The 72,089-nt window shown below is 39.7% G+C and overlaps 1 protein-coding gene and 1 pseudogene across 6 annotated transcripts in view; both read right to left on the bottom strand.

Annotated features, from left to right (window-relative positions):
• The window catches only part of EPHB1 (EPH receptor B1), a 769,317-nt gene extending 737,458 nt beyond the window's left edge, over positions 1–31,859 (bottom strand). For 2 of the 6 annotated variants that reach the window (XM_007493909.3, XM_056793648.1), the window contains exon 1: positions 31,256–31,759. In XM_007493909.3, coding sequence (XP_007493971.1) covers positions 31,256–31,313 — 58 coding nt within the window. In that variant the 5' untranslated portion in view covers positions 31,314–31,759. Of the gene's footprint in view, positions 1–31,255 lie in introns of all 6 variants that reach the window. The other 4 variants (XM_007493906.3, XM_007493907.3, XM_007493908.3 and 1 more) reach the window with 4 other exon arrangements.
• A 26,799-nt stretch (positions 31,860–58,658) lies between these two features.
• Positions 58,659–59,667, bottom strand: LOC100023312 (eukaryotic translation initiation factor 3 subunit L-like; annotated as a pseudogene).
• Between the last annotated feature and the right edge of the window lie 12,422 nt (positions 59,668–72,089).

Genomic DNA, 72,089 nt, shown 5'->3' with positions numbered 1-72,089 from the left:
ACTTGGGGTCCCCACCTTCAAGCTTTTATCTCTTTTTCCTTGTACAGATTGTATTCCATGCTTAGAATACAACTGTCTTGACCTCAAGAAGCCCTAGCCTCTTTCAAAGGTGCAACCTTCTCTAGAAAACTCTTCCTGATCCCCAGCTTTATTATTACTATGGGGCAAAGGAATAATGTATGGCTATGAGAGTTGGACTATAAGGAAAGCTGTGAGCTGTAGAATCAATGCTTTTTAAATTGTGATGCTGCGAAAGATTTTTGAGAGTCCCTGGGACAGCAAGAAGATCAAATCAGTCAATGCTCTAAAAAAAATAATGGAGACTATTCATCGGAAGAACAAATACTGAAGATGAAGCTTAACTACTCTGGCTACATAATGAGAAGAGAGAATTCATTGGAAAAGACTGAAGGCAAAAAGGGAAAAGGGGACAGCAGAGAATTAAATGGATAGTGTCATGGAGGCAATGAACCTGAGCTCAGACAGATGAGGGTCGTGGTCTATGGACTCACCAAGAGTCAGACATGACTAAAAGAAGGAACAACAAAAAGGAGGTTCTACACCAGGGCACTGCTATCTGGTGGGAGAGGCGGAGGGCAGTCTCTTCCCAGGGTCTTACCTTAGAGATCTCTGTTGATCTGAACAATGTTGCCACCACCCATAGCATCTCATTTCTGTTGTACTCCCCCCTTAACTCTCAACTCCCACTAACCTTGAGCCTCACAGAGATAAGGAACACAATCTCTTCTAGAGCATATGTGAAGCTCCTCCTGACATAGCTGAAATCACAGTCAGATTCCTCTCTGTCTCTATTACCTTATACCACACTGGCTGCCTGTTTCCCACCCCACTCAATTGTATTTGTTCCAAGTTCATTCATTTCTGTTCATAGACCCATTAAAGCTCTTATTTGTCAGTGTTCATTCCCTCCAAAGTTACTTTTATTTTAGTTATCTGTAAAATTGCATATCTCTATTAATGTGTAAAATTTCACAGATATGTATGAAAGACAAGATATATATGTAGATATAGATAGCAAGAGATAAGCTCCTGGAGGGCAGACTTTTTAATTTCTTTCCCTTTACAGATTTCCAGTGCCTAGTATAGTGTCTGTCCCAGCTGATGCTTAACAAATGCTTGAACTGAATTGAATTGACTTGTCGAACAGGAATGGATCCTATTATTTCTGGGGTGTCCTCTCAGTCTTATTATTATATTAACATCAACAGCAACTCTCTTTACAGTATCAGTACAGAACAGATCATTCTTTGACCTAAGAACAAACAGTAATCCCTGCTTTCTGCTGTCTCTTCCAATAAGAACACATCCATGGCTTTGCCCTCCTGTGTGTTTGTCTTGTCTTTCTTTTCATATTTTGAACTCTCAATGCCAAAACCATGCAGAAGATATTCTTGATATTCACCCAGACCTAGGAATTCTCTGCTTTCTCAAGCATGCTCCCTTTACTGAGCAAGTCATCATGGCGATCACCATTCTCTTCATCTTTTCAAGATATTTAATAATAATGGGAAGTGCAAGCCTCAAAGGGCATGTTTAGTAATGGAAGTGGCCCATTCATATGGTGCCTCAGTCCTGTCACCAATAGCCTTCTATGCCAACAAGCCTTTGTGCCAAAGGTTTCCTAGTTCACCTGCTCGTGATGGAACACTACAAGAGGCAAAAGAAGTCCCCTGCTTTCAGGTACCTTTTCCATCATTCCCTGCACATACAGAAACAAGCTCATTCTTTTCCTTTCTTTGATTCTCCAAGTGCTACGCAAGGATTTGGAGCTGGAAATAGAAACAATGGAAACAGCCAAAGTTCAAGAAATACCAGTGACCCATTGGCTATTTTTAGTGGGGAAGTTGTCCCTGAGCCCTGGTTAGTTGCAATGTGACATTTCCCTGAGGCTCTGGGTAAATGAGAAAGAGCCTGTAATCATACATCTCCTTAGCTTTGCTTCAAAAAATGACCATGGTGGGTAATTATCCAGAGGCAGCATCACATAAAGAAAAGAAAATAATAATGTCTAAAATTAATTAGGCCTTTGGAAATTTCCAAAGCATTTTACATATATATATATATATATGTATATATATATATATATATATATATACACACACACACTCACACACACACACACACACACATATATATATATATATATATATATATATATAATTTAATTGTTACAAAAAAACAAACCCTTTAAGGTGGTGTAAAAAAAATCATTATTTAAATTGCAAAGTTTAAATTCCTTTTGAGAAGAATTTTAGGTAAAGAAGATGAGATGCTACCTCTCTGAATCCAGAACTGAACTGTTGGAGAAGCCACCATGAAGAAGCCTCCAGACCACAAGTTGCACAAAATTGAACATTGGGTGTGGTTGATTGAACATTTATTTGTATGTATACTTTTATGCCAAAGGGGACTGCCCCCTAACGGCTTTTTGTCAATGTGTTCAGCAATTATTGGTTTTATTCTTTTTTCTCTTATCCTCACACTATTGTAATCTTTTAAGTTTATTATGTTTTTATGATCCTTTTGGGGAAAAATTAATTTTTCCAAAAATGATCACACGAGGGGATGTAAAAAATAGACTCGAATACAGGACTACAATCCCCACGAGCCTTTGCTCCACTTCCCCAGAATGCCTTGTAATCTCACCTGGGCCGAGATCAAGAAGGTATTTAAGCTGATTCAAAGGCTTTTGAGGCTCTCTCTCTTGGCTCCTTTTGGACTTCCGTTTTGGAGCAGGCGGTCTCTTGCGTGATGTGAGGTTATTTTGTCTAGGCCTCTGGCCTAGGCACATGTTTCTTACTTGTATATTTTTTAATCTTTAACCTTTAATAAACCTCTAAAAAATATAATACTCCTTGCAGAGAGAAACTAATTTCTACCTGCCTCAGTCTCCCCATATTCCCTAAAATTTAATCTTTACAGTGGGTAGATACTGTTATTGTCCCATTTTCAGATGAAGAAAATAAGGCAGAAAGAGGTGGAATGACTTCCCAAAACTATGCAGCTAATAAGTGTTTAAAGCAGGAATCAAACTCAAATCTTCTTTTCTTCAAATGTGGGGTGCTATCCCCTATGCCAACTAGCTGCCATAAAAGTTCTAGTGGCATCCTTAGCCATTTTGTATGCCTGTGCCCATTTGTAAGTATCCTCTATAGAGTTTATTTGCCATATATATGACAAATATAAATGTATGTAGAAGATATAGATAATACCGTATATGAAGGAAAAAGGAGTTAAATAACATCTTAAAGCCCCTTCCAGCTTTCAAATTTATGATTCCTTAACTGATGGAATATCAAATAGGACAGTTTTGAGTAACTATTGATTATTTAGGGAAGTTAAGTTGTGTGTACATCTGGGGTAAGATTGGGTTCAATATCTATAAGGTGAAATCACTTTATATGTCTCTTTTAAAACCTTGTGTTCTGTTTAAATGTGCTTTTAAAAGTTAAGTTCAGGTATAAATTGGTTTGGTAAAGCAGATGTTGCAGAAGCAATCTGTATCAAAGAGCAGTTTAGTACCTAATCCTGTGAGTGTGATAGTTGCTAGGGGACCATTCAGGATGTAAATTAATCAGTAAATACCTAGCAGTTAGATATCAGAAAGAAAGGGGGACGCTTGGAACAAGTTAGTCAGATGGAGTAAAGGGAAAATTACTCTCTTCTGAGTGAAAAAGAAAGAAGGAAAGTCAGAAAGAAAGAAAACAGGGAAATTGAGGCTTTTTCATGAGGACTGGGTGTAAAAAAAAAAATCTCTCTTCTTGCTTAGCCATGAGGGAAGATGAAGAGGCGAAGAGTAAGGAAATTGACAAAGCCAATGGAGTCTTTATTCTGTTAAATGGTAAACAGATTTAGAAGTCTTTCACTGGAGAGAAAAGTAAAGACTGGTGGAAAGCTTGCCATAAAGGTTCTTACAAGCTGTGCCATGGTATGGTTCAGCTACCAAGAATGCCTCAGAATGAGTTATAAATATATATCTTATTCAAACCTGAGAAGGCAATCAAGGTTCAAAAAATGACTGCTAATAGATGATATTAGTGAGCAAGGTGTGTATATATATATATATATTTTTTTTTTATATATATATATATAAGATTATACCCAGAACTTTGCATTTCTTTAAATCTTGCTCTAAAAAATATTTGATGTAAATATTATGCTAACTCTTTAGTAAAGGCACTCTGTTAATGTTTTCATAGATATGTAGTATGTTTGGGTTTTTCCAGGATGGAAAGAATACTCTTCCAGATTCCCTGACTGATATTTGTCATTGGGTCTGGAAAATAAAAGGTCTGAAACCTTTCTGCTGGGCACTGAAAGAGTCTTTCCCTCTTAGCTTTGTTCCTCAACTGTTTCATGTTCCATCAGAACCCTGAGGTATATATCCATGAAAAATATCAAAAACTTTTTTTTTTTACTTAAAAGCATGCTTGAATAGGGAAACATGCAAACCTTTTTTCTCTCTCAGTTAACCAAGCTTAATAAACCAGACTTTGGGATTTCAAAGTCATAGCCACAATACTAATGCCCATATAGTAGCAGTTGATCCTAATTTCAGAACTAAGAGGAATTCAATTCCACAAACATTTCTTAGGTATCTACTTGTTTTTTTATTGAAAAAAAAAATTTAATTAATTAATTTAGAATATTTTTCCATGGTTACATGTTTCATGTTCTTTACCTCCCCTCCTTCCCCTTCCCCATAGCCAATGCACAATTCCACTGGGTTTTACATGTATCATTGATCAAGACCTATTTCCTTATTATTGATAATTAAATCTTAGGTATCTACTTGTATATAGAATACTCTGACAAGGTACTTGATAAAATTAAAATATAGTTCAAGTATAGTTCAGACTCCATCTCATGGAGCTTGTACTATACTGGAGGCATATGGAACATTCATAAACACTTTTCACATCAAATAATATATGTATAAGGAAGATACAAGAAAAACATTCAAGGAGGTTCAAAGAAGGAAGGGCCCTGCCAACTGGGTTGCCACTTTCATTACTCACTGAAGGTTTCCCAAAAGAGGTGATATGTGGGCTGGACTTTAAAATGTAGGTAGAAATTCAACAGAGGTGTAGGGTGGAGGACCAGAAAAGGAGTAGGGAATTCCAGATATAGAGAATAATGTCTACAGAGGCACAAAGGTGGGAATTGTCATAATCACTGAAGAGAACAAGGAACTGACAATTTGGCTTCAGAGTAGATGATATGGAGGGGAGAAGTAAAAGGTAAGACAAGAAAGTTAGGGTGGTACCAGACCGTGAAGGATCATTGATGCCAGTCAAATCCCTCAGGAACTTTAACATTCAAGCTGGAAGCCACTCTAATATTCTGCCAGGATGATTTTTAACTTTCTCCATATAGAAGGACCCCATGTGCTTCATTTCAGTCAGATATCAGCATGACCTTCCCTTACTTTGGGTGCATCTGGGTGGCTCAGTGGATGGAGAACCAAGTCTGGTTCAAATTTGGCCTCAGGCACTTCCTAGCTGTGTGACCCTGGGCAAGATGCTTAATCCCATTGCCTAGCCATTAGTGCTTTGCCTTGGCCCCAATAGACAGTATTGATTCTAAGACATAAGGTAGGGTTTTTTAAAGTGTTAAATCCTAGAGTTTTAAATGGAAACAAGTCAATAAGTAGTCTCAGCCCTCAAGGTGATTAACTTCTAGCAGAGGAGAAAGCATATACAAGTATATTCAGAACAACTAGGTGAAATGAATAAAAAGTGGTTTGGGGAGTCAAGGAACCAGTTAACTATTGGGTTCAGTAAAGCCTTCACGTAGCAGATGGTGCTTGAGATAGAGTCTTGAAGGCAAGCAAGGCTACCAAGCAATGAAAGTGAGGAGGGGCTCAAATGCAATTTTCTCTAGTTGACATTTAATGTCCTTCACAGCCTGGCCCCAACCCACCTTTCCAGCCTTATTACACATATCCCACATCTTCACACACTCTTCAGCCAGCCAACCTGGATGCCTTAGTATTTATCACACAAAACAATCCCTCTTCCCTTGATTAAGCAGTCCACCATGCTTGAAATGTACTCTTTTCTTACTTCTACCTCTTAAAACTCTGGGTTTCCTTCAAAATTTTCCTCAAATACCATAGCTTGCAAGAGGCCTTTCCTGATCCCAGAAACTCCCCACAAAAAATTACCTTGCATTCAACTTGTGCATATATATATGTATATATATTTCTTTATATATTATCTTTTCCTATAAGAGGAAGGCAGGGACTTATCTTTGAGGGCAGGGACAATTTCATTATTACCTTTATATTCTCAGGACCTAATACACAATTTAGTGCTTTAAAAAGCTTCTTGATTGATTAATTGAAAAAAAAATAGTCCAAATCACACACACACACACACACACACACACACACACACACACACACACTTTCATTTTAAAGATGAAGAAACTGAGGCTCAGAGGTTCAGGAACTTGCCCAAAGTCACACAGGTAATAAGTGGCAAAGCCAAGACTGGAACTCAGGTTGCCTAACTCCAAATCCAGTGTTCTTTCCACTCAACCAGGCTTTCTAGAAGCATCAGTTTTTAACCACAATCTCTGATTACTCCATCATTGACTTTATTCAAGCATATAAAACTTAGTGTTTGTCTTCATGTCCCTATTCCTGGAGTAACCTTTCTCAACTCTTCCATCTTGTTTCTCTAGATTCCTTTAAGACTCAAGTCAAATCCTAGCTCTTGTCTTCCTCTTGTGGCCTTGGTCTAGTGCCTTCCTTTTGGAATCATAGCCCATTTATATTGTTTATTCCTGGAATGTACAGCTATTTTCATTTTATCTCCCCCAGTAGAATGTGGGCTCCTTGGGGATAGGAATCATGTTTTTACCTTTCTTTGTACTCCTTAGCACAGTGCATGGGCACATAGTGAGCACTTAATAAATGCTAATTGAAGGACAGCTAGGTAGCACAGTGGATAGAGCACCAGGCCTGGAAATAAGAGGTCCTGGGTTCAAATCTAGCCTCAGATACTTCTTAGCTGTGTGACCCTGGGCAAGTAAGTCACTTAGCCCCAAATGCCTAACTCTTACCATTCTTCTGTCTTGGGACCAATACTTAGTATCAATTCTAAGGAAGAAGGTAAAGTTAAAAAAAAATACTTGTTTATTTGGTTCATTGGGACATCTGGTCCCTTGATTCCATTACCATCCTTGACCCCAATGTTCTGCTACTTTAATGACTATCATGACCCTAGTATCCCTTACCATCCTGACCTTCCATTATTTCCAGACTACTAATCCACAACCCTGGAGAACTTCCTCCATCTTTCCTGCCCCCAGACTACTGAACATCATTAAAGAAACATCAGTAAGATGTTACAATTCTTTTATTCTTTCCTTGTTTATTCCCTTCCTTAATCACCACAAGTGATTATTCTGAACCCCTTTCTTCTCTCATAAGACTTCTAGTCAATCTCTTGTTTTACACTGACAGTAGATAACTTAGCCTCCTATTGTGGCGCAGTTATTTCAGTCATATCTGACTCTTCATGACCCAGTTTGGGATTTTCTTGGCAAAGATACTGGAGTAGTCTATCATTTCCTTTTCCAGCTCATTTTACAGATGAGGAAACCGAGGCCAACAGGGTGAAGTGACTTGCCCAGAGTCACACAGCTAATAATAATCTGGCTGAGGCCAGATCTAAATTTGTGAAAATGAGTCTTTCCTGATTCCAAGAGTCATAATAGCTACCCACTAGCTACTCGCTAAAAAGTCAAGTCCCCCTGATGAGAACTCACTAAATTCACCTCTTCCACTCCTCAAAAATTCGCCGCACCATCATACACTTTTTGTACCTTCCCTTCAGACTCAGAAGTAGAGGGAACACCATTCTTTACTAAGACAAATTCCTTCAAGGATGCCCTCGATCCCATCCCCACCTCCAACAATCATTTCCTCTTTTTCATGTGTCTTCAAACTCTCCCACCTGCCTCCTACAAACAACTATATTCAATTTTTCAAGTCCAAACAAAAAAAATTTAAGTGTGAGATAGCTATTATAATATTCAAGATGGGTAGTAATATGGGTCTTTCCTGGGCTGGTGGTGGTGAGTATAGAGAAAGAAAAAGACAGGGGTGAGAGATAATTACTTGAGGAGTAAAATAGACAAGACACAGTGCCTTGGTTTGCTTTGAAAGACCTGAAAGAGGAACGCGTCAAATATAAAATAAACAAATAAGGAAATACTTGAATAAATAAATGATCAGTGGGAGGCTGATCTTGTATATAGTGACAGCAAACATCCCACCCTGAAGGGCCCAGTCAGCTTTGCACTTTTCCATGGCCTCAGAGTTTATTCTTAATCAGAACCAGCTGTGTTGCAAATGTATACCATTGGTCATGAGAGGAACCCGGAAAATGGGGTGTGTGTGTGTGTGTGTGTGTGCACGTCAATGCAAACTCAGTAGCAAGAAACAACTCAAAATGTGTGCCATCTTAAATACATGCATTTCATCCATATATAATCATCTATACATAATTGCTGGCCATATTTAGTTCTGCCTCAGCTGAAGGATAGATGGTGGCAGAAATCAAGGGCTTTAAAAAAGGCAGAGTAAAGAGATGTTCATTTTCCCAGCATCCTACGTCCAGGATTTAAAGTGCTATTTATCACCAAACAATGGGAAGAACACTTTACTGAGTTACGAGAGCTAGACTGCAATCCCAGATCCAAAGTCCTTACTGGCCATAAGTCAAGCAATCTATCACCATCCCCCACAACCCTCTGCAAATTAGACTAGGTTGTTTCCTTTTTTTTTTTTCTTAAAAGGTATTGAAACCATTTTCATGCCTTGATTGACTTAGCAGACTAATAGTTCAGGCTGTTGATACCACTTCCTTGTCACCTAGGCTGAAAAATAAAACAGTTTGAAGAGCTCCAGGTCATTTTTGATGTTTGGCCATTGTACCACAATGGGCAATTTTGAGGAAGGGAGTTTTGCCTGACTGAATCAGCTCAGAGACTCCTTGGTCTCTTGGTCCGCCATTGTGGAATATCCTTTTCTGACTATAGCTAAGTAGATCTTCTTTTGTAAACTATTAAATGACCTACATGTGTTTCATTCTGTTCTAATATCAAACTCACTACCAACTGAGAGGCTTAAGTCAGACTTAATCAAAACAGGACAACATGAATAATCAGTCAATATTTCTGAAAATTAGTTTCCTCATCTGTGTGAAGGCAATGACACCTCCCTGCCTACCTGACTTGCCATAATAATATAAACATTATATTTTAATATATTTATATATTATATATTAATATATTTAATATAATAATCACAATATAAAAACCATTAACTAATGATCTAATTCATAGTGCTGTTTTGAGGATGGAATGAAATAACATAGATAAAATGATCTGACAAAATGTAAAGTAGGCTTTAAAATGGGAAGACATTAACAGAAGAGCCACTAGCTGTTTCCATTTCCTGCCCCCTCCCCACCTACATGTACTTTCTACATTTCATCATAGACCAGCCACTACCTAATGGCACTAAATCAGAATTTTCCCAACTAGCTTAGAAGAGATTGTTCCACCCTGCCACTCTGGATGCTGGGTACAATCAAATCTCAGTTACCCTTAGTAACAGTGTAGATAAAATCCTGCTGGGATTACAACCACAAGCAACAAAGCACAGATAATTTCAAAACCTCATTTTTAGCCAATCATTTCAGCCTCCTTCCCCATCAAACGTTGTAGCTGGGAAGAAGACAAAAAGTCCTTTGGCAAGTTTTGAGTCTCTGTCACTCCTGTTCTTTGCCCAATTTTGGAATGTGGGAAAAAAAAGGGAGAGAGAAATGGGGAAAGGCAAGAGAGAAAGCAGCTGGGAATCTGGACAATTCACATGCCAGTTATTCAGTGTCTGGTATATTCAATCCTATTGTTGCAATCTAGTTAAATCACCCCCCAAAACCCTATAATGATGCTTCTGTTCCAATCATTCTACTGAAACTGTTTCCTCAAGGGTCCCCAATAACCTTTTCTTCATCACCACACATTAGAGTTCCCCACCATACTAAACATTCTTGGCCCCTGCTTCTTCTCTAAATATTTTCCTCTCTTGAATCTTACAACTAAATACCACTTTGGTTCTGCTCCTACCTCTCTCATCATGCTTTTTTTAACTTTCATTGACTCCTCTTTATCCTCTTTCCACCACCACCCCCAATATGGATATTCATCAAGGTTCAATCCTTACCCCTCTGTTCTTCATCCTTTCTTTCAGAAAGAGGTTCCTTCTAGCTCAAAATCCTATTATCCATGATCTCATCACTCCCATGCTTCAATTACTAGTAGGACATAATTGACTCTGACCTCTCTGCTGAGCTTCCAATGGTGCATCTTCACTCATCTGCTGGACATTTCCACTTGGATGTCCTGCACTCATTTCAAAATCAACATGGTAAAATCTAAACTAATCAGCATCTTCTTCACCCAAACCAGCTCCCCTCCTGATTTCACTATTTCTATTAACACCATCCCTATTCTTTCAATCAGTTGGGGTCAATACCCCAGAGTCATCTTTCACTCCTTCCTCTCTCTAGTCCTCTGAATCTAATCAGTCACCAAAGTCTGCCTGCATTTTCAATTCTCTTCCACTTTCCCACTACTAATGCTTATACCATAATCCAGGACCTCACAATCTCATATGTGGATGAATACAATGGTCACCAAACTTTCCCCATCCTTTTTCCAATTTCTTTTCATCTCCAGTGCATTCTCCTGATCATTATTAGAGTAAAGATAGCTTTTATCATTTCACTGCACTGCTCGGAAATCTTTGTCAGCATCCCATTGCCTGGAGAATTACTTCTAAATTTCCTATCCTAGTGTGAGAGGTGCTCCATAGTCCTTCCTCAATAATTACAGAGGGCACAGATTTCTGGCCTGAATCATTAGATCAGAGATGGGTGGCAAGTGTGAACAAGACCTAGAGGGATCTATTGAACAATCAAAGGTATTTTGTTAAATTCAAAGGAGTAGAATACTTCTTAGCTATTGAAAGAGATGAGATGACACTGCAAATGAGGCATGTTGGGATGGGTTAAAGTCATTCAGTCAGGCCCTGGATCTTGGATCTTGGATAAAATGACCAGCTAGGTCAGAACTTGGGCATTCCCATGTATAGCCAGCATAAAGAAGAAAACAGTTCTAACAAAGTCCCTGAAAGTGAATCTCTTGAGGGATGGAGAAAAGAACTTGAGTCTCCTTTCCTCCTTCCTTTTGATGGGAGGAAGACCTTATGAATTTCAAAACTAGGCTCAAACAATAGACTTTTTAAAGCACTTGCACCATACAAAACATTGTGAGAGGAATTGGGGAAAATATGAAGTTTAGGAGCTAACCACAGAGAAGTGATGAAACAAAATTCAAATAGGTGCAAAATCCATCACATTATCAGTTCGCTGTTGAGTTACAAAATAAAGTGTTATCTCTATTTTAGGGAAGGGTTTAGATGACCCATCTGTCATTCTCCCAATGTAGCCACCATGCCCCTTGCTTGGGCACCACCTACCCCAGCCTCTTCAGCTTCCCTTTCATGTGTCATCTTCTCCTATTTGAATGTAAGCTCCTTGACAACAGAAATTGTCTTTTTGTATTTGTTTCCCCAGAACTTAACATGGTGCCTGGCATGTGGTAAGCACTCCATAAATGTTTATTGGCTAATTAATTCACTGGCTTTCTCTGCACCTACTTTCTTATCTAAATCCCTCTTTTTCAGCCAAATTGGTCCCCCTTACTTTATTTACATCCTGTACACCCTCAATATGTATTCCCAATTTCTATTCTTTTATTTCAGTCTAGCATTTAACCTGGGGTCCACAGATCCTCAAGGGATAACAGAATAGATTTGGGGGCTCCATGAATTTGGATTAAAAAAATACATCTTTAGTTTCACTAACCTTTAATTGTAATTTAGCATTTCCCTCAATTATAAAATGTTTTAATTATCCTGAAAAGGTATCCATAGATTTTACCTCTTTCTATTAAAGGAATCTATCACATGCACACACATTAAGAACCTAATGGGGTGGGGGTGGGGGCAAAGATAGGAGGCTAAGTGAAAAGAGAGCCAAGCCTGGAGATGGGAGGTCCAGACATTCCCTAGCTGTGTGACCCTGGGAAAGTCACCTAACTCCAACTGCCTAGCCCTTACTGCTCTTCTGCCTTGTAACTGATACTTAGTATTGATTCTAAGACAGAAGGTAAAGAGTTTGTTAAAAACAAACAAACAAAGAGTCTATTCAGATTCTCCCATCTTTACAAGGTCAGCTCAAGTTCCTTCCCCTCCATGGAATGGTTTCCTCAAAGATAAGAGAACAGGAGGGAAAGTCAGGACTCTGGAGACTTCCACTCAGAATATTCAGGAATGCTCTGAGTAGGAATTAATATGGAAGGGGGGGGGGGGGGCAATAGGATTATGATCTGTTGTCTCTTCTTTACTCTTCTGTCATTCCCTTCCCTAATTAGATGCCAATATAATGTGAACAGTGATTGTTTCTATTTGCTGTGCATCTGAAAAAGGGGAATCTGAGATCCCTTGAGGCCTTTTTCAGAAAGAGATTGCCTTCAGGTGCAGAGGTGCGCCTTGGTGATCCAACAGTTCCAAATGCCACCCCTCCTCCCGCAACTTTTAACTCATAATATTATGCTTCTTTTCTGCACCACTCATTTGACATTTGTGGAAACCTGGGGTCAAATGATTCACTAAACTGTTTTCAGATATTTTTATAATTTATTTTTTTATACACTTACCTCTCCCCTGCCTAGCTCAATTATAAACTCTTTGAAATAAATAGTTTGTATTTTATTTTAGCCCTCCAAAGGTCTCTCATGGTGCATTGTATGCAGGAGGTGATCAATAATTACTTGTTTATTGATTAGTTGACATTTATCTAGTGGTTTAAGGGTATAAGTATAGAAAATAGGAAGCTGACTTTGGAGACAAGAAATTTCATTTTTGTTCAGTCATATCTGAGTCTTCATGATCCCATTTGGGTTTTGGGGCTTTTTTGGTAAAGATATTGGGGTGGTTTGCCATTTCCTTCTCCATTTCACTTTTCGGATGCTAAAACTGAAGCAAACCGGGTAAAGTGACTTGTCTAGGGTAACACAGCTGGTATCTGGGGTTAGATTTTAATTCAAGAAGTGAGTCACTCTATGCAGCATGGCACCAATTAGCTGCCCCCCAAGACAGGAAAACTGGGTCTAAATCCTGGCTTAGACACATTCTGGCTGTATGAACTTGGGCAAGTAAGTCACTTCACTTCTCAATACTAGAGGCAGTTCTTGAAGATTATAAATTACAGAGAAGTTGCCAACCTGTTTTCTTGGAGTGAATTTCCTTACCTAGGAGTTCCCTATATAAAAAAATGTTTTTTAATTAATTAAAAAAAAAAGACAGGTTCAGACTCTAGTCCTTTTAACTTTGCAGGGCACTTTACATAACATTATCTTCAGTAAGCTCCAAGATAACCCTTCAAGAAAGACATACAGTCACACCTCCATTTTATAGGTAGGAAAACTGAGATTTTGAAAGCTTAAACTGCTTCCCCATGACAATACAACTAATAAATCTCCAAGATGGGATTGAAATCTAGATCTCTCTAGGCTTCAGATCAAGTATTATATATATTTTATATGATGTTATGATTTATGTGATTATATTATATATGATGATATATATTTTATGTGATGTATTATATATATGATATATTATATAGAATGTATTATACATTTATGGTATATTATAAATGATGTATTATGCATAGATGGCATATAATGTATCAGCATATATGGTGTATTATATATAATGCATCACATATGTGGTATATTATACAATATATCATACACACATATATTATATATAGCATATTATATGTAATATGTAATATTATATGTATTATATGGTATATTATATATCAAATATATCATACATATACAGTTTATTCTATATAATGTATCATGTATGTGGTGTGTTATATATAATGTGTCATATGCATGTGTGTACTATATATAAGTATGCCATATCTATATGGTATATTATACATAATGTATCATACATATACAGTGCATTATATATACTATATCACATATGGTACATTATATAAATGTATCATACACATATTGTATATTATATACGATGAATTATACATATAGTATAGTACATGATACATTATACATAATGTATTGTACAAAATGATGCAATATATTATGTATTATCCATATATGATGCATTATGTATGATGTAATGTATAGTATACATATGTGTTATATTATATAGAATGTATTATACATCCATGATGTGTTATATAAAGTATATCATTCATGTATGTGTTATGCATACATACAGTACATGTGTGTTGCATCATGCAAATGTGTTGCATTACCTATAAGGTGTTGTGCATGTATGATGTGTAATATAATTTATCGAATGTGGTATATTATATAGAATGGAGCATGCATGTGCAATATATTCACATATATGTTTACATGCACATACTTTTATAATACAGACACACATGCCTCTATCACATGCATGCACACATACATATAATATAAACCTTTGTATATGATGGAAAATAGACACCCATGCACACATGTCACCTGCATGTTCATGCAATCTACTTTCCACACGTGCACAAATATGCATACACACAATTAAACCACAGAGCAGCGGGAGTGGGACGAGCGCCTAAGGAAAGCCTGGTGTTGGAGGTGACAAAGCCCAGACAGAAAAGAGATTACTCCACCCTCCCACCCCACCCCCACAGCTACTGGGTGGCAGAATGGGACTCAAACCCAGGGCTCCTAGTCCAGACAGGACTCTCTCTGGGGAGGCTGCGGGGCAGAGGAGAAAGTGCTGAATCTGGAGAACCCGAGTTCAGGTTTGTTTCTGCTACTGAGCTCCCTAACTTTGGGCAGGTCACATCTCCCGGACTCTATTCCTTCCCCTCCATTAAAAAGAAGGCGTTTGCCTCCAGGGCCTCCCAAAGCCTTTCGAGCTCTGGCTATGAACCTCTATCCCTACGCTACGTTGTTCCTCCCCAGCCTCCCTGGGCAGCTCCAAGCAAAGACAGGAAAGTTAGCACGGCCGGTTTTTTCTTCAGCGTCCATCCAGGGCTCTATCTCGGGAGGAGCTCACAGCCACAGGCAGGGAGCGGGAAGGGCACAGAAGGAGTAGCAGCGGCCGCAGCAGGAGTGGGTTTGAAACAAGCTTCAGAGAAGTCCAGCCAGGCCAGAAACAAACAAACCCCAAACAGCACCCTGGGCAGCTGCGGGGAGGCTGCCAGGTTCAAAGGGGCTGCCTTGATGTGTGAGTGAAATACTAAGAGGGAAACAAGAGCACAATTAGCCGAGGCCCGTTTTCTCTTCGGCGGCTCCTTGATGAAGGCACTCGCAGAGATTTCACATTCCTCTCATTTCTTCCCATGTCCAAAGTCACCTCCCACGGGAGGTCTCTTCCAGAGAAGTCAGGAAGCTGTTGGGCTTCTCCCTCTCCCTCTGCACCCCCTCAGATGTCCTTCCAAGCTCACAGATGACTTTAAATCAAAGCCTCCTCCTCTGAGATCAGCAGCTGACAATTGTGGGACCAGCCAGAGCAGGAGAAGACAATGGAGTCTGAGAGGAGCCTCTCTGAGGGGGACACTGGCAATCTGACTCCTTTCAAGGGACAGGGCCACAAATGTCAGCCTCTGGGGCCCTCCCAGGGCATTACTACGTATGGACCACCCCACAAAAGACCCGGGGCCAAACCACACCGCTTGCCGCGGAAGGAGCCAGAGAGAAGCGATAGCAGCCAACAGAACAGGTTGGAGGAATGGAAAGACCACTGAGCCCAGGTTCATGCACCCTTCAGCGGCTCCCGTTCAGCAGCTGATCTCAGAGGAGGATCTCAGCTGTGATTTAAAATCACCTGTGAGCCTAGAAAGACATCTGATGGGGTATGATGTGGGAGAGAAAAACCCAACCGCTTCCTGCTTCTGCTACTCATTGTGGGACCCGGAGCAGGTCAAGGAAGCCCTCAGAGCTTCGGTTTCCTCATCTGTAAAATGAGGATAATTACACCTCCACCACCAATCTCACAAGGTTGCTGTGGGGGAAATTCTATGGGAAAAACTCCTCAAACACAAAATCAATGGGTTGTTGAGAGTATTTTGGGGTTTAGTGGAGTGGTTAGGTGGGATCAAGTTGGATTTGAGTTTTTTGGTTTGCTTTGGTTGTGGCTTTTAGTTTGTTGGTTTGTTTTGGGGCCAGACCTATGATTTCATGGGTTTAGGATTAAATTCCTTGAGAAGATGCTACTTCCAGCCATTCAGATGGTGACCCAAAATAGGCTTAGAGACTCCAGAAGAAGCACTCAGAGAGGAGAAGTGAGTTACCCAGAATCACACAGCCAGTATGTGTCCAAGCCTGGACCTAAATCTTAAGTGCTCCTGACACTGGGGTCATTACCTCTCATTACAGACTGTGACCCTGGGCAGATCACCCTCTTGGTGCCCTGCCCCAAATAACCCTCTAAGGTAATAAATTACAGATGACCTGCATTGGGAGGGGAAGTTCCTCATTAGGAGCTCACTGTGCCACCAATAAAATATGTCTTGTGAACGTCAGGAGCAAATAACAACCACAGTACCAATGATTAGTGTTTTATGTTACTGATCTATAAATCATGTGTAATAAGAATGGATATTTATAGTTATTTAAAGTTTGCAAAGTGTTCTACATTTCTTTACAAAATCCATGGGACACAGAAAATTCCCTCTCCATTTTAGTTAAGGAAAGGGTCTTAGACCAGTTAAGTGACTTTCTTAGTCATACAGCTAGGAAATTGTATGTCACTACCCACTTGGCAACTCTGCCTTTCCTTTTATGGAAGTTTAAGATACTGTACAAAGGACACAAAGAATGTGTACAGAAAAAGGAGAAAGATACAGAAGGTATAGATAGTGGGATGGGGTTGTCTAGAAGGGCAGCATGAATACAGAGTTGCATTTAGCCATAACCTGTGGATCATCAAGGTGATACTGGATAAAGTGCCACATCTGGAATCAGGAAGGCCTGAGTTCAAGTTTGACTTCAGGCACCAACGCTGTGACCCTGGGCAAGTCATTTCACCCTGTTTGCCTCATTCTCTTCAAGTGTAAAATGATCTGGAGAAGGAAATAGAAAATCATTCTAGTCTCTTTGCCAAGAATGACCAAAATGACTGACAACAACAATTGACCTATGTGTGGTCCATATTAATAAATGTTTGCTGAATGAATGAAAACTGTATACATGAGCCAAGTCCTCAAACTTAGAAACAGCTATTCTAGTAAGATGCCATATCAAAAGTGTCAAATTCACCTTCAGAGGAGTTGTATTTAAGTACTTATAAGGTGTCATCTTTACTCCTGGTTTTCTCATCTGTAAAATGGGAATAAACTGTCTGACTCACAGAGTTGATGTGAGGCACAAGTAAATCAATATATGCAAAATAATCTATTATTGTTCAATCACTCCAGTAATGACCAACTCTTTGTGGCTGCATTTGGGGATTTTCTTGGCAAAGATACTGGAGTGGCATGCTCATTTAACAGATGAGGACACTGAGGCAGTCAAGTAACTTGCCCAGGGTCATACAGCTAGTGAGTATCTAAGGCCAGATTTGAACTCAGGAAGATGAGTCTCCATGACTCCAGCCCAGCACTCTATCCACTGCACCACTTAGCTAGCCATAAAACAACCTATAAATATAAGCCTTTTTTAAAAATTATTACACTTTACCAGGATGCTCATATTATTTAAGTTTTTCTCTTGCTTTTCTCTTCTTTTTTTTAATCACCTCCCATAAGGACTACAAATAGGAGGTTAGAGGAAATCAAATTCAAATCTATCATGTTAGAAACTATTGCCAGTGATGACATGGGATTTGGACCAGGAGGCAAGGAAAATAGTGCAGGGGAAAGAGACCCAAACTATTGGCAAGAATAAAAATAGGGAACTTTGGGAAGATTTCATTTCTCCCAGCTAGCCCTGCCTTCTGTGGCCATGAATAATGGAGAACTGATTGTAATTGAAAATGGAAATAACTTCCCTCCCCAAGAAGTAATGAAATATGTTGCCTGAGGTAGGGGTTTCTACCTGACTGAGAGACACAATCACATCAGCTCTGAAGTAAGATGAGAAAGGAGTTATCCTTCTTCCTCTTTCTCTTTAAGTAGCGACAGACACATAAGCACAGAATATAGCAATATCTGATATCCCCCAAGCATTTGTTAAGCCAGATCATATTAAAACATTTTCCTATCTTCAAAAATTTTGCACAATCATCTACATGGCACCTGCCCTCAGGTGGCAGTACTCATCACAGGCTCACGACTCGCTACATCAAGATACTGCATTGGGCTACCAACAAGGAAACACAGCCTAGCCCTTGCTTTTGAGGAGCTTACATTCTGCTGAGCAAAATTCCAGTTTAGAGCAAAATTCTCATTTTGATTGTGCTTAGCATCTTGAGTATGTCCTCAAGTCTGATATTCTAGGTCTAGTTCTTTGGAGGAATGAGTTCTCAGGATTCTAGGGGGGGGGGGGAGCAAGAGGATCAAAAGGCTTGGATCATCTAACCACTAATAACTCGAAAGGAGAACCAGGAGGACAATCGATGCCATCTCAAATGATTTGTTCAAGGTAGGAGAAAGGCAGACAGAGAGAGGGAGCAAGAGAAGAAGGGAGAAAGAGAGAAAGACAGAGACAGAGAAGGAGAAAAAGAGAAAGACAATGAGACTAACATGAGTATCATTTAAAAAAAACAACAACTTCTGAAACACTTAAGATCTCTGATCAATCCAATGACCAACTGTCATTCTAGAGGACTCATGGTAATCAATGCTACCTATCTCTGAGAGAGGCAATGGCCACAAGATGGATTTGGCAATGTGGGGATTTCTTTTGCTGGATATGCCCTCTTTTTCCATGGATTGTGTGTGTGTGTGTGTGTGTGTGTGTGTGTGTGTGTGTGTGTGTGTGTGTGTGATGAAAGAAGGGAGAGAAAATTGAATAACTGAGATTTTTTTAAGCATTGGAAAATATCAGGTTTTCCTAAGGTGTGGTCATTCAAGAAGCAAGCAAAATTTTGTCAAGCAGCCATCATAGATATGAGCGCTGCCATGACAACACATTTGTCTCTAGTTTTCAGGGTTAGTGAATACTTTCCCCATCACCCAAGTTCAGGTTCTCCTCACTCCTTATCTAGACTACTACAATGATTTCCTTCTTGGTCTCTGCTTCTCATCTCCAGCCTTATCCAATTAATTCATCCTCCACACAGCTGCAAAGATAATGTTCCTAAGATGCACATGTGCAAATGGCACTCTCCTCTGCTAAAGAAGCTACAACAATTCCCTCTTGACTCTGGGTTAAAAGTCAAACCCCTGACTTGGCTTTTAAAGACCTTCACAGACTAGGTTCATTCTACTTTTCCAGACTTATTTCACCTCATTCTTCTTTATGAACTCACAGTTCCAGACAAACTGACCTTTTGGCTGGTCCCTTAGCATTCCAATCTCCTCCTTCATGCCTTTTCTTTTCTTTTGTTAACCCTTACCATCTATATTAGAATCAAAACTCTTATTGTTTCCAAGGCAGAAGAGCAGTAAAGGTTAGGCAATGGGAGTTAAGTGACTTGTCCAGGGTCACATAGCTAGGATGCATCTAAGGTCAGATTTGAACCCATGACCTCCCATCTCTACTTCTGGCTCTCCATTCCCTGAGCCATTTAACTGCCCCTCCATAATGCCTTTTTACAGGCTGTTCACCATGCCTGCATTGTGCTCCCTTTCTTATCTCCATCTAAAATTCTCACTTTCCTTCAAGTCTTAATTCAGGCAACTTCTCTCCTGGGCCACCTTTCCTGACCCTGAGTCAGTCAATAAACATTTATTAAACTTCTCTATAACTTTATCCTTATAAATGTTTATTCCTTTCAGTAGAATGTAAGTTATTTCAGAGCTTGGATGTCTCACTTTTTGGCATCTCTAGTGACTGGAACATAGTAAATATTTAATAAAGGCTTACTGAGGGGCAGCTGGCTGACTCAGTGGGTTGAAAGCCAGGCCTAGAGATGGGAAGTCTTGGGTTCAAATTTGGCCTCAGATACTTTCTTGTTGTGTGACCCTGAGCAAGTCATTTAACCCCTATTGCCTAGCCCTTACCATTCTTCTGCCTTGGAATTAGTACTTAGTACTAATTCTAAGACAGAACGTAAGGGTTTAAAAAATAATATTTATTGCTTGGTGAATTGAACTGAATTATGACTATTTTACAGATTAGATGTAAATCAATTTACCCAAGATCATATAAGTGGCAGAGCCAAGACTGAACCCAAGTTTTCTAACCCTCAAGTTCATATTTTTTTAGATATTCATAATCCTAAATGCTCTGGAAAATATTCTGGCTTCCATCATCCACAGGCTCCAACCATCCATCCTATATTTATGACTAGCAATACCACTACAAAACCAATAGGATAAAATCCCTTAATGAACCTTGGAAACTTAGTTTTTACATTAGATCTAAACTTAACAAGTTGATTCTGCCCAGAAGTTCATAGCATTTCTGTAGGAGATCAAGAGGGAGTCATATACATTTCTGCTGTTCTACTCTTACCTACACAGATATGACTATTGCCCAAGAAGCCCCTGCATTATAGGAAGGGTCTTCAAAAGTGGGACTAGATTTACAAGACAAGTGCCTACTTCATAAGTACCAGAGCATGAAGAGATTCTTTTTGAGATCTATGCAGGGCAGTCTGAAAAAGATAACACTTAGCATTGCCTACAGTCACAAAATTGAAGTGGACATCTTTCTTAACACATTCTATAGAATCACGAAGTTCAACTCTACTTCTACTTTAGCCCTCCATCTCTGGGGACAGCTGTATCAAAACTAGTGCCGACAATGATCTACTCTAAGCAAATATCCCTAGAAGATTCTAATGCTATCTGGTCCTTTGAAGTTTCCATTCTACTTCATCTTTCTCTCTTTCTCTCTCTGTGAATGCTTCTCTGTCTCTGTCTCTGTCTCTGTCTCTGTCTCTGTCTCTGTCTGTCTGTCTCTCTCTCTCTCTCTCTCTCTCTCTCTCTCTCTCTCTCTCTCTGTGAACCCTTCTCTGTCTCTGCCTCTGTCTCTTTCTCTGTCTCTCTCTGTGAACCCTTCTCTGTCTCTATCTCTCTCTGTGTTTTCTGTGTATCTTTCTCTCTCTCCTTTTTTCTGTCTCTTTTATTTTTGCTTCTTTCTATCTCTGTTTCTCTGTCTTTCTCATTCCGTTTGTCTCTCTGTCCCTGTGTCTCTCTCTACCTCTTTCTCTGTCTCTATCTCTGTCTATCTCTATGTCTATCTCTCTCCACCCACCTTAAAGAAGCCATTTTTAGATGACTATCAATTGATCAAAAGGCATTTATTAAGCACCCACCATGTTCATGCAGCCCAAATCAACTTAGGTCCTTTAAGGTTTCATTGTCAAGAGAAGGAAAGGAACTAGGGATCATCGCCGAAGCAAATGGCCCAGGTTGTCTGAGACCCCTTGCTACTCAGATAAATTTCATAAAAATCAGATGAGAAGGCTTTCCTTTAATCTTCATATAGGATTGAACCAGCTGACATAGTACAGCCTCGAAATTTTTCATGCAGAATTTTTCTTTTAAATAAGAAATCTCTCCCAGGATGTTACTTTATTATTGTAATAATTTCCTCACACAGGCAGCCTTTCTAATGCTGCTGTTTCTTCAACACATTTGGGGGAGAAGAAATCTGATTGAAATATTCAGGTCACTTAAGTGGCTAGTACAGAATAGGGACACATAAAAACGAATCCTTCCAAGGAATACTCAATCTTGGGATTCAGGTACAAGGACACACACATTCAAGGCCATGGAAATCAAAATGAGAATTTTACTCAAAACTTCCTGGTGCAAAACAGCTAATGAACTTGTCAGGTGGCAGGAGGAAGCAATCTTGTAAAATAACCACCCAAAAAACACCAGTAGGGACAGCCATCCCTTGATGATTCCGCTTTATTCTCTCCAATTCTCCCCTTTGTCTCTCCAGACATCTGTCTTCCCTTGGGCCATTTCTCTGCTCAACTTCTATGGATGTATTGGCAGGGGCAAATATTAGGAGAGAAGATTTTATTCTTTCTCTACAGGGGAGAAAGGTGACTGGATGGGAAAAATGGAAGCTTTCAGTTACAATCCTAGGTTTGGATTATCTGTAGGTTTCAATTATCTTATTGGCTATGCCTAGCACACAGCCTCTGTCTCAGCTGCTAATAACTTAGGGGAGGCACCATTGGCATGCTAAGAACATGGGCTATGGGCTGGCACCCAAATTAAATAAGCAGTCCTGTTGGCCCTTCCCCTGGGAGAGAGCGAGAGCGAGAGAGAGAGAGAGAGAAGGAGAGAGAGAGAGAGAGAGAGAGAGAGAGAGAGAGAGAGAGAGAGAGAGAGAGAGAAAGAGAGAGAGAGAGAGAGAGAGAGAGAGAGAGAGAGAGAAGAGAGAGAGAGAGAGAGAGAGAGAGAGAGAGAGAGAGAGAGAGAGAGAGAGAGAGCTGAGGAAAAAAGAAAAGGCCAGTGTTGTTTACCACAGGGAGGGCCACTGGACACTGGCACCTGGTCTATACTCTAAACATGACTTTAATGGGCACACGACTTCTCCTTCATGGAGTCTGGGGTCCCGTGACATTCATGCCTCTCGTCTTGGTTCTACCTTCCCACTGGACACATTGTCCCCAGTGTACCACCTGGCATGGGGACTCATGAACCATCAGAAGAGGTGACCAGCAGCAAAAATAGAGGATGTCAGCTATTTCCATTATCCCCCCCAGCTAACTCAGTACTACCTTTCCTGGTTTCTATCTTCTTTTTGTTGTCTCTTTCCACTGAACCCCTTCGAATCTTCTTTTATTGTTAATAAATTCTCATTTCAGACCACTGATTCTTCCATTCCTTCTGTCTTCTGTTGTTCACTGAAACCTAGCTTTCTCTAAAAGACATCTCTTTGGTACCCTCTCTCACAATCCCTACTGCACAAGACCTCAGCAAGAAGGTGTCATCCTCCAAGTGTCTCCTTTCCCCTGCCCTCCTCACTCAGCAACCAGGCTTGCTCCTTTCAAGTTCACTCTGTCCTAGCAGCTCTTTGTTACACTCATTTAAGAGCCTCTAGGTCATTTTTCTTCCTCCCTAACTAGTTCAGTCCCTGGCTCATTAGGAGTAGGGAATGGATAGAGCACAGGACCTGGAGACAGAAAGTCCTGAGTTCATATCCAGTTTCAGGCACTTAATAGCTGTATGAACCTGGGACAAATCACTTAAACCTGTTGCCCTCAGTTTCCTCATCTGCAAAATGAACTAGATGGAGAAGGAAATGGCAAACCACTTCAGGATCTTTGCCAAGAAACCCCCAAAGGGGTCAGGAAAAGTCAGACACAACTCAGAAATGACTGAACAACAGCACCTGGTTCATTGTCTTCTTTTTCACCCTGACCTCTGCCTCCATTCCATACAATGGCCTCCAATTTCCTAAACTCCCTCAGCTTGGTTCCATGTCAAAAGTCTCTAATTTACCTCAACCACACTTGAGTAATCGTACATTAGACCTCACTTACACAACTGAATTTACCCGAAGCTCTAGAATTTTTAGCCAGAGAGATTCCCAGAAGGACACAAGATAAGGACTGGATCTGTGCTTTTATTAATTTAAAGAACACCCAGATAAGGAAACTCTTTCTATAGATACAGCTCAGCACCTATTTTGCCACTTAAGAGAAAGAGTTGTCTAGAGCAGAGGTGTCACACACATATGCCATCCTCAATACTTCTTTTTACAGCCCCAAATGCCATGTTGTGGTTGTTGTTCAGTGGTTTCCGTCACAACCCTATCTGGGGTTTTCATGGCAGAGGAACTGAAATGGTTGGCCTTTGCCTTTTCTACCTTATCTTATGGATGTGGAAATTAGGGCAAACAAGGTGAAGTGACTTTGCCGGGGTCACACAGCTAGTAAATGTGAAACCAGATTTGAACTCAGAAATATGAGTCTTCCGGATTCCAAGTCCAGCACTCTATTGCACCACCTAGCTGCCTAAGATGTGATTGGGAAATATTTAGCACATTAAATTGGAACATAATTAACAAAATAAATAAAACAATAAAACACATTAATATGTGGTTTTCTAAGTCAATATTCACCCACAAGAAACCTTATGTATGGATTAGTGATCTTCATTTCTATTTGACAACATTAACCTAAATCTGAAAGGGTAAATGAGTGTTGTAGAAACAACATATGTCAAAGTTAGGGCTTGAACCCAGGTCTTCATTATTTTTAACCCTTGTCTTCCATTGTAGAATCAATACTGTGATTTGGTTCTGAGGCAGAAGTGCAGTAAAGGCTTAGGCAATGGAGGGTTAAGTGACTTGTCCAGGATCACACAGCTAATACATATCTGAAGCTAGATTTGAACCCAGGACTTCCCATCTCTAGGCCTACCTCTCAATGCATTGAGCCACCTAGCTGCCCCCTTGAACCCAGGTCTTCTTGACTCTAAGGCCAGCCTCCTTCCATTATGCTATGAGGACTCCCATGTCAACAGATAGCTAAAATCTTCCTAGACTGAATCTAATCTGGCTCAGAAACTCCTTCTTGAAGAGTATCTGTTTAGGCTCCCACATGATGTTTTCCTCTCTTCCCATCCAAAATTGCCATCTCAGTTAGCTCAAACTGGAAAAATGGTTCCACAGACCAATGTTATCAATAGTAACTGTATGGAGTTTATCGTTATTTTTCCTTAATAATGTGATTGTCCTTTTCATGTCTATGACGTCTTTTCTGAAAAGCTTCAAGCAATTTCACATCTGGTATCTCAAGTCTCCCTACATCAACCTCATGAGGGGAGGAGCAGTTAGCATGAGGACATCTATTTTCTATGTAGGGAAAGAGAGATCCAGGAAGATTGGCTAGTTTAGTGCTACAAATCTAGGTAACAACAAGTAAACACTAGCTATCTGGTCTCCTGAATCTCATTCCATTCAATCTTCTTTGTCCTGGACTATATTGTCTATCACTCCACCATCAACCAATGTCTACCAAATGCTTCATGGAGGCTAGTGGAAGAGAGTCCAGGGCTGGTCAGCTGTGGTTCCTTTCCCTTCTGTGATTCCATTACAGACAGAAAATAGCCACAAGAAAAATGGGTTACAGTGGACTGATTATTACTCAGGTCAACACAGAGGCCTGCATGGGTATGCCACCTTCTCCTGTACCATATCCCCCTTTTTGACCTGATTCATTTTTATTGAATTAAATAATATATTTGGCAGAGGAGACTGAAAAGAAAATCATCTGGCTAAGTCAGAATCCCAAGTTCTTGTCTCATGTATTCTATACAATGATCATCATGGCAATTAATATTTATTAAGCCCAAGATGCTTAGATAATGATAGTGATAGATTTAGCCAACTGAAACTCAGTTGTTGTATATGCACTAGACAGGTCTAATTCAAGCCTGAGAGCGTTGATGCCTGACATCAGGAGCATAGGCCAGGAGCTCCCAGGAGTGAGGCACAGATGGCATTCGACTTGGCATGTAGGAATTCTTTAAATTGCAGACATAGAGATAGGTACCATTCTTAAAGGTGAACCCCTGACATCAAAACAACAAAATCAACATGAGAAAGCTGAAAATTCCCTTTTAGATGACCTTACCCTTATATGTGGAGGAGAAAGAAAGAAAGAAAGAAAGAAAGAAAGAAAGAAAGAAAGAAAGAAAGAAAGAAAGAAAGAAAGAAAGAAAGAAAGAAAGAAAGAAAGAAAGAAAGAAAGAAAGAAAGAAAGAAAGAAAGAAAGAAAGAAAGAAAGAAAGAAAGAAAGAAAGAAAGAAAGAAAGAAAGAAAGAAAGAAAGAAAGAAAGAAAGAAAGAAAGGAAGAAAGGAAGAAAGAAAAAGAAAGGAAGAAAGAAAGAAAGAAAGAGGCTTTTGCCTTTACTATCTTATTCTGGTACCAAAACAACTTGGGCATCCACAATCTGCTGTACATAGTCTGACTGAGACTCATAATACCTGCAGGAAGGGTTTACTGGATCATAGATTAATAGCTTGAAGGTACTTTAGAGGTCTTTGAGTCTACTTCTGTTATTTGGCAAATGGGGAAACTGAGGCATGCAGTGCATTTACTTGGCTCACCCAGGGTCACATGGCTAATAGCATCTGAGATGAGTCTTCCTGACTCCAGATCCAGTGTCCTTATTCTTTGACAGAGATATGGCCTCATGACTGTAGGTCTCCATTTCCCATTCCTCACCAAAAGCCCAATCTCAATGGGGCCTGGGGAAGCTCTCTGGGCTTCCCCAAATCAGCCTTCTACCTTTGTTTCTCCAAACAAAGGTGGCCACCCAGCATACATGTGTTGTGCTTAGCTGAGTCTGAAAGGCCAGAGGGATCATTATATTAAGGATTCATCTTTGTGCCTATGCTGCCCAAGAGTTGTCAGAACCAACATGAAGCTTGAAATCTGCCTCAGAAATCTGCTCCCCAGCATGCTTAGTGACAGGGGTCCTACATGCTGCTACCTACACTAGCTGTCAGCACTCTGCCTGGTTAGACCAACTCTGGTCACTTCCCCAAAGTAGGGGGCTTTCATGGGAGGGCAGGGAAGAAGGGTAGAAGAGAAAGGAACAGAAAGGATGGAGGCAAAGGCTTCTCAGTGGCAAGGCAATGAACTTGCTGTTCCAGGGCTGTCCAATACAGAGGGGAGCACACCCTGCAAACCAGAACTGTAAATGCTGCAGAGAAACCAGCCAGGCAGAGATGTTCTGATCCACAGCATTCATCCAGAAATATGGGCATCTGAATTCTGAGAGGTCCACAATAATTCCCTTCCTCTCAGGAGCCACATGTCCTTTATGCTAACAGGTCACCAGTTAGATGCCAAAGGATCTCTCAATCACTTCTTCCTTGAGGACCAAGTACTGTCTAGCTAATGGCCTGAAGGCCAGGGTGGACTGGTGCATGTACCTTTGTCTGACTGAATTGTGTGTGAGAAGGGTACTGGTACTCTTTAAATGGAAACATTGAAGTCAGGAACACAGCATCCTCCAAGGACCAGATCAGTAGAGAGAGAGAGAGAGAGAGAGAGAGAGAGAGAGAGAGAGAGAGAGAGAGAGAGAGAGAGAGAGAGAGAGAGAGAGCGCAGGGAGCTGACAGCCTTATCCCCCTGCCTGCTCTCTAGTCAACAAAAGGAACCTTTGACAATAGACTAAAATGAAATGAAATTTCATTCATGCCGGAATAGATCTTGCCCTCCCTCTCTTCCCTGAAATGGCAAGGATATATGGAAATAGGAAGGTGAGAGAGACAGAGAAAGTGGGGATATTAGATTAGCATTCAGACACTTCCTCTCCATCCAACCCTGATAACTCCCTCCCCCTGGACCATGCATGCCAAAGCAGTCCATTCCATCAGAGTAGCCAAACTCTGTCTCTACTCTATCCTGTTGGGGAGTTAAGGCAGTGGGTGACTGTGGAGAGGGAAAGGGAGGCTCAGACGACCTTTCTCTCCCTCAGCCTGCTTCCTTCCAGTCTCTCACAGCTCTTGTGGAACAGGCTTTTCTCAGGCTTCCCTTTCCCCTCTAAGTCCCCAGACTGGTAATTATCCTTTGTGACTGGCCCTTGCTTGGGATTTGTTTTCCTCTGTGGGTATTGAGGCATTAGGCCAGCCATTTGAGCTGTTTGCCCAGGGGTTATCACCAGCCATGCCTACAGAATTCCCAGGACAAAAAGCAAACCCTAGGAAGAGACAGAGAGATAGTGGCTGAAAAATAGTGGGCACATCCCTTGAACACTGATGTTGCATGGAATGAGCTGTTGTTTGGAATTCTTATTGATTCACTTTTCTGATAATTGTGCCACACTTGACACAAATCAAATGACACTAGCAGGAGACTTGGAAGTCAGTTAGCATTGGTAGAGCTGGATATATGTAGATAGGATGGGAAAGGAAATCTGCTGGGCAATGGGGAATAACTGAATGGTTTTTACTCTCTGCCATGCTAGAGATGGAGCTGTTTTAATATTCTGCTGAATATGTTGTTTCATTTAACTCTTGGTGGTAAGGTTTCTACAACAAGGAACAAACTACTACCTATTAGATAGGCTCTGGACAATTGGCAAAGTTTTAGGTGGCAGGCCTGTGAGGGTGGGAGGTAGAGATGTCAGGAAGTAGAGGCAAGATTCTTGCCAAGCAGATGATGCTTAACCTAAGCCATGTGACTTGTGCTTAAAGACTCCTGTTCCTGAATTCCAGGCACCTGGGTTTTTGGAATATAAACAAGTAAAAAGCAAAGAGTAAAAAAAATGCATCTATACCAAGAGAAAGGAGGATCTCAATGAAAACCACTAGAGCCAAGTCAAGATGTTTTCAAAACAATTTCTCCTGAAAAATAAACCCAAGTAAGCATCAGAGGCTCAAATACTCAAGTCCATTTTCTTTATTAATGTATTAATGACAAAATGACAAATTTGTACTCCTCCAAAAAACATTCTCAACATATACAAAGAACAAAACTGTAATGGAGGCAAAAAGGTATCTTCCTGAAAACAAGTTGTGTTATACAGCCACCCCACTCCTCCCCACAAGACACCAGGAGTATTCAGAAACACCAATAAAAATAGGCCACCAATAAGGATAAGTGATTGACATCTGAAACCGGAGGAAAAGCCAAATCCCTCATTTCAAAATTAGAAATGCTTATATCATTTTGGTGCCCTTTTCTTGTCTTAGAACACCATTGAGGACCCCTTTACATTTCTTTTTTTATTACAATTGGTCCCTCCCCATACCCCTACTAGTCCCAGTCTCTGAGCTTCCAGCCAGTTCTCCCTCTGCTTACCGCAGGCAGCATATGTCTCCCTTGCATCCAGCAAATTTTAATAAAGGACCCCTACAAAGACCACCAGCTGGGGCGATGGGGAAAAACAACAAAAAAAATCATGTACTGAAAAAAGCAAAGGCTTTCTCTCCACTAATCTGCTCCCCCAGCAACAATGAAAGCAGAGATTCCAAAGGATGCTGCCCGTAGTTCTCATCAAAAGGAAAAGGGATTCTTAGCTGTTACTACATCACCTAAAGTATCACTATTAAGAAGAAGAATCGGACTTACAAGGGAGGGGAGGGAAAAGGGGTGGGTGCAGTTGGCTCTGAAGACCTGGTGCATTTCTTGTCACTTTCAACTAGGTGCCTATGTCACAATTTCAGGGGAAAAAAAATAGACAGAGATTTCAAGCTTTCCTTTTACCCAAGGCTTAGCCTCGCAGGCTCATCATTTATTTTCACCAGCCAAATGAAAACCCATTTCATCTTACCAGGAGCTATACCCCAGACTTCTAAATCTGAGCCCAGACAAATGAACGGGAGTGAATCTGTGAGTTGGAATGGATTCAGAAACACTAGATACATGGACCCAATTTTACAGTTAAAAAGAGCTTCCAAAGTTCTCCAGGAGGCTGTTGCTTCCCTCTGTTCTACTAAACTGAACCACCTTTCTCTATGAATGGAAGAAGTTCTCCTTGCCCGGATTCAGTTTTCCATCCAGAGGGATGGACATGCAATCAGCCAAGCTCTTTGGACAGCTTAGAGAAGTCCAAAGAAAATTTCATTTAGAAAGAACATGGCAAGGGAAGAGGAGAAACAGAGGTTTTCCACAGGCACTGGACACATAGAAAATACAGAAAAGATTTTTTTTTTTTCATCTTAAGGTTCAAGTTAAATAAACTCAAAGCCCTTCTCTTCACTCTTTCTAAAAATCATTGAGAGGTTTTTGGCTATACAAAAAAAAAAAAAGATGTTTACAAAAGCCCCCTCAAGCTAAGACGACTTTCTTTCTCTGGTCAGAAGGAAATAGCTCTGTATGTTCAGCCAGCTCTAAAAATGCCTCTTCTTCTCCCATTAGAAATGCCTTACCAAACTATTTGCTCATCTTACATTATACTAACATGTGAAAGAAAGGGAGCCACTGCTAGTCTCTTTTAAGGGTGCGGAGGACAAGAAACTCGTGGAATTCACATTCCCCTGAACAGATTTTCTCCCTTAAAAGCTCCCCATCACTGTGAAGTCCTAGGCAATCTACCATGCCTGCCTTGGCAAACCTCAGTGAAGGGCTCCACTTCCCCTCCTCAACCCAACAGGCAGTTTTTACAACTCTCAGCTCCCAGGAATCTGTCTCTGACCAGCCTCACTCTGGGCTACCTGCTGCTGCCTACATTCACAGGCAGGGCATCGCAAATCCACGTCCACATCCCCCGTAGAAAGTCAGGAAAGAAAAGCCTCTCTCCTGCTTGTCTTAGCCTACTGGTTTCGCTAAAGGAAGCAAAGCTATCTTACTGGCACTGGGAGAAGAGGAAACATCACAAATTGGAGACAAGAAAGAAAAGGACCAAATAAAACAGAAACGAGGGTGGAGAGATCCAAAGGGAGGGAAGAAGGAAGAAAGGAAAGGAGGCAAGGACGACAGAGAGAAAGGGGGTAGGGAGAAGAAGGTAGAAGAGCGAGATAAAGAGAACACGGGAGCGAAAGAGACACGTCGCCGCTGCGAATCCCCGGGAGCTGAATTACAGAGCATCTCCTGTTCACATCTCTAACTCAAAAGCATCCCATTCTCCCCGGAAACCACTCTTCCCCTTCTCCAAGCTTGCAGTTTGTGGAATGTAAAGCGAGTACTGCAATGCAGCTCAGTGTCTTCTCCCAGAATGGAGCAGAGAGTTAAGCGACGGTATATGTAGGGGAATGAGGGAGTGGAGAAAAGGAGAAGGCGACCAGGGGGTGGGAGGTGGAGGGAAGGGAGGCGGTGGGAAGCTGCCTCAGACAGACCACTCTACATCTGCCTGGTTTTTTAAAAAAAATCCAAATAAATACTCAAAATAGCGCTCCTTCCTTCCATTCAAATATCGAAATCATATCAATCCATTAGAGTAGCCCAGTCCCTGCTATTTCACTGGGAAATCAGAACCTCGGGAGCCCCCACCTAAGCCGGCTCCCTTTGCCAAAAGGAGAGGAAAAGGACATGCAATTTATATGCCATCGCGGAAAAAAAAAAATCCAGGTACAAAACTTGCTCTCTTTTTTCTTTTTGCCTTTTTTTTTGAGGGGGGGGGGAATATTTTACCTTCCATTGCTGCAACTGCAGATGCCAAGAGGAAGAGCATTAAAGAATCCAGTGCCATCGTAGGTGTCCCCCCAAAACTGGTTCAGGAGCAAGAGTGGTTGAAATAACTACTTCCCGGGTTGGCACTATTTATTCTGTCTTGTTGCTTTTGTTTTTGTATCCGTTAGCACTCCGCTCCGGACAGCGGTCCCCGTATTCCGTGTGGGCGCTTGGGTGTGTATGAATGTGTATGTGTATGTGTGTGTGTGTGTGCGCGTGTGGAGGAGAGTCCAGGCGCGGGTGGGTGTGTGTGTGCATGTGTTTATGTGTGTGTGTGGCTGGGTGGGTGTGTGCGTGCGTGCGTGTGTGTGTGTGAGAGAGAGCGAGAGAGCGAGAGAGAGAGCGAGCGAGAGAGAATGAGTCTGTATTTTAGTGTCACATTTCGAGCTACAGTAAAGAGTAGGGAGAGAACGGACTCAGCCACTGAGACTGAGGGAGGGGGGAGAGCAAGAGAGAGGGATCCCACTCCCCCAACCATCCGCGCTCTCCCCACCCCCGACACCTCCTGTCCAATCAAGGAATCAAACCTGCAAAATTCCCTCGTCCAATCAGAGATGAGCCCTCCTTACACTAGCATTGTTAGTTTAAGAAAAACTTTTGCATGGAAGGATGGAGGAGAATGCAATGGAAATCCATAAGGAGGGGAAAGCGCGCCTCCTCGTGGTGTCTCTGCCGAATTGCTTCTGATGGCCATTAGTTCTATGCCAGACTCGTTGCTGAGACAGCACTATGCACTATTTGGGTCACCATTCTTCCTAAGATTTAATGATTTTTCTTTTACGTCATCAAATCCCTCTTTACTTTAAATATTCCCTGGTACCCTTGCCCAGGAGGTGGTGGTGCAGAGAAACAGGAGCTGCATTTGGAGTCAGAAAATTGCACTTAAATAGAAATGTGATGCCTACTTCTTGGGGGCAAATCATTGGGCATTCCAGAGCTGTTTCCTCATCTATAAACCGAAGGAGTTGAAGGAGAAGATCTTTAAGGTCCGCTCTAGTTCGAAGTCTAAGAATTTTCATTGTAAGCTTCATGTTGAATGGACCACATATCTCCTTACAATATTGGCCCTGCCTTTTTCCTATTTTTGCATGAGGTTCCAGGAATGTTCTTGATAACAAGGCTGTACTTGGGGATTTGGGGCACAGTTACATAGTGGATAGAGCCATGAATTTAAGCCCTACCTCAGACACTAATTAGCTATGTGACTCCGGACAAGTCGCTTAACCTTTTTTGTGCTGTTTCCTCACCTGTGAAATGAGCTGAAGAAGGATGACAAACCATTTCAGTACCTTACCCCTTTCCCCCAAAAAAAGTGGGGCAAGAAGAGTCCCACACAACTGGAAACATCTAAACAACAAATTTGGGACTTTAGAATGAACATTGAGGTGGTGACAAGAAAGCTCAGGATCATAAGTAAAACAAAGCCAACTGAACATCCTGGACAGGCAGTCTGACATGGAGGATAATGTTGGAATTAGAAAATCTGGAGTTGTGGGTTCAAGTGTCACTTCTAATCTTGGGCAAATCACATAAACTTTGGATACCCTCAGGCAACTCTCTAATACCATAAATTTCGGGACAGAGGCAGATATAAGTTGATAGAAGCATTTTCCTCAAGAAGCTCCCTTCCTCACTCTTCTTATTTTCCTTAGCTTCCTTCAAATGCCCCTTCCAAAAGAAGTCTTTCCTGTACTTCCCATCCCACCCACAGTTGTTGGTTCCTTCTCCTCTAGGATTATCCTCTATCTACTCTGTGAATATCTTGCATGGACCTAATTAGTTGCATGCCTTCGCCTTTTAGAATGTGAGCTCCTCCTCAAAGGCAGGAACTGATTTTTTAAAACCTTTCTTTGCATCCTCAGTGCGTAGCATTACTTGTGGTGCATAATAGGAGCCTAATAAATATTTCTGGTTGATTGAAAATAGTTCAGAGCCAAAAAAAAAAATCACAATTATAACCAAAGAACACCAAAGTGTTGTCTCAGAAGGTAATGATTCCTCATGCTAGAGGCCTTTGAGGGAAGCTTACATGATTCTTTGGGGGAATGTTATAGAAGGGACTTGTTTACCAAAGAGTTCCTTAGTAGATGACTTCTGAGGTTCCTTGAAACTTTGAGGTTCTGTGATTATACAATTCCCGATTATATATCTAGTGTTCATAGGAAGAATAATTTGGCCAGAAGAATTTTAAAGGCAACTGAAATCCACAGAAAATTGAAACACATTTCATGTAGCAATTTCTCTCTATTGCCACCACAACCTTGACCCACTCTGCCCCCTCCAATAGTTTTCTACAGAGTAGATGACAGACTTCATTGGGTCATCTGGGGATGGGGACCCAACCATGCCTTCTCATCTTGTCTGACTCTAAATCATGTCTTCCTTTGAATACTGTAACAGGGGCCCACCCAATCTGGGGACTTTCCTGTAGTTCTCTGTCACCTGGGTACCAATACAAGATACAACCTGTAGTTTGTTACTCTTCATTCTCACTATGTGACCAGTCTGTCTCTTTTGATCAACTTGTACATGTAATCTCAAATGGAAAATACAAATGCATAATGAACTTGGGCCAAAATTGGACAGGAGGAAGATGACGAGCTAGACTGCATTCACTAAATTGTACAGCGCTTTTAAAGATGCAAACTTCTCTCTGAAACAAAAAGCCATCTTTTTAAGCATTGCTATTCTTCCAGTGATGCCATATGGCTACAAATTATGAAATGTCACCATTTCTGAGGAATCAACATTGTGGCTCACCCAAACAGCAATGGAGACACATATTGGGTGCAAATAGTTTGGAGCGTATTAACCAGTGGAAACTTGTACCAAAATAGCATCACATAAATATCATAAAAGAGATTACAGAATGGTGTACTGGATGCACAGTCTGAAGAGAGCACTGGATTTGGAATCGGAGAATCTGGGTTCAAATCCTAGTTTGCTTTTTAATTACTTGTATCACCTTATGCAATTTGATTTTATCTCTCTGACTCATTTCTCAAATGAGGAGCTTTGACTAAAAGTTATCAAAATCCTGCCTGAAACAGCAAAATTCCCAAAAGGAACCAGAACAAGATTAAAATGTAATTGAGAAATGTATTGCAAAATCAATAAAGATAAAATAATACAACCAACATAATGTCAGTTTGTAGTTTTCTAAGTCAATACACATGAATGTCCATATTCTGTATTCCAAGGTGTATTTGACACCTCAGGACTAGATGACTATTAAAATCCCTACAACTCTAAATCTATTATGTTGTGTATGACAACTGCTCAAAAAGATCCCAAAATCATAGATTTAAAGTTGGAAGAATCTTCAAGGTCATCTACTCCAACCCCCGCACTTTATACATTTGTAAACTAAGGCACAAAGAGATGATAATACTTTCCCAAGACCACAAAGATTATAAGTGACAGAAGCAGGATTTGAACCCCAAAGGCAGGGCATAAAATGTTTCTTAAAAGGGTGGAAGAGTGATGAATGTATTTTCCTTCCTCTAATAATTCCTGCCCATTCTCTGCTGAAGGACATTGAAAATATATCCCAGAGGGTTTCAGTTTCCTCAACTGAAAAATTAAAAAATTTGACTAGATGATCTCCTAGGTCTCTTTCAACTCTAAATCCTATTAATCTGTGAATCTAGGGAGACTTCAGAGAAGAGAGAAATCTCAGCAAGCTTCAAATCATCAGCTTAAGTAACTTCTAAAAGTCCAGCCATGCATTAAAGGAATGTAACTTTCTGCAGCCATCCCAGGCTTCTGAGCAGTGGGCTGCCAATCAGAAATGAAATATGCTAGTGTGTGTTAAACATGGTTCCCACCGGTCAGTTCTTCTAACCTAAATTGGTTTGAATCCAGCATACAAATCTGCAGATAAGTCCTCTGTCAAAAAATCATCATTCTGCTCATCACAGACTCATCTTGTTGAGAAGCCAAGCTCTTCTGACTAGGTATTTTTCCCTCCTTTTTTCATCTAACTCACTATTCTCTTTTGCTACCTCAATATTTATTGAGAGCTTATTAGTTTCATAGTGATGTGGTTAGTCCTTGAAAAAAAGCCGCATAGAATTAACTTCAGCCAATTGGCTGCCTCTCAGGTTTCTTTTCTAAGGCAGATTATGCTGGGGTAGAACACTAGCTGAAAGATAGTCAGGGTGTTCTTTAGTCATAGATACAAAGCTGTGATGAAGGACTTTTCCAGTCATTATGCCGTGAATATTTTTAGATTTTTAGGCAGATTTGTAAACTGACTGATATTCTCTCTACCAGTGAAGGTTATAACCAGTTCACATCTTCTCATTTGGAACTATTCTTATTCAATTTTAGACCAGGAGAGGTCAAATTTTTACATTAAACCATTGGCATTGATGAGGAAACTCAATACAGATTGGAAAATTAACTCTGGAACTTACTGTCTTAGTGTTGCCCAGGGTTAAGTGACATATCCAAGATCCCACAACTAGTATAGGCTAGGGGCAGGACTTGAACTCAAGTCTTTCTGGCTCTGAGACCAGTGCTCTATCCTCTATATCTCTCACCCACCTTGTTCCTAAAATCACCTATAGGGGATCCACCCAATATGCTGGAGGCCTTCCACTATTTCTTTTTTTTCTCAAAGATTCAAACATCACACCCAGAATATTCAATTACTGTTTCTCATTTTCACTGATAACTAGTCATCTAAGCAACATCTTAACTACATACATACATACATACACACACACACACACACACGTGTGTGTATTAGAAAGAGAATAACTATGATTGTCATAATCAAGGAAATATGTATTTTTCATTTAATTTGCTATTTTAGTATGAATTGTTAAAATAATACTTTTAGAAAAATTAACACAATTTATATGTCATCTTCAAAATAGAAACTTTTGGACTCTCACACATAATTTCCACCATGACACTGGTGGGTAGCCACCTTAGGCAAGCATATGTCTCCATTTTAGAGAGACTTGTTAATATCTTGAAAATAACACTATTAAATAGTTATCTTGATGGCTTCATATGCCATAGGACCTGTGTAATTATAACGTATTCATGGAAAACATCTTGTTTAAGGATGTTTGAGAACTACATTTTCTTCAAGTTCATCATGTATTTAAAAAAAAATGACCCAAATCCCTATTCCAATACCACCTTGTGGCACAAAGGTGAGCCTGGATCTTTGAAGGCTTCACCAGCAGAATACAAACTCTGTGAGAATCTGACAAATTGGAAAGCTTTAGGGCAGGAGGCCAAGAACAAATTGTGCCTGTTATCAAAGGGCTAGTTTAACTACAAGTGGAGAATCTCAGAACCAGGAGTTTGAACACCAGGCAACTTTTAGCTATGGCAAACCAAAAAGAAGATTAAAAACAAAATCAAAGCCATCATTCAGCCATGCAGTCTTCCTCCTGTTTATGCAATGCCTGTGTTAATTGTCTTCTCTATTAGAATGGAAGCTCCTTCCAAGTAGAGAGAATTTCATTCTTTGTATTTGTATTCCTATTGCCCAGTAAAGGATTGGCTCATTGCAGTTGATAAGTTGATTATTAATGGAATGCTAAGAAGTATGCATTTCCAAGTTTGTAGACTAAGAACTTTTGTTTAATTGTTAATGCTTGTAATATGCAAGCTTTTTCCAATAACCAATTAGTTGATATTGATATTCCTCCTGCAAATGAAACAAGGAAACAGAAATTGCAGCTAATAGAAGGATGACTTGAAGGAAAGGAGGAGGAGATCATGATAGAAAAGGAAGAAAAGGAAAAGAGAAGTTGGCAAAATTGACTTTGTGGTGCTCCAAAGGAAAGAAAAATATAATTTCATGGTGATTCTTGGTCATTTTATCTTACAATGCTCACAGTGAGTATAAGCAAAAAGGTCACCTTAGAGATAGTTGTTACCTTTGTGACAAAATCTGTTGCAAAGAATAAAGAAGTAGAGGAATTCCACTAACAATGTGACATGATGCTACTCTAAACTAAGGAGAAAGGATGGTAGAGTGGAATTGGTAGTGTTTGGAGCCATAGGGCCTGAGTTCAGATTCCAGCTCTGCTATTTATTTACTACTATATAACCTATGCCAACTCATGGAAACTCTCTGTCCCTCTCTTTCTCTGTGTTTGTCTCTGTCTGTCTGTCTGCCTGTCTGTCTGTCTGTCTCTCATTCTCTCTCTCTCTCTCTCTCTCTCTCTCTCTCTCTCTCTCTCTCTCTCTCTCTCTCTCTCTCTCTGTTTTCTCATCTACAAATGACAATTTGGCCTATGAGGTCCTTTCCAACTCTAAATCTGTGTGATATTTTATGACTTTTAGGTGAAAATGGGCACATACATGGAGGGAGTAGACTTGGAAAAGAGAGGGAGGTTAGTGATCAAGGAATGAAGGAAGGAGGGAGAGAGGAAGGGACAGGAGGGAGGGAGGGAGGGAGGGAGGGAGGGAGGAAGAGAGAGACAGAGAGACAGAGACAGAGACAGAAACAGAGAGAGAAAGAGACAGGGAAACAAAGAAACAAAGAAAGGAAGGAAATATGGTTCCTGATCAAGAAATGAAAGAAGCCAAAGGCATGGAAACTATTTAGGAACCTTAAATCAGCATCTCACAAATACTTTCAGGAGGAGAGCATGAACACCCTGGACATGAAAAACATTGATTAACATCACACTCACACACACACACACACACACACACACACACACACACACACACACACACACGTGTGCACATGCATTTTACTGTCTTGACAAACAAGAGACAAATTGTAAGCATTCCAGTAGAAAATACTTCAGAATCAGCTCTCTAGCTTCAATTAGGCAATTTACTGATTAGATCCAAATTCAAATGACACATTAAGTTGCTATAAAGGTTAAAAAATAAGAAGATACTCCATGTGACTTTTTAAAAATAACATTTTTTAACTTTCTGAATTCATTGACTCTGCCCAGTTTTACAAAATTATTTCATATGTAACCTTTTCTGTCTCTATCTGGATATTTAAGGTAAATGGTGAGACCAAAAGGGAGAAGGTACTCACTCCCTTACCTGGCCTTCACCTTTGCAATATGAGCACCAATGGCCAGAATTAGACCTCCTTTTTCCTCTCCTTTTTGCCCTCACCTCTACCAGTACAGAGAACTTTGCACATGCATAGAGGGAAGGGAATGAGTGAGTAAAATCATGAATTCCAACAACCTAGACCTTTCTCCAAAAGCAAAAATAGTTCAGGGATTTATTTTTAGCCCAGGGCAATTGGATAAAATCCCCAATTCTCATTTAGTTCTTCTTGTTGGAAATTATTAATAATCAACACATAATATTCTAATTTGAGGCTCAAAGTCCCCATACACCGGAAATTTTTGGAAACTGAGTCTCTTATCCTGGTCCTTTCTATATCTCTGTATGTTAATAGCTAAACTTTATTCTAATCTGTTTTAATGCCCCACTTTTGAGTAAATAAGGTAACATATCAACCATAGTTAGAGTGGTCTAATTTATCTAGATGGCAAAAAAAGAATCAATCTACTTAAAAATTAGGAAAGTAACTTTACAGAACAAAAGAAGCTTTATAATCAGCTTCTGCCTTACTTGATCAAAGAAGGGGAAGAAAGGAAGAAAAAGTCTAATCTTTCTTTAACGTGTCAGCCATCATGTTCCCTCTCTGTTTTTTTTTTCCCATACAGGTATTTTCCTCTCCAGTTTAAATGCAAACAGATTTTTGAAACAATCCTCCTGTGATGTAGTTTTGAATTCTCTTATTCATCATGATCATGTGTCCAGTGGCCTTATGAAAATATTTTACCAAAACATTAATATGATCCCTGACCAGGACAGAACAAGACTAGCACTTCTTTCATAATGAACATTGTTCCTATTAATGCCCCTCTCCTTTGGAATTCATCCAGTGTTCCCACCTCCTCACAATCTTTGCCACTGCCATCATGATCTGATGACTGGCTCCCCTTTTCTCCATGGTTTTGTCACTATCCTTTCCATTCTTTCCCCCCACCATCATCCTTGGAGGCTTCAATATCTATGAACTTACAGTTCTTTGAGCTCCTCATTCCCCTGACCTCTGATTCCATACGACTGCAGCTACCTGCAAGGGCAGTGCCACCACAAACCTCAACATTGTTCAAAATTGTTCCACTTCCAAAATGTTGGTGTCTGGATTTCTCCTCTCTGACAACAACCTCCTGCTCTTCTACCTTTCCCTTTTCACTTATTCCTGTACCTATTCTTTGCTTTTGTTGGGACTTCTATCTCTTAATTCCTCCCCATTCTGCCATTCTGCCAATGCTGTTCTCACTTTCTTGCTTGTCAAGTCTAAAACATTTGATCAGACTCTTCAATAATACCTTCAGCTCTCTGCTTGAGTGCCATGTCAGCATGACCCACTTTTCTTCCTCACTAATCCTTAATGCTGGATACCTATCATCTACCTTCTCCACGCCCAGTCTCAAGCTACTGTCGTTTGTCCTTTGCTTGAAGAGGGTCAATGACATCCTGGGATGATGTCTTGGCTTCCTCTTGAATTGGACTTAATTGACCCAGAGTTGCTCAAAGTCATTGACCTCACTCTCTCCCAGAGTTATCCAACCTCAGTGGCAAGACAAAACTTAAGACAACTGGTGATGTGCTGGGATATCTTATCATCTTCTATATCTAACCAAGGTCTGCTTCAGCTGCCTACGTGGCCATCGGAATGAATTGTTCTCATCCACCAGGGAAAGTCGTCCTGTGCTTAGAGTAGACACCCACCTAACTCATTAATGGCTTTGAAGCTTATTGGTTCTCCTGGGTTTTACTGGGATGGGACTGCTACACATGCTACAACTTCTTGGAGCTACAGGTAAGAGTTGGATGGAAGATAGATACCAAAAGTGGATGAGCAGCCCTGAAAGGCCAGAGTGCTAGTCCTTCCTGAATGCACACTCTCAAACTGCTAACCTCTGAAGGAAGGGAAAAAAGAAATCATGCTATCATGTCCTCATATATATTTCCTTCCCCACAGGTATATTTCTTCTGGCTCCAGCTGGAACTGAGACTAGCAGGACTCTGAGAAAGATGGTTTTGGGAATATAAGAGTAGGTGGGAGGTCTGCTGGACCAGGAATATGTCAATAGAGCTTTCAGTACAGAAAGAAGCAGCTAATTGAGGCAGCTGGCAGTGCAGATCATTGGGCCTGGAGTCAAGAACACCCAAGTTCAAATCCAGCTTCAAGTACTTCCTAGCTGTGTGACTTTGGGCAAATAACTACACCTCGGTCTGCCTCAAGTTCCACATCTATAAAATGGGATTACTTAAAGCACCTACATTAGAGGGTTGTTATGAGGATCAAACATAATAAAAAAAAAACATGTTTATCATAATGTCTGGCACATAGTAGCTGCTTAATAAATGTTTATTCCTTTCTCCCTTATAGGGTGAATTTCAAATAAGAGAGAACTGGGCCAATTATAAATTTATGTTCTATAATATCAATTTGACCTTCACTGTTGCATGAAAATCCTTTTATTCTTCTCTTTTTGCCTCTCTAACACATTCCATAGAGTGGATATTCCAAACTTCCTCTTTTCTCCCGACTCCATCTTACTCCCTCAATCTCAACAGATGGTCTTGCTTCCTATTTATTGAGAAGATTGAGTAGTCAACAAGACCCTCTCCATAAAGTCCCCCAATTTACCTCTATTAAACAGTCAGTGGCTTCAGCCAATTCTCTATATTCCTTCCAGTTAACTCATCCATGTACATGGACTCACTATTCCATCCCTTCTCATTTTCTCTGTGATTTTGCTCCATCATCATCTGTCTCTCTCAATTTCTTCATCATATTCATTTCTAATAATCCCTTCTTACTAGCCTATGAATAGTTTTGGGTTTTCCCTATCCTAAAACAAAACAAAAAAATAACCCCCCAAAAAAACCTTTTCCCCTGACCCTGCTGCCTCATCAAACTATTATCCAATGTTTTTCTTGCCAAACTTCTAGAAAGAATTGTCTCTATTTGCTGCTGCCATTTTCTGACCACTCATTTCTTATTCTCCTGCAATGTAACATGTCCCTGCTCTTCTACTAAAGCAGGTTACTATTAATGACCATCTTATAGCTAAGTACAATTATCTTTTTTTTGCCTTTATGCCATGTGACTTCTCTGTAGAATCTGGTGTAAACCAGTCCCTCCTTCTTGTTCCATTCTGTTCCCTTGGTTTCTCAAACACTACATGCTCACGCATTTCCTTCTGTCTTTTTTACTGCTCCTCATCCTCTTTCCATCACCTTTAAACATGAATATTCTCCATCAACTACAGTGACTTCAATTATCCTCTCTGTTTTCTCACCTGTAAAATGGGAACAATAATAGCCACATGGAAAGAAATTAAGATTCAGGTTTGTGTATCTCTTCTTTTGTGTTCTATTCTTTTTTTTTTTTGGCATTTAGGTTCATAACTTAATTGTAAAATAATAAAAAGGGAAACATTCCTACTGGTTGTCAAATTTGGCATTGAGCTTAGGTGTAGCTTGCCCTAAAACCCTGAGGGAAGATGAGGACCAGCCTATACCAACTCTAGTCTGAAGGAGGCTAATTGCAAGGGAACTGACCAGAACAGAAGTATTGAGAAAGACTTTCCTGCAGGTTTCCTGTTTCTTTATTTATCATAGTTCTTTAGCTCCTGATTCCTTTGACAGCAGGCAATGGAGAAATGGAAATAGTATTTAGCTCCTTCCTTCCATCCTTTCTTCTTTGAAACTAAGAGGACTCCATTGCCTCTTATCAATAATTACCCAACTGGACCAGGGAGAAAGAAAAAAAAAACCATTCTATCCTATTTGCAGAAGTACTAGTTATGTCTGCGTTTTACTGTTACTATTAAGTATTATTTATTCAATGTATAGGTTTTTATGGATTCTTGCATTTGTGCTGACTTAGTTTCCTCTAAAGCCCAAATATTTACTAGCTAGTCTTTATTAAATATTTGACTTCTAAAATAAATCTTCGTAATGCAACCCTAGACCCCTTTATTAAAAAAAAAAAACCATTACCTATTAAAAGGATGAGATCCTATTCATGACATTCTATGCCTCTCACAATCTGGCTCCAATATACCTTTTCTACTCTCACATCAAAAATTTCCCCTTCACATATGTATTAATATACATCCATCTATTTTCATTTTGTCTCTCCTTTTTTGTCTTTATTCAAATTCTCCCCTATATCTACAACATATCCCCAAATTATCTTTTACAAGTAAGGAAGTGGTTCAGGGGATAGAGTGTTAGGCCTGGAGATAGGAAGATCTTAATAAAAATCTAACATCATATATTTAGAGGTAAAATCTTGGGCAAGTTGCTTAATCTCTGCTTGCCTCAGTTTTCTTAATTGTAAAATGGGAATAATAAAAGCCAAATGAGATATTTGCAAAGGGACTAGCCAAACCCTGCTACATAGTTAGCTCAATAAATGCTTACTTGCTTCCCTTTACTTTTGTATAGTCATGTGTGTCCTGGTTAATTGTGTGCCTCTCCATCCACTCCCAGGTATCCCTTTCTGAATCAAAACTAAGAGAGCTCAGGAAACTAAATGATTCAGAAGCATTGTACAAAACAAAGTCTCTTTTTATTAGAGTAAGCTAGTGAACAGTAGGACGGACGCGGGTGCCCTCATTACCTTTGTTCACAGTCTTTCAGATCATAGCACACAGCCAGGGCTCACCAGTTCTGTGATTGGCCCATAGACTTTGAATCCTTACTCTGAACTCTATTCCTTGACTCTTTCCAATAGCCATCCCTCTATCAAACCTCTCTCCAACTCTCCCTTCCAGATATACTTCCTGGATCAAGCTCTCTCTCATTTTCGTACATCAAGTCAGAATACTCTCTAATATCAAATCTGGGAAGCAACTAAGTAGCACAATGGATAGAACACCCATTCAAGAGTCAAAAGGACCTGGGTTCAAATCTGACCTCAAGGAGAGAGAGAGACAGACAGACAGACAGACAGAGAGGGAAAAAGACAAACAGACAGAGACAGATACAGACAGACAGACAGACAGACAGACAGAGAGGGAGAAAGACAAACAGACAGAGACAGATATAGACAGACAGACACTGAGAGAGAGGGGCAGAGAGAGAGAGAGAGAGGGAGGCAGGGAGACAGAGAGAATAAATCACCTCAAAATAAAAGAAAGCAGGAGGAACACATCTCACTGGGCTAAGAAGAGAGAGGAGCCCAGGAAGCCCGTATTTGTGGGAACAGACAGAATTCTGCACCCCAACAGAGGCAACAAAGCTGCAGAACAGGAACGAGCCCATCCTGAGCTATTTAATACACAGGTAGTGAAAGCAGAGAAGGCAAGAACTTAGCCATTGCATTCCCATGGCAGCAGAGTGCCTGAGACAGCAAAGCAGCAAAGCAGAGGAGCAGCCCAGCCTGAGCCACTCAGCAGAGGTAGCAAAGGCAGAGAGAGCAGAACCTATGCATTCCCATGCAGAAGCAAAGTGCTTGAAGCAGCAGAGTTCAGAGCAGGGGACCTTCCCAGACAAACATTGCTATTGTTCTCAGTCATTTTGTAATTGTGTCTGATTCTTTGTGACCCTATTTTGGGTTTGGTTTTGCTTTTGTTTGTTTGTTTGTTTGTTTGGTTGGTTTTTGGCAAAGATACTAGAGTGGTTTGCCATTTCTTTTCCAACTTATTTTGCAGATGAGGAAACTAAGGCAAAAGATTTTAAGTGACTTGCCCATGGTCACCCAGCTAATACGTATCTGAAACTAGATTTGAACTTAGGAAGATGAATCTTCCTGACTTGAGGCCTGGCACTCCAGTGATACTACTTAGCTGACTCTCAGATGGGAGATTGTAGGTTCAAATCTGGCCTCAGATACTTCCTAGCTGTGTGACCCTGGGCAAGTCACTTAAGAGCCATTGCCTCGTCCTTACCACTCTTCTACCTTGGAACCAATACACAGTATTGATTCTAAGGCAGAAGGTAAGGGGTTTTTTTTTTAATCATTTGTTAACTTTGAGTTTCAGAATGATAAAACTTTTAAAGATCCCAATTCTACATATTAACTCTCCTACAAATCCTACTACCTCTCAGCTTTAGTGTTATCTGAAATTTTTAAAAATGGGTCATCCATTGTTCATCTTAGACTCTGACAACTACATTGACCAAAATAGGACACAGGCCTACAGAATTCAACTAAAGACCTATTATTACCAAATACAATGATTTATTCATCAGTCTTCTTTGGGTTCAGGAAGTACACCAATTCTGAAACCAACTAACTTATTACTGTTTGTCCATGTATGTCTACTTTTTGTATAAGGATATTATGAGAGTCTTTGTCACATGTCTCCAGAAATCCAGGCAAACATGGCTATATTATTCCCCTAACCTGCCATTCTAGTAACTCGGTCAAGAAAGGGGGTGGGGGTGGTAATTTACGGGGTGCTAGGTTGCGGCTCATGAGGACTTATGGAGGTCAGAGAGTGAGTGGGACAAGATCAGGAAACAGCTCGTCATCCAATTTGACTGACATAGAGTGAGAATGGAGAGGAATGGTATGAAATTACACAAACAAGTTGTGGAAAGCCTTAGGTGTCAGGCTAAGGAGTCTGGACTATCTATGGCCAGTGGAGAGACTCCATAATTTTTTTAGCAGGGGAGTGACATGTTCAGATATGTGCAGATTAGTCTGGCAGTTTAGTGAAGGATAGAGTGGAGAAGGGAGAGACTAAAATCAGGGAGACCAATTAGAAAGATTCTATAATAGGCCAAGTTGAGAGGTGAGAAGGGCCTGAGCCAAGGTGATGGGAAAAGCACTTTGTAAACCTTAAAGGTCTACAGAAATATCCGAAGATGATGTGATTAGGAGACTATTACAGTAGTCTAGGTGAAAAATAATGAGGGCTGAGCTAAGTAGCACTGTGAAAGGAGAGGAGGATGTGGATGTAAAAGGCATATTACAGAAATAGGAGGGTGGAAAGGAAGCAATGTAATTAAACACATACTGCTTGCCAAGCACTGTGCTAAGTGCTTTACATATATTATCTCATCTAATCCCCACATCCATGCTGACATTATTATACCCATCTTACAGGTGAAATAATTGAGGCAGACAGAAGTTGAATGACTTGCTCAGGTCACATATCTGAGGTCATATTTGAACTCAGCTCCCACTGACATCAAGCCCAGTGTTCTAGGAAGTGTCCCTCCTTGCTGCCTCTGAAGAGAGACAATACAAGAGCCTAGCTGATCAGGATGATGGGGGGACCTTCAACACAAATAATAAAGGCAAGAAATGGGGTAGGGTTAGAAGAGGAATTACTAGATAATTTAGTTTGAAGCATATTAAATTTGGGGTGCCAGAAGGACATACAGAACTTCCATTCAGATTGGAATGGATATGTAAATTTTAGAATTATCTACAAAGGGATGTTAAAACAAGATGAATGGATGAGATCATCAAATGCCAAGAGGGAAGAAAAGATGGCAGACAGAACTTTGGGAGCTCCTAGTGAGAGATGAGAGAAAGCTATCCATATCAAGAGAAAGAACTGTGGGAGTATAAACACAGAAGGAAAACATTCAATTTTTCACTTGTTTATATGAGTATTGGATGGAAAAGCACTGAAATCCTAAGGGAGAAATTGTAGGATAGCAAGGTCCAGGGGTACTTATATATAATAACAATATTGGATGACTACTGATCATAGAGACAAGGCTTAGAGAACCATTTACCTGCATCAGCCTTCCTCCCATGTCTTCATAAGTTATGGGAAGAAAAGACTTACCTGAATCCATCATCCTCCCATGAATCCATAATCTATGGGGAAAAAAGAAGCACAAAGACCCCAAAGGGTAATAGAAAGTAAGGCAGGAAGAAGCAGGGCAATGTGGGAAATAATCATGAATGACAGTAAGATGAATTTAATTTGGCAATTAAAATGTCATTGGTGATCTTATATGACTTTATAAGTGGAAATGACATTAAGGAAGAGAAATTGTTGTGTACTTTGCCAATTTGGGCGATGGGACCCTTCTGTTTTCTTTTAGATGTTGTCTCTCCATTAGAACATAAGATCCATGAGAATAGAGATTTTTTCTTTTCCTTCTTTATCTCTAGCATTTTTGCATTGTGGTTTGCTCATAGTAAGTGCCTGATAATTGTTATCTCATTTATTCATCCATCACAAAGGAAGACATTTTTAAAAAGGAGTTGTGAATGAACAGTCCAGTTATAGAGGATTGAGAAGAGCATGGGAGGTGAAAGAAATGTGTCTCTACTAATAAAAGAGTACTCCATAATTTTTATTCATTTATTTATTCATTCATTCATCCAACACAAAATGCCCTCTGAATATAAAGAAAATTATTTATATTGTCATTGCTCAGTAATTTCATTCATGTCTTTCTCTTCATGACTTCCTTTGGGATTTTCTTGGCAAAGATAATGAAGTGGTTTCTCATTTCTCATTTTAAAAATGAGGAACTGAAGCAAACGGGGTTAAATTACTTGCCCTGGGTCACATAGCTACTAAGTATCTGAGTCTGGATTTGAATTCAGGTGTTCCTAAATCCAAGCCAGGCACTCTCCCTATCCACTGTGCCACCTAGTTTCCCTTAGCATTTATATAGTACTTATTAAATATCACCTTATTTTATCCTCATAACAACCCTTTGGCTATTATTATCCCCATTTTACAACAGAAGAAACTGCATCAAACCTCTAAATTAAGTGATATGTCCAAAATCACAAGCTAAGTGTTTAAGGCTGATTTTGAATTCTTTTTCCTCACTGCAGGCCCAGTACTCTATCCACTTCATTCACTACCTTGATGCCACTGAAATCTTCAAGTTTATTCCATAGCTGTGTTAGTTTCCCATCCACATTCCTTCCTTCACATCACTATTCCGGTGACTCAGAATTTTAATAGCGACAGGGGAAGACAGAACAACAGCTTGAGGGGATATTAGGGTATCAGGAAGTACAATTTTTTTTAGGAAAGGGGAGGCCTGAGCATGTTTATAGGAATTAGGGAAGGAACAAGTCAATAGGAAGAGATTGAAGAGAAACAAAAGAGATGGAATGATCATCAATTTGGCTATATCACAGATTAATCTTTCTGTAGTGAAGGATTATAGCTTGTAAAAACTATTGAGGGAGGATAAAAGAGAATAGAGAGTCTAAGGCTGGTTGCTTGTACTTGTCTCTCCTAGTCTGTCCATGACCATTTTTCCTCCTGTGGCATATTATCATCTATTTTTCTACCTGTTCCCTAAGCTTTTTGGTGTTAGTAAATGATATCTCAGGAGGGTCCTATGCATACAGGACATCAAAAGGAGCCCTTGAAGGAACATGAGAATGAAAAGTGGCTAGACGATTACTCAAAGACTCAGAGAGTTTGGGGGATGGAGGGAAATTGGGGAGGTCCTTCTTCCTCTAAGAAAGATGAAACCCAACTATTGCTGACACATGAGGATGCATTCCATCTTAAAATCTATCCAACATTCAGGTTACAGAGGTCTGAGAGCTGACTGAGTGATGGGGAAGTAGAGGTAGATCATGTTCCCTTCTGATCATTTGGTTACTCTCTTTACTCTGGGGAAGTTCTTCCTCACCTTTCATCAAAATTTCTATAGCTATTGTTGCAACCTGTTTTATTCTTAGTGGGAACAATGAACCAATAATAACAGTTCTAAGGACAGAGACAATGTGCCCTATACACATCAATATAAGCCATTCCCCTTATTCCTTGTCTTCCTTTTTAAGATGTAGCCACACTGAATAAATGAAGGATTTAAACATACTCTATGACATGTTACTTTTAACATTATTTCAGAGACAAAAGCATATTTCAAAACCATTGTTCTTTGGGTGAATACTTTAAATATATTTAAACATGACAATAGACAAGAATATTAATATTGTATAGTAGGTAGAGATGATGACCAGGAACACCTGCATTTATGTCCTGCCTCTGATTCATATTGGTTGAATAAAAAGAGGCAAGTAACCTACCCTCTCTCAGTGTTCTAGACAACTCTCTAAGACTCTAGAAGTAAAGAACTGCCAGTCTCTATTGGTAGAGTGAGTTGCCTCACGTAGATACTTTCTGTCCTCTAGGTTTTCATGCCACTACTCTTCTGGTTATCCTCCTTTCTGCCCAAATCTCTATCTTGTTTCCCCATCTCTTCTTCTTCTAACTTTTTCAGTGGGTGTTCTCATAATCTCCCATGAGTTCAATATCATGTCCACACAGATGATTCCAGATCAATATATCTAGCCCAAGAATCCTTCCTGAGTTCCAGTCTTGTGTACCAAACTGCCTTTTTGCATCTACATAAAAAATTCAGCATAGACAAAAAGAAAAAAAAATATCTATTTCCCTTAAATCCTCCTAACTTTCTAATTCTTGTCAGTGGCACTAACAGCCCTCTAGTCACCCAACTCTCAACCTTAGTGCCATTCTCTACTCTTCTTACTCACTCCACATATCCCATCTGTTGTCAAGTTTTGTCATTTCCATCTTTACACTACTTCTTGTTTGCATCTCCTTCCTTCCATTCACACAACCACCTTCCCCGGACAGTAGTCTTATCTCCTCCTGCCTGAACTCTTGTGATAGCCTTCTAGTTGGCCTCCCTGCATCAAGTCTCTCCCAACTCCAATTCATCCTCCAATTAGCTACCAAAATTATTTTCCTAAAGGCATGTCACTCCCTTGACCAATAAATGCCAACGGTTCTCTGATATCTTTAGGATCAAGTACAAAATGCCCCATTTGGCATTCAAAGACTTTCACAACTTGATCTTCTTACTTTTTTTCAGTCCTATACTTTAGTTCCCTCTAAGTACTCTATGATATTATGACAGATTCTCATTGTCCCCTGTCTAAAATATGATTCCTACTTGTTCCTGCCTCTTGCCTTCCTGATTTCCTTCAAGATGCTTTTCAAATTCCATCTTCTTAAAAAGAAGTTCCAATACCCCTCATTTCCCTTTGAGGTTAACTTCTATTTACCTTGTATATATATTGTATGTACTTTGCAATATATTTGCATGTCATCTTCCTCATTAAAATGGGAGCTCCTTGAGGGTAGTGGCAATGTTTTTACCTTTCCTTGAATTTCAGTGCTTAGCAAAATGACTGGCACAAAATAAATGATTATTAAATGCCATTGACTGACTAACTGATTGGCTTGATTACCAGGAGTTCTCTACATCAATGAAAGCAGAAGTCCAATCCTTAGTCCCTAACAGACAAACCAGAAAGACATTTCTCTCACTGTCTCATCTGTGTCTAGACAAATTCTAATATTTTCTGTTACTTGATGTTAGCAACAGAGCACTGGGGACAGGTAGTTTTAACCACACCGATGTTATTCAAGACCCAGGAGTTGACCTGATTAAGATAGGTGATCTGTAAATGTTTCAGCAGTAGTCCTGTGGGAAGGGAAAGGAGGGAATCTAGGTAGCTGTACAAGAAGTAAAAAAAAAAATATGGCAGTCAGTCATAGACAAAGACCCAGGCAGTTAGTTAGGCATCGGCATCCAGGCAATTCAGCCATGAGAAGAAAATAATCATTTTGACCCTGTCTTCTCTGCTGATTGGCCCAGCCTGAAGGAGCCCAGCCTTGTGGAGGGCCTCCAGGAGTGTTATGTAGAGACCTACTCCTACATAAAGAAGCCCCAGAACCAGCTCTGTCTCCTGGATACTGATGAAGGAGATGAGTTCCTCACGTCTAGTTCTGTGAACTCAGAAGAGGTGTTTTCCCTGCGCCTCCAAGACAAGAAACTCCCCTCATTGCTTTCTGAGATTTAGGATGCCTCTGAATGACCAGAGAGTGGTTCCCTTCACCCTGTTCTCCTGTACCAACCCGACTTCTCCTTGGGCAGCCCCTCAAACTCAGCCCAGCTCCCAAGGTGAATGGCTTTTCTGACCCATACACCTGCAGTAGGGTCAAGGCTTTGGCCACAAGGCCCATGGTAAGTGCCCAAGTAGGGACTCTGTTCACCAGGAGCTCCAAGACCCTGCTCCTGAAGTTGTCTTCCTAACAAGGGGTGGACAGGTCATTGACCCTTGATAGTTTGGCACTTACTTTTCCTGCCCTTCTCTGCTTAAACAGCTCAGTGCACCTTGAAGGGTAGGGGATAACCTGACTCTCTACTTAAGGTAGAGGGGAGCAGGGCCTTTGAATCCTAGGGTCCTCTGTTTCCTATGGCCCTAAGGAAAATGAGAGAACCCTTCCCCTCTATTCCTTTTATTTTGTGAACAAGATGAAGCAAAATTTTAATAAAAACATCAAATACAGATATAGATATATATCACCACACACAGTGGCCTGAAGTCCTAGACAACTTGGTTTCAAAGAGTCTGTAAGTAGTTAATATTATTGCCAGAAAGTTATTTTGTTGTTAACTTCTTATGGTTTCAAGAATTCAAATACAAAAGTACAGTTGAGTGTAATTTTCAATAATCCTTAACTTCAACTGTTGCCTTTCCTACCCTGATGATGACTCATGTCTATGTGATGTCTAAAGATGTAGCCTTTGTTCATTTTTCTGTTTCCATACAAAGACCACTAGAAGGAAAAGAATATGGTGAAAACAACTCTTTTGGGAGAAATAAACTTAAAAGAATCTTGGGAGGTTTCCTTAATTAGAAATTCTGAGATCCCATATATATTTATTAATAAACATATTGTCTTTTAGTGTCTTATATTCATATCATGTCATATCATATCATGTTATATTATGCTGATATGTTATGTCACATCATATCACATATTATGTCATCTCATATATCACATATCACATCATATTATATCACATCACATTATATTATATTATATCATATCATATTATATCACATTGTATTCCATTCCATCATAGGATAGGATAGGATAGGATAGGATAGGATAGGATAGGATAGGATAGGATAGGATAGGATAGGAGCCATCCTATTAGGCAGAGTTGAGAATAATACAACTTCCTAAAGTAAGTAACTTAGGAGGTTGTCTCCTCTAGGGTTTTTTTACTTCCTCATAGGTATGAAGGACAGAGTAGAGCTAGGAGAATTGATACTTTCCTTTGTTGGTTAAACAAGTCACTGCTTCAATGCTAGAGGGAAAAGATGGCAAAAAGGAAGCATGAGAGCCACTGAGGTCCACTTCTAGCAAAGGACTTAGGGAGGTCCTATGAGGGAAAGCCGTGCAACATTAGCAAAAAGGAACAGATTTCAGGTGCAACATGAGAATGGGGAAGTAGCCCCTTGAAAACCACTCACTGGTCACCAACGCTTAGTCACCCTAGATAAGAGCATGAATTTTTTTTTACCATAAGGTTATTCTATATATTCCAGAGAATGATTAACCCTATTCTTCATCTTAGCCAACCTGCCAGCTACTGCTGAGACTGATGTCCAGGAATGGAAAAGCTCATTCTGTACTTCTGTTGCATGTAACCTTCAGTTCTCCAAGTTATCCATCTTGCTGGTTGGCACCTTTCAGAAATAGTATAACTCCACAAAGAAAAACTCAGGCCATTCTAACAGAACTTGTAGAGACTTGGGGCACTATGGAAATGGCTAAGGATATTGCTAGAATCATAGATTTGGAACTGGAAGGAAAATTAGGGATCATAATACCTTCATTTAACAAAGGAGAGAAAAGAGACCTAAGGAAGACAAATCATTTTATCCAAGGACACACAAATAATAAGGTAAAGTTAGGATTCAAACCCTTATCCTTGGAATTCCACCCCAGGTCTCTTCCTACTGCATGGAGAAGACAACTTGCTGGGCAGTATGAGGGAGAATCATATCAGTACTGTCCTTGTGACCTTGATTGAGTTATTTATTAAACTAAAGCCTTTGCACCTCAGTTTCCCAACCTCTAAAATTAAGCAGCTGGACTAAATGGGTTCTAAGGTCTCTGCTAGCTCTTCATCTATGTTCCTATTGTTCTATGAGGAAGACAAAAAGAAAAAAATGGTAAGAAAGAAAGAGAAAAATGGATCCTGCAAAATAAAAGAGAAAGGGTGAGAGGAAGAAGAAAGGAATTGGGACCTTCTCTGGCATTAAGTCAAGTGCCTTCCCCCTAAGTGACTGGCACACTTACAAGGTGTCCTCAGGCCAAATATCTCCCTCACAAACCATTATAGTTTCCCATTATGGCTCACAAACAGAAATCAATCTTCTTAATGCTGCCACGAACAGAAAGGGGAGGCAAGCCAAGCCAGGCAGTCTGAGCCAACACGTGTATTGTCGGCACCGTCTGTCTAGCATTAAAGGGTCGGGTTTCTCCCTTTCACCTCCTTTTCTCTTAGACAAAAGGAAGAAAATGCCGATGAACCATCTTCAGGGAGGGAAAGCCAGTGGGGTATCCCAAACTGATATTTGAAACAGATCTGTCTTGGACACATTTATTCAAGATAGTTTTTCCCTGATTCTAGTACAAATTTGGTAAGCCCACCATAGTAGCTGACTGTCTTAATCAAAAAGGAATTCAATGCACTGCTCTTTCTCGTATACATTGCGGAGAATTCAACTTGCTGGGTATGATGAGTGTGTTCTACTGGCCACAGTTACGTAGTATCATAGCAGTAGATATCTAGTCTGTCAAGTATCAGTTAAAGAAAAGCAAAATTTAAAAAAAAAAACCACTCTCCCAGGTTTAGACATGTAATACCAAGAAAGGAGCCAAGAGGTTGTTTCCTTTTTGTTTTTTAATTACAAAATGATGAATTGGTCGAAATTATCCCAGAAAACAATTTGAAATTATGCTAAAAAAGTGACTAAAAGGCACATACCTCTCGACCCTGAAAATCCTATATCCAAGGGCATTAAAATACAGAAAGAATACTGAGCGCAACAATAAAATATTCATAGAAACACTTTTGTGGCAGCAAAGAACTAGAAACAAAGCAAATACCCATTGACTGGGGAAAAGATAAATGAATTGTGGTGTATGAATGGAATGAAATGTTACTGTTCCATCAGAAATGAATATGAAGAATTCAGAGAAGCTTGAGAAGATTTGCATGAACTAATAAAGAGAAAGGAAGACAGTATAAAGTGATGTCAATACAACCAGAAAACGAAAAAAAGAAAAAGAAACAATGCTAAATAATTATAATGAACATTGGCTCCAAAGAACAGTTAAGAATATACACATGCTCTTTTTTACAGAAGTAATGGGACTAAACATATAAAATATTTTCATATATTGTCAGACATGAGTGATATGCTCATTGATTTTGTTGAACTAGTTTCTTTTTTCTTCTTTCTTGTGGCATATTGAATGAAGAGCTAGACTTGTAGCCAGGAAGGCATGAATTCAAATCCTGCCTCAGATACTAGCTATTTGACCGTGGATAAGTCACTTAATTTATGAACCTCAGTTTATATATCTGCGAAACAGGGATAATAATAACAACTAACTCCAGGGTTGTATGGATCAATGAGATAACCCATGAAAAGACCTTTATAAACCTTATTTAATGTTGGCTATTATTATTATCTTTATGATAAAATAGGATTTTCAGGGTAGTGGAGTAGGATATAGGTTCAAAAATTTTTACTTAAATCTCCCCCAAAATCAATGAAATAATATTTTTTTAAATTGCAAAATATATTCTAAATATGATTAAAAGAGGATGGTGTAGGTGAAAAAATGTATTACTGAATATCTGCTTCAGGAAGGCCAATTTGTGTATCTGAACTATGTTTAGAAGAATTGTGGAAATAAGGTACCATAAATGGCAAAATTGAGTCATAAAGCCTTATAGGGCCTACCTCCCTGCTCTAGAAACCCTTTTGTTGTTGTTCAGTCATGCCAGACTCTTTGGGATCCCTCGGGGTTTTCTTGGCAAAGATACTGCAGGGATTTACCATTTCCTTCTCCATCTTTTTTTCAAATGAAGAAACAGAGGCAAATGGGGTTAAATGACTTGCTCAGGGTCACCCAGGTAGTAAGTATCAGAGGCCAAACTCAAACTCAAGTCTTCCTGATTCCTCTCCTGGATCTCTATCCACTGCTCCATGTAGCTGCCCGAGAAACTTTAGCATCTCCCTATGACTTTGAGGACAAAGTTCAAAATCCTCTGGATTCTCATTTAAAGCCCTTCCCAGTCTGTTTCCCACCTACCTTTCCAGGTTTATTGTAAATTATCTTCTTTTACATACTCTATCTCCAATGAAACTGACTTCCTGGTCTTGTAAATTATTTTCATCTCTGAGTACCTTCCTAAAGACTGCCCCCATACCTAGCGTAGGAAGCTAGGTGGTACAATGGTTAGAGCACTAGACTTGGAATCAGAAGAACTCATTTCCCTGAGTTCAAATCTGTCCTCCCATACTTATTAGCTGTGCAACTCTGGGCAAATCACATCACCCTGTTTGCCTCAGTTTCCTCATCTATAAAATGAGCTGGAGAAGGAAATGCAAATCATTCTAGCATCTTTGCCCCCCCCAAACTGAAATGAGGTCACAAAGAGTCAGATTTGATTAAAACAACAACAAAATGCCTACAATGCACTCTGCTCACTTCTGTGTCTTAGAATCCCTTGCTTCCTTCAGAGCTCAGATCAAATGCCATCTCTTGAATGACTTCTTTCCTGGTCCACCACATAGCAGATGGTCCCCACACGCACACAATTATTTTTTAGTTTTGTACTTTGAATAGACATTTTCTGCATTGACTTACATCTGCACCCATTATTTTCTCCAGTAGAATATATTAGCTCCTTAAGGGTGCAGACTTTTTTTTTTCCTTTGTAAGCCCTAAACTCAGTACCGTTCTTAAAAACATAATAGTTGCAATTGAATGAATGAATGAATGAATGAATGAACGAATGAATGAATGAATGAAGTGATGTCTGTTAGCTTAAATCCAATGCTGTTCACATTATATTTTGACCTGTGTGGTTTAGGAGGGGTTATACTGCAAGAAGCCACTGTGGAGTATCTGAGAGCCAAAGACACGTAAGGAATCAGGGCAGTTGGCCAGGGTCAGCAAGCTCAAGCATAGTTTACCTAAACCAGAGAATAGTTCATGTACCAAACAAAGGACCAGCGTCAACAAGCATGGAAGCCATTGAAGAGTGTTCAAAGTATATATAATTTGGCTCAAGAAGATCATATGTGTGTATATATATATATATATATATATATCTTGGGCAGCTAGGTGGCTCAGTGGATAGAGTACAGCTTGGAGTCCAGAAGATCTGAGTTCAAATCTGGCTTCAGACACTTACTAGCTATGTGACTCCAGGAAAGTCATTTAAGCCTGTTTGCCTCAGTTTTCTCATCTATCCAATGAACTAGAGAAGGAAATAGTCAACTGTGAGAAAACTGTGGAGGAGATTAAGAAAGCAAGTGGTTAATTATGTGAATTGAGTGAACCACACTGACTCCATCTTTGGACTTAATTCTGGAGCTAACTCAGATTTTTTCTATTCAATTATGGGTCTAGTCTAAATTCTATTCTTTAAGAAAACTTTAATCAGTTGTGAGAACTGAGAGAAAGTCTTAGTGCATTGTTTGAACCTAGCCCTGCATGGCTGGGAAACGGAAAAACATGTACCTGCTGTTTAGAGACCCTTATCCAAGGACGTAGGTTATGTCGACCAGAAACACAATCATATCCTAAGAGGGATATAAGGAGTTTTGTCATAAGTGTGTATCTCAAGCAACCCATGACTTATTTGAAAACTGGCCCCATACTGGTTAAACCAGTTATTGTTTCCATGTTCCTCTGATTGAACACAGATCCTTGAGGAAGAGTAGGACACCTCTTTTCCTGAAATCAGGGAATTGTAACTGTGCCTCCCTCCCAACTTAGAAATTCCTTAATCTTTCATCCAATTAGAAATCAGATTACCTAATGTTGTATTATTTTCTTTTAATTAATTGGTCTTATTTGAGTAATTGTTTTTACTATATAAAAGTCTATCTTCTCCTGTATTTGGAGTCCAGCCCTAAACTGAGCAGGGGTCCTGGTCCAGATTGATTGGACAATCAGCATGCACTGCTTAACATATGGATATACTCAGATCAAACTTTTTTCCCCTCAATAATTTCATCTATTACTGGTTATAAAACCATTCACTCCAGTATCTTTGCAAAGAAAACCCCGAATGAGGTGGCAAAGAGTCAGACATGACCGAAACCAGTCAACAACAACAAAAAAATGTATGTCTTAGGGTCATAGATTGAAAGTCAGGAAGAAATTCAGAAGAAATTATGGACTTTAGAGGTATAAGAAAACCTGGAAGTCATATAGTATATAACCTCATCATTTTATGGATAAAGAAACTGATGCTCAAAAAGTGAAATATCACATAGAAGGCCATATGAGTAATAAACTCATAATAATAATAAATATAATAATAATAAAGAGCTAGGATTTCAACCCAGAGCATTTGCCTCTAGATTCCATGTCCTTTGAATTATATCATGTCATAATAATATTTATACAGTGCTTTGATGTTTCCAAAATACCTTTTATCCTCACAACAACCTTGAGAATTACTATTATTGTTATTATTCCCATTTTTATGGATGAAGAAACTGAGGTATAACTAAGTAACTTGCCTAGAGTCATCAGATCAGTGTCACAGGCTGGAATTGAACTGGACCTTCCTGATTCTAAGTCCAGTGTTCTAGCCACTGTACCACATAGCTGCATAATCCTTTGGAGGGTCCTAGATCTAGAGTTGGAAGGGACCTTACAGTACAACTAGACCAATCTCCTCATTTTACAGATGAAGAGACTGAGGCCTGGGAAGATCAAATTAAATTTAAACGGCTCAATAGGTAGTAAATAGGAGAGCTAGGACTTGAACCCAAGGCCTCTAACTCCACATACAGCACTTCTTTCGCCCTGCTTCTCCATAAAATGGAATCAAGTCCCAGCATGAAATCATGCCAGGAGTTTCAACACCAGACTCAGAAAGAGCCCAAGTTGAGGTTCAAGGTATCAACAAAAAGCCGCATTCCAGTTTGTCAAAATTTAGAGACAAAAAAAAAAAAGAAAGAGGAGGTTAGAGATGGCGCCGCTGTTGGCTGGAGTTTAAAGGGCTGAGGACTTGGGAACCTCCCTGAACCTAACAGAGCTGGAGGAAGAGGAATGACCAGTGCTATACTGAATAACTCCCCTGGTTGTGAGTATTCCCAGGAAGTGGTAAGAAACAAGAAAAATCTTGGAGGTGCCAGGATGGCACTGGGGTGATGCCTTATGAACTTCTGCTGCTGTATGCCCTGGGGGATGAGATTCTGTTTCCTGTCTGACTCACAGTCCCCATCTCATCTTTTTATTTCTGCTTTTCCAGTCAATGAGAGGAAAGAAGCTGTATTCTAAACCCAGTGAAGGCAAAGAGAACGCCTCTGGGCTCTGAATAAAATAATAATAATAATACAATCATTAAATTACATGTTTCAACAACCCTGCTTTTATGTGATTCTAGTGAGTGGGAGTCAGCAGAATGGAGGATGCTCTTCCCGGGAAAAGAGCAAGCATTAGCCAGGCTCATCTTTTTTCATCCAAATCTACCAAAATAAATAAATCATTTGCTTATGTATATGACCAGAAGAACTTGAGTTCAAGCCTTGCCTCTGGATGGGCAACTCTGGGCAAGTCATTTAACGCTCCTCTGTCCTAGGTCCCTATCTCAAACTTTAAGGGGCAGAAAGGTGATGACTTGCATTGAAAAAGGAAGTTTTTCATCAAAAAATTCCCTTTACTAACTAGTAAAACATGTCTATTCCCTATCCATATTTATAGGCAGAACCATAACATAGAAAACCCAGAGCCAGCTCTCTTTCATGTCTCTCCATTACTTCTCTCATTCTCAGAATTGTTCCAGTTTTCAAAGATCCAACTGATATCATCTAATCAATTTGCATCCATGGCATATTAAATTGTTTTTCAGTTGTGTCCTACTCTTCACAACCCCAGTTAGGGTTTTCTAGGCAAAAAAAAAAATACCATAGTGGTTTGCCATTTCCTTCTCCAGCTCATTATACAGATGAGAAAATTGAGACAAACACTGTTAAGTGACTTTCCCAGGGTCACACAGCTAATAAGTATCTGCTACCAAATTTGAATTCGTGTCTTCCTGACTCCAGGCCTAGTATTTTTTTCCATTGTACCAACCAGTCTCCTCCATGACATATCTACATAGCTGAAAATAATTGTAAAAAGGAGCTATTCCTTGTCACTGGAATATAGTACTGAGTAGTTGAGGACTCAAAAGACCCACAGAAGTCACAAGTTCACTTTTCTAATAAGATTCAATTCCACAATGATCAAGCATCTGCTATATGCAAGGGATTATGCCAGATAACAACAAGGCACAGGGATCTATTTTAGACATGAATGGCATCCTGGTACCAGCGCATCATCAAGTAGGCAAACCCCACATAGTAATAGGTGGTGACCTGGCATTCAGGCACCCGGGAATACATGCTCTTCTTGTTCAATTCAATGTTCTCTAGCACCTTGATAGCCTGGTAGTAATCCCCCAAGAGGAAGTAGAGCCAGAGCCGCCTCACCAGGCTGAAGTAGCCAAGCATCTTGTAGAGGGAGTACTGGCCATACTCACCAGCCACACTCTCAGGGTCACCTCCACTGGTTTAGACTTCTACCTGCCGGCTGATATTGGATTTGTCTACAAGGGAATGAAGCACATTGAGGATGCTGTGGACATTCCAGTCCTTGGGGTTGGAACAAAGAAAGTCAACCTCTTCATCTGACTTTTTGGCTGTCTTCCACCAGTATTGACTGAATGACTGAAACTGGTAGATGAATTCATCAATGATATCCCACAGCCACTGGTTGGGCAGTTCAAGGGGAGCAGGTCCATCAGCATTGAGAATGAAGTTGAAAAGGTTGCAGTAGTTGTAATAGGACTCAAACCTCTGTTCCAAGGAAGGCCCGCCACTGACTTTGGCATAGATGTGTCTGTAATAAAAATTCCTTATACAGGATCAAGAAGACAGCATCGTTGCCAAATTGTGGGGCAATGGCCTCTGCTTCTGGCCAGGGGGTATTCTTGAAGAACCTTTCAGTCAGCTTGGGCCAGCTGTTCTCATAGATGTCCTGGATCTCATGCAACTTTTGGTCAATGATGTCGTTGGACATCTGGCTTTCCTGGAGCTCATACACTTTCTGGTCAATAAGGTTGGAGATGGTTTTATGGAAATATTGGATGAAATCCTTGATCACTTCTGGAATTACTTGATAGGTCTGCTGCTCATATTGTCATTCATAGGCTGGGTCCTGCTTTGGGTCTCCTGTGTGCATGTCATAGTCACCAGGGTAAGCATAGGGATCATATGCAGCCTCATTGTCGTAACCCTCGGACAGGTAGGACATGGCGTTAGTTTGGAGTCACGGCTCCTGTGTTTTATTCTAAAGACAGTAGGAGCCCCCTGAAGATTAAAAAATAACCTTTTTCAAACCCTTGCTTTCTGCTTTCAACATCAATTCCAAGACAGAAGAGCAGCAAGGACCAGGCAATCAAGGTTAAGGGACTTTCCCAGGACCACATTATTTTGAAGTTTCAGAGACTGGTTCTGAACCCAGGTCCTCCTTACTTCAGGTCTGATTCTCCATCTACTGTGCTGCCTAGCTGCCCCAACCCCTTAAAGATCTTTGAGTAAGAGATTGAAATGGCTGGACATGAGTTTTAAAGAATGTTCATTCAGCAAATGTGGAGGACACATTTGGAGAGGTGAGAGATTAGAAGAAATATAACTGATCAAGGAGAGGACAGTTAGGTGGTTTAGCAGATTGAGAATCAAGCCCAGAGATGAGAGGTGCTGGGTTCAAATCAGACATCAGACACTTCCTAGCTGTGTGACCCTGGGTAGGTCACTTAATCCCTATTGTCTAGTCCTTTCCGCTCTTCTGCTTTTGAATTACTATACAGTATTGATTCCAAGACAGAAAGTAAGGGTTTTTTTTTTAAGTAATCAAGAAGTTATTGGAATAGTAAAGGAGAGAAATGAAGAGACCCTAAATGGACAGAGAAAATGGGGTGAATTTGAGTTACATTGGGAAGATAGAGTTGACAAGAATGTGCAAGGGACCATATTTAGGGCATTAGAGAGTTGGAAATTACTCCAACTTTGCAAATATCAGTGGCTGGTACTCTCACAGAACTAAGGGGGAAATAAGGCAAAAAGATATGTTTAGGTATATTAGGGGGAGGGGGAGAGGGAGATTGGAGATTTGAGATCCCTTTTAGAACTATTGAGCTTGAACTGCCAAAGAAACAAGGTAGAGATAGTTAGCCATGCATGACAGAAGTTCAGGAAATAGATTGAAGGTTATAGAAGTAGAGGTTTGGGACCCATCTATATACAGACTCCAGTACATATAAACTAATTAGAATAACTAGTGTATGTCCACCTCCAGAGAAAGAACTGAGAAATGGAAATAAGCAAGAAATAGTTATACATCTTTTTGTCAAATGATGCCTTCTCTAGGGTGGGGAGGGAAGGGAGGAAGTTATCTGAGAATTTTAATGTAACAAACAAATAAATAATTTAACAAATAAACTGATGGGATTTTGTGTAGGGAAAGAGTCAGAGATGAATCCTTATTAGATAATCTACACCCCAAGCATCAGAGACAGATGATCATACAACAACAAGAGAAGAAGCATTAGTAGGAGAACAATGTCACAGACACCAAGGGAGGATAATAGGATCATAGCTCTAGAAGGGACTTCATAATCCCTTAATTCCACGCCTCATTTATAGATGTAGAAATTTGGAACCATGGAAGTTAAGTGACTTCCCCAAGGTAACTCATTAAAGTTGGAATTTGATCCATGATTCTCTGACTTCAGTGCAAGTGTTTCTTTCATTATACTCTGAAAATATGCAGGAGGAAGCAGTGGTCAGCTGTGTCAAAAGTGGAGAAAGAATCAAGAATAACAAAGATTGAAAAGGGACATTGGGTTTGTCAGTTGAGCAGCAAGGTGGTTCAGTGGATAGAATGTTGTGCCTAGAGTCAAGAAGACTTGAATTCAAATCTGGCCTCAGACACTTAAAAGCTGTGTGATCTTGGGAAAATCACTTGAGTCTATTTGCCCTGGAGAAGAAAATCGCAAATCACTTCAGTATCCTTGCTAAGAAAACCTCAACAAGGGTCAATAAGTGTCAGACATGACTGAAAATAACCAAACAATGGGCTTATCAGTTATGAGATTTTTTGTAACCTTAAAGAGAGCAACTTCATTTCGAACTGGTAGTGTTAAAACCCACATACTGCTGGGGTAAGGAAAACTGAATGGGAAGTGACAAAATAGAGACCCAAAGTAAATCCTTTCTAGAATTTGGCTCTGAACAGGGGAAAGGAACAAGATAATTCCTTAAGAAAACTGTAGGATCTAGTGAAATTTTTTTTTAATGTAGGAGAAATTTGGACACTTTTATAGGCAGCAGAGAAGATGCCAGGAATTGAAAATGAGATCTAATTTAAGAGAAAGGATGGGAATAATCAGAAAGAGAAAATAAGAAAGGGAAATGAAGGTCCCTCTTTTACTCAGATAAAAGAGGAAATGAAAAGAGAACAGGAGGTGATGGAGATAAGACAAGTTAAGGTAGGGGGCAGAGAAAGAGTTCATTATGGATGGTCTTTATTTTTTCAGCAAAGTAGGAGGTGAGCTTTTCTGTTAAGGGGTTGGGAGGAGGGTAAAGAGATTGAGGAGAGAAGAGGTTTAAAATAGCTGCATAGAGAAGTGATAGAGTTAAATGAGGAAGACTAAAAGGACTGTTACAAAGCAATGTGATTCTTTTTGAGAATACATAACAAATGTTGAGTGTACCCTATTGGCACCATTTTGTAACATTCCCTGAAAAGTTTCCCTTGGCACAGGAGCAGAAAATCTTAAGTCTTAGAAGGAACCACAGATATTTTCTAGTCCAACACATATCTGAATAAGAGTCCATGTTATAATATCTCCAAGTTATCTCGTTGCCATGTGAGGACCTCTAATGAGAGGGAATCCATTAACTCTCAAGGCAGTCCATTCCACTTTGAGATAGCTCTAATTTTTAGGAAGTTTTTTCTTGACTTCAATTTGAATCTCTCCCTTCTTCCTTCCTCCCTCCCCCTTCTCTCTCCCCTTCTCTTCCTCCCTTCTCCCCTCTTCAATTCCCTCATCCTTTACCTAACTCCCAGTTACTATTTTTCTTCTCTTTGGAGTCAAACAGAATAAGTCTCATCTTCTTCCATTGTGGAAGCTCTTCGTACATATGAAGCAGCTATCATGGCCTCCCTCTGTCCTCCTTTATCCAGGCTAAATGTTCCAAGTTCTTCCAATTGATTGGAAATCTCAAAGTCCTTCACCATACTGGTTTCCCTTCCTTAGTTACTCATAATTTACCAATGCCCTTGCTAAAATGTGGCATTTAGGACTGAACACAATATTTTAGATACAATCTCCAAAGTATAGTGGTACTAGAATCTCGATAGTAAGTACCTACAAGCATCTCGATAGTAAGTATCTACAAGTAAGCCACCATTAATACAATGTACAATCATGTCCCTTTAGGGGCAGAAAGGTAGCACAATAGTCAGAGTATTGGCCCCAGAGTTAGTAAGTCCTAAATTCAAATTCAAACTCAGATACTGTGTGACCAGAGACTGGTCACTTTTAAGCTATGTTTACCTCAGTTTCCTGCTCTGTAAAATAGGACTAACAATAGCACCCTCTTCTCAAAGTTGTTTTAAAGCTCAAATGATATGACTGCAAAGTTAGCACAGTGCCTGACACATAGTAAGCATTATACAAATATTATCCATCGCTATTCATTTCCTGTCAAGAAAAAACACTCTCTTTGTAGCAGTGTGTGATACGGGAGGCAAAGCATTCATTAAAGGTATGAGGCAGCAGTAGCCTAATAAAAAGAAGAATGGACTGAGGTCAGGAAATCTGCAACCTAATCTTAATTCTACCATTTACTAGTGGTTTTATCTCAGGCAAGCAAGCAACTCAGTTGCTTTATATATGAGAGGAAAGGTGAATGTGATGTTCAAGGAAGCCTAGAGGTGTAAGGGCTTGCCAAGCCCTTTTCAGGGCTGCTCCTCTACCTTTGGGGTCCATCTTTCACCCAACTCTCACTTGTAGCTCTAAGAAGCTACATAGGATGCCCAGCAGCCAGGCCCCAGGAAAGCCATCTAAATAGACAGGCTAAATTAGGTGGAGGGTAACCAACAGGACCCAAAGCTGTCAGTGAATTGCGGGGATATCTACCCCAAGCATATGAAAACCTCAAGGTAGAATGAGCAGATGAGAACCATTTGTTCCAATGGCCCAAGAAGCTGGCTGAAACAGGAGCTGAGGAGCACTTAGAGTTTGGTGAGATTCTGAGGTCATCCACTGCATCCCAGACCATCATCAGTCACTCCAACTTTTGTCTTGATGCTGGACTTTGATGACTTTGGAAGAAACACTGAGGCTGATGACTTCAAGCATCCCTGCCTCATTGAAATCCAATTCATGCTCAAGTCAGGACATTCTCTGGTAATGTCATTGGTCCTCTTTGGAAACAAAGGATGAACAACAACAATGTGAGAGGCATATGGAGGTATTGGAAGAGATTATCTCTAAGGTCCCTTCTAGCTCTAACCTTTTTATGATTCTATGCACAAAAATGTTAATTCCACAGAAAGCTTTATATTGGATTATGTTCTCTATTGGGATATGTGCAGATACAGGCAATTCTTTGCCACCGTTGGTCATTAAGAAAATGAAGAATATGAAAACAATCTTGTTTCTGTTTTTAAAAGCCTAGATTTATTTAAATATATTTTGGAACTTATGTTCTAGTGAGTTTGAATTGTAGCTCTAATAAGCAAACAGGTTTTAAATTTAATCCTGAATATATGATAGTCACTGAGGGAATTAAGAGAATTTGGCCTTTCTTTTTAAAGCAGAAACTTCATAAAAAATGTACTTTAACAACAACAGAATAACTTAGAATCTAGTTCTTAGAATAGAAGAATGAAGTCCAGTGGAGGGGAAGTAAGTAGTCCAAGGTTGTACAGATAGTTCCAGAAATTTGAACCCAGAATCTCGGACTTTTGTTGTTCAGTGATGACTAAGTCTTTGTGACTACATCTGGGACTTTCTTGGCAAAGATACTGGAGCAATATGCCATTTTCTTCTCCAGCTCGTTTTACAGATGAAAAGATTGAGTCAAAATTGCACTTAAACTTTCCCAGAGTCACATAGCTAGTGTTTGAGCCCAGATTTGAACTCAGGAAGAAGATGAATCTTCCTGTCTTCAAATTCATTACTCTATCCACTATTACTCTGCACTATTCACCTAGCTACCGAAGATCTCTGAATACAAACCCACTAGGCTTTTCACCACACCATGCTACCTTCATCCTGGTATATTGACCAGTGATGAGGGAATTATTGTTATGAGAGATCTCAGGAGAGAACATAATCAAGCCTTTAAATAAATGTTTACTTCCCCTCCCCCTTCCCTCTCTTCAACGTCCAGTTTTACCATTAGGGGAATTAAGATACATTGGAGACAGGGAAAACGTAGCAAGGACTCACTATCTGATAGGGAAAGCTAGTCAGGACAAATGATGTAATCCCCTACATTAGCTCTAAAAGTCTAGGCAGAGTGAAAAATACTGTCAAAGAAATTACCCGGCAATACTTTGCTAAATGGATGGCTAAGATATATTTCCTTTATTGATTACATTTAGCAACATGGAAGAGATTCAACACAGATTCCAAGTCTGCTCTGGTCAAATAGAACTTTTATAGAGGTTGAACAAAGGAAGTTTTAAAAAGAAACTTAAAGAAATATGAAAGGCAAATACAGGGAAGATAGAGCATTAAAATCAGGTAGATGAATGCATCTATTGAACTGTTCACATCATTCATTGAAACATTCAAAGATGGACCACTGAGACTCGGTAATGTCAGTGGGGGCCTCTGGAATGTTCAAAGAAAGGCAAAATAGGAAAGAAAATGCATTGTTGAAATTAAACAAGCAAGCAAGGGTAAGCATATCATTGTTTTATCTGGAAGTAACAAGTTCTCCTTGGTCTCTTTGGGCTAAGGCTGTCTAGTTTTACCATAGCATTTTACATAATGTCAGTCTCGCCAAAAGCATCCTTTTCCGTACTTCATTCTTTCTTTCTTGGAAGATGGCTAATGAGGAAATTTGTTTTGTATTTGTTTATTTATTTACATATTTGAAATAGTTTTTATTTTTGTCTTCTCAAGGTGAGGGAATGGGAGGGAGAGGGAGAGAATTTGGAAGTATAAATAAAATAATTTTTAAAAAATATTAGTATTTGTGGGGCTCACTGGATTGAGAGTCAGACTAGAGGTGGAAGGTTTAAATCTAGCCTCAGACACTTCCTAAATATGTGACCTTGGGCAAGTCACTTTATTCCAATTGCCCAACCCTTAATTCTTGCCTGCTTTGGAACCAATACTAAGACAAGGGGGCAGTGGATAGAGAGAGAAGGCTGGATATGGGAGGTCTTAGGTTCAAATCAAATCAAAATCAAATCAAAACTTCATATCTGTGTGACCTTGGGCAAGTTACTTAATCCCCAATCCCTAATCCTTACCACTCTTCTGCTTTGGAACCAATAAACAGTACTGACTCTAAGACAGAAGATAACAGTTTTAATATATGTGTATGTGTGCATGTACATGCATGTATATAAAGATATAGAGATATAATTTGTCTGAGTTCTCCTTTCAAAGAGTCAAAATTGACACTTGGGGGGAAAGTATCCTCCTCTTTGTCTCAGTCATATATACCTCTGAGAACCCTAAACTATCGAGATGAGGAAGTCAAAAGCTAAGCCGTAGATCTAGTCACCTAGGGATGGGCAGCTTGCCCAAATTTTAGTCATAATGCCTGGATGGAAATAAAATAGCCAGTGAAGTAAGAGCTTTACACACCCAAACCGGTAACTAATGAGAAAGTCAGTGTGCTGACAAGATCCAATGAGATTATGAAGGCTGAGATTCCAAAAGGAATAGCACAGTTTGTTTTTTCATAGAAAAACTTTTTTAAAATCTTGAAACTTTGATTCCAGGATGCATGTGAACAAGGGACACTTCCCTCAGAGCCATGGTACAATTCATCTCTAGGAATACACATTTGAGCTGAGAAATGTTAGTAAATGGAAGTGTCCCATGAAGGAAAGGACATGGATGATTAAAAGCAAAATCAATTAAACTCTGAGAAAGAGCAAAAGGATTCATATGTGCAAAAATATTTATAAGAACTCTTTTGTGGTTGCAAAGAACTGGAAGAAAAAGGGGATGTTCATCAATTGGGAAATGCCTGAACAAATTAAGGTACATAAACATAACAATATAAGTAAACTGTAATAAATTAAGAAAAGGCCATTTTAGAGAAACTTGGAAAAACATGGATAAACTGATGCAGAGTTAAGGGACCCAAATCAGGGGAACAATTTCTACTGTAACAACAACACTTTGAAAATGGATGATTATGAAAGACTTAGGAAGAACTCTGATTGATGCAATGATCGACCATAATTCCAGAGGACCAATGATGATGATGCTACACACCTCCTGACACAGAGGGCTACTAGTCTGAATATGTAAAATGAGATGCTCATTTTTGGATAGAGTCAATATAGGAATTTGTTTTGCTTGACTAAGCATATTTGTTACCAGCGTTCTCTTTTCTTTTCCAGTGGGGAAGAGATGGAAGAAAGAACAAATATATATTTGCTAATTTAAAATAAAATTTAATTAAGAAGCAAACTCAATTTCTGCATATATTACTGTGCTACATGATCTGTATCAAGTCACTGGGTCGTACTGGTAAGAGAAAGACAACTATAAAGGAATTTAACCTATAGTAAGTAGTGAACACAGAAGGAAGTCAGACGGAGTTTCAACAATGGTGTGATTTGGAGAAAAGACAGCCAGTGAAAGATTCTACATGGAAAGCAGTAGAAGCCAACCAAAGTCACCTCCAAAAGACTTTGACACGTCTTGCCTAGGAAATGACCCCAAACTTTGCTTTGCCGATATTTGAACAAGCAGCTCAGACGTAGAATATGAAGTAGAACAATTACATGAAGTATATTCCTAATTTAATTTAGGGCACACTAGTCAAACTGCATAATACTAATGGGAGTGGGAGGGAGGGAAAAGGGAAGGAGAAAAAAAAGATGTTTTATGGCATTATAGAAAAGATTAGACGTTAACCAATTAATTTCCATGACCAGCACCACCATCCAATAGCTGATATAGTCAAAGAAAGTAAAGGGGACAGTAATTGACTTAGGACAGCTAGATGGCACAATGGGTAGAGCATCAGACCTAGAGTCAGTAAGACTTGAATTCAAATCTGATCTCAAACACTTACTATGTGACATTGAGCAAGTCACTTAATCCAATTTCTCTTAGTTTCTTCGTCTGTAAATGGCAAACCACTCTAGTATCTTTACCAAGAAAACCCTAAATGGGGTCATGAAAAACGAGACACAACTGAAACAACAGCAGTAAACTTACTTTACATAGTATACCAATACTATATTTAAAGAAGTAGTGTGAAAATATTTACTTTGGGGATATGAATAAGTAGTTTTCAGATGAAGAAATCAAAGCTGTCAGTATTCATATAAAAATGTTCTAAGTCCCTCTTGATTAGAGAAATGCAAATTAAAACAATTCTGAAGTACCATCTCACACCTATCAGATTGGCCAATATGACAGGAAGGAAAAATTATAAATGTTGTAGGGGATGTGGGAAAATTGGGATGCTAGTCCATTGATGGTAGAGTTGTGAATCAACCCAACCCATTCTAGGGGGGAATTTGGAAATGTGCCCAGAGGACTATAAAACAATACCTACTCTTTGATCCAATAATACCGCCATTGGTCTGTATCCCAAAGAGATAAAAAATGGGAAAAGATCTATTTGTACAAAAAATATTTATAGTTGTTATTTTTGTGGTGGAAAAGAATTAGAAACAAAAAGGATGTCCATCAATTGGGGAATGGCTAAACAAATTGTGGTATATGATGGTGATGGAATACTATAGTGCTGTAAGAAATGATCAGGATGATTTCAGAAAGAATTGGAAAGACCTACATGAACTAATGCAAAAGAACCAGGAAAACATTGTACACAGCAATATTGTGGAATCATCAGTGGTAATCTTAGCTACTATCAGCAATGTAATGATCCAGGATAATTCTGAGGGCCTTATGACAAAGGATGCTCTCCACCTCCAGAGAAAGAATTGTAGGAGTCAAAATTCAGATGAAAGCATATGATTTTTCAGTTGTTTATATGGGAATGTATCTGGGGCTTTTGGTTTTATAAGATTATTCACTTACGAAAATGAATAATATAGAAATATGTTTTGCACGCTACATGTATAACCCAGAAAAAATTAAAAGAAAATAAAAATGAATAAAAGAAAATATTTACTTTGGGTGTTGGTCATTTTTTAAGGAATTTGAAGCTTTATAGGAAAAGAAAAGAGGGAGTGGATCTGCCAGAGCTTCAGTCACGCAAAGAGTTGATAGTAAAATATTGAATTCAATCAAGAAATGTTCCACCTGTGAGTGAAAGATACTAAGAAATGATTTTTTTTTTAGGACAGATCCATTTTATCACAAAATTCCCAGGGAAATGAACTTACAAATCAGATATGAAGCCTTTAGTAACAACTTAAACATCCTTCAAAGCTTCCTGGTTTCCAGGAGATGAAAAAGGGAGCTTAATGGTTAAATGTGCATCAGAGAAGGAAGGAATACCTGTGACACAATAGAATAAAAAAACACATACACACACATAAATTGATATCTCAGTGGACAGAAAGTCAAGTAAAACACTAATGGAAAGCCATGTCCAAATCTAGTGAGCTATTCCTAAGAGATTAGAAATTTCTATAAGTCACTACTGTCACGTGCACACACACACACACACACACACACATATGGCAGTCTTGTGGGTTTGTGAATAATGATCAGACAGAAAAGAATCAGGCGTTTACTGAGCATGTGGGGTCAAAAGTTAGGGCCATGCTGGGAATGTCACATATTAGGATTCTAGTTTCCCAGATTTGTCAAAAGCTGGTTAAACTCAATGATTATAGAATCTGTGATTGAAAGAAAGGCACTAAGATCCCAGATCTAGATATCAATTCTATGAAGTTCCAGTCCTTTATATTACTAATATCATCATCATCATCATCATCATCATCATCATCATCATCATCATCATAGCTTTTGTTTATCAAGTACCTTAAAGTTTGAAAAATGTTTTACAAATATTTTTTGATCTTCATAACTACCTTGTGAGATATATGTTATTACACTCATTTTATAGATGAAGAAGTTGAGGTAAATAGAAGTTAATTGACTTGCCCAGGATCACACAGGTAGTGATCATATTTGAACTCGAGTCTTCATGTCTCTAGGTCTAGCCCTCATTCCCTCTATGAGCTAAGAGAGGCTTAAATTAAATGGACCTGGCAGAGAAGAAATGGAGAAGGGATGCAGCTAAGATTTCTAGCCAGAGCAAGACACAGAATGAATGAGGCATTTGATGACATACCCTCATTAAGCAAATAGGGTTCCATTTATAGACTTCTGAGATGACTGGGACAGCAGGATCATGTTCCAGCATGGGTTTAGAGTTTGAAAAGGAAAAAGAGAAATATCCAAAAAAGTTATACCCAAGGGGCTGTCATCACCATTAGATTTTTGGTAGTCAGAAAGCACCTCATATGTGGATCATCCAAACTTTGCTCTCTTTGTCAAATCTGGTTTATATATTGAGATATGTAATCATAGAGCTGGAACAGATCTCACAGGCCACCTAACCAAATCTTACCAATTTTGGTAAGGAAACTGAGGTCCAGAGACATTAAGTAGACCTAGATTCAAAGGTATGCCACCAAATATCTAACATCTGTCTATGAAAAAGTTTACCCACACACAAAAATTTAATCTGCATTATAACACTTTCTTATGTCTATAAATCAATTAAACAACATTTGCCAATTTCAGAGATGTAAATGCTCATACTGAAAATTTAACAAGCTGTTCCCATCAGCCTGTTCCCAGAACACCTCTGCCTAGATTCCAAAAGTAGCAATTTTCAGTGGTGAGATTTGAACTTGGATCTTACTAGGGTCAGGGCTCTTTTCCCAGGATCACCCTGCTTCTTTGAATGAGTTCTATAGGAACCCATACAGTGTTCTTGTTTGACTATGCAGCTGTGACCAAGAAGATCCCTGGATACTTTATACAATTATCTAATCCCATCATGAGTTTACTGCCTGAGTCTTGCTCCTATTTCATGGGGGAGAAAAGAAGGACTATCATAAGACACTGAACTCTTCTGCAGCTCTCTCTCTCCCATTCTATGACTGGAAGATCAAAGAGAAGGACAAATAGCTCCAGCCTGAAATAAGTTTCCACCCCTGAAAGTATAGGATTTAAGTGTTGATTTGTATGTGCAATCCACCTTCCATGAAATTAATGTTTCTGTTTTTTACTTTGAATTTAATAATATAAACTATGTGTTTAAATTATGATTTTAGATGATAATGAAGGAAGGAAGGAACACTAAGAGATGGGAAAGGAAAGTGTATAACTGATTCAGTGGGATCCAAGGCAACGATTGATTGACATATATGTCTAGATAAGAGACTTGGATGTAACAGTTACATAGTAGTGGGAATCCAAATACTGAATGATTGACAGGACACATGCCCCCAAGGTCTTGACTATTTATAGTACCTAGATTTTGTTCCCCTTTTATTCAATAACTATAATGATCAGAACAAAGAATATGGGAAGAGAAACTGATTTTTGTTATGGGAAGTGTCACACTAAAAGGATAAGGGCATGAGAATTGGGCATATTGTCCCAGAAGAGAAAGAGCAAGGTGTAAGTCTAGAGGTTTCTTTTCCTGAGAAAAGGGCATCTTGAAGGGCCCTCATATTTCTGCATATCTTAGAGGAACAAAGAAAAACTAAGAGAAGGGAAAACAAGTGCTGAAGTGTTATTCCTAAATCCCAAATCTCACCATGTCACTCCCCCTTTTGAAGAATCTTTAGTGGTTCCCTATAGTGTCCATGATACACTACAAAATGCCCCTATTCGTTATTTTAAGCCCAAGACAGACCAGTTCCCATCTATCTTTCCAGATTGACTTGCCAGTACTCCTCATCATGCTTTCTACATTCCAGTCAAACTGACCTACTTACTATTTCCCACAAGTATTTGCCAACTCCCACCTCTACATTGGGTGGTCTCTATCCCTTAAAATATTCTTCCTTCCTCACCCACATCTCTGGTAGTGTCAACTCTAGAGTTATCTCTTATGAGAGACCTTTCCTGATTTCCACAGTTGTCCGAATTCTGCTCACCATCCAAAAAAATTTTGTATTTCCTTCACAAGTGGCTAGTTGGTACAGTAGATAGAGCACCCGGCCAGAATTCTGGAAGACTTGAGTTCAAATGTGGCCTCAGACACTTACTAATTGTTTGACCCTAGGCAAGTTACTTAACCCTGTTTGCTTCCATTCTTAACCTGTAAAATGAGCTGGAGAAGGAAATTTCTTTGCCAAGAAAACCCCAAATGGAATCAGGAAGAGTTGGACATGACTAAAATGATTGAATAACAGCAGCAAAAATAATTTCCTTTACATACAGTTTTATATTTACATTTTTGGGTACATGATCTTTCTCTTCTATAGAATTTAAGCTCCTTGAAGACAGACATTTTCTTTTTTGT

The sequence above is a fragment of the Monodelphis domestica genome, chromosome 4 (genome assembly GCF_027887165.1).
Source record: "Monodelphis domestica isolate mMonDom1 chromosome 4, mMonDom1.pri, whole genome shotgun sequence".
In the NCBI taxonomy this organism is placed as follows: domain Eukaryota; kingdom Metazoa; phylum Chordata; class Mammalia; order Didelphimorphia; family Didelphidae; genus Monodelphis; species Monodelphis domestica.
Note: the sequence above shows the minus strand (reverse complement) of the source record. Positions and strands in the feature narration are given on the sequence as shown.